Source organism: Mobula birostris, chromosome 14 (assembly GCF_030028105.1).
Source record: "Mobula birostris isolate sMobBir1 chromosome 14, sMobBir1.hap1, whole genome shotgun sequence".
Classification (NCBI taxonomy): Eukaryota; Metazoa; Chordata; class Chondrichthyes; order Myliobatiformes; family Myliobatidae; genus Mobula; species Mobula birostris.
In genome coordinates, this window is record NC_092383.1 from 14,111,175 (window position 1) to 14,183,263 (window position 72,089).

General features: G+C 43.4%; 1 protein-coding gene across 1 annotated transcript; it reads left to right on the plus strand.

Annotated features, from left to right (window-relative positions):
* Nucleotides 1-25,497: 25,497 nt before the first annotated feature.
* On the plus strand, nucleotides 25,498-59,553 carry LOC140209709 (ammonium transporter Rh type C-like). Its single transcript, XM_072278122.1, has 11 exons — nucleotides 25,498-25,790; nucleotides 31,529-31,721; nucleotides 35,385-35,535; nucleotides 37,981-38,122; nucleotides 44,205-44,371; nucleotides 47,573-47,710; nucleotides 48,447-48,583; nucleotides 51,030-51,154; nucleotides 53,076-53,149; nucleotides 55,099-55,191; nucleotides 57,714-59,553. The coding sequence occupies exons 1-10, from the start codon at nucleotides 25,607-25,609 to the stop codon at nucleotides 55,180-55,182; spliced, it is 1,395 nt and encodes a 464-aa protein (XP_072134223.1). The 5' UTR covers nucleotides 25,498-25,606; the 3' UTR covers nucleotides 55,183-55,191; nucleotides 57,714-59,553.
* Nucleotides 59,554-72,089: the final 12,536 nt, after the last annotated feature.

Genomic DNA, 72,089 nt, shown 5'->3' on the forward strand with positions numbered 1-72,089 from the left:
CATCAACATTTTTGCAAAGATATTGACCTTTATCTGACCTGGTCTAGCTGCAGGGAAGGCAAAGTATTATCTTAATCAGGCACAGGACTCTGAAATCAGTATTTTACAGTATACTTATTAGTTCTACAAAACAGAAATATAAAGGAATGGAATTCATTAGTAGGTGATAACATAATGGTTTGCTTTGCATTCCATACATTTTTTCATAATTTATACAATGTATTTCCATGCTGTTTGTGGCACAGTTTAAAATGCCTCTGTGGTCAAAAGGTAAGCCTATTCTGGGTATTCATTCACATACCTGGTTATATCTCCTTTACAATCATGAGTTTGCAACCAATAAACTGTCTGGAACATTCTATGACAGGGATAGTGAGCCAATGCGAACATTAACAAGTTCTGCACATTTAGGCTGTGAACATTCAATTGCTGAATTTCAACAGTAAGAAAAGATTCTTTTGCATATCTGCATTCGTCTGCATACCAATAGACACTTCAAATTATATGTAGGGACCACTGGCTCACTATCAGTAATCATCGAGATGTTGTTGAACCTATAGGAATACACCAATGGTAAGGAGTGTCCAGGGAAGGGTAGCAGCTGTGGTAAAGGGGCTTATTGTGCCCAGTTTGGGGCAGCTCACTCACCTTTGCCCCCCCCCCCCCACCAGACAATCAGCTCTCACCTGTGGCTCCAAGTAGCTGTTTGTATGTGAAAGTGGCCACACCCTGGTACATCGCTTCAGGCGGGCTAAACCTGGAGGCGGGGAGCCAGTGAACCTCCTACCCTGGTGAGGTGGGGACATGTCTGTCCTCGCACGCAAAGCCAGCTCTGGCGGACTGGGCAGACGTGATCAGCAGTGAGATTCAACTGCCAGGAGGGCGGTGCTGCAACGCTTCATGGCGAGCAAAACGGACGACAAAGCACAGAAGAAGTCATGGCTATCCACTGCAACCAAGGAAGACCCCAGTTGTGACGAAAACTCATACCACTGAACCTGGACTTCCGAGGTTGAGAGAGTCGAACTGTCCCGTGCAACAGCTTTTCCACTTTAAAAACTTTCCCATACAGGTTTCCTATCATTTTCCAATATGATGGACAACCACTCAATCAACTGAGCACTGGACAGAGGTGGCACCTATTGTGACTGAATCAACTAAGCCACACGGAAGCTATAAATGGAAAATGTAAATGCACAAGGACCGAGATGGGCACCATTTTAACTGGAACACCATGGGGGTTCTGGTACAGGCAAATACGAAGCAGGCATGAGAAATTTTAGAAGTGTGGTTCTCTTCAGATAACTCCATAAACAAACATATAAAAAATAGACACCATCTACAAACCCCTAAGAATGAAAGGAATGTGAGCCAATAGAATTCAAAGGTCAACTGAGGGTGGAGCCAATCAGGACTGAGGCAAGCGAACAGGGGCCTATATAAGTGCGAGCACTCCCAGAGAGAAACACTAGCAACCGTGTACTCAGGATGCCAACTCGGCTAGTGATGAAACGTTCTGCATGCTAATTGCCAAGCTCAGTGAACGCCACAAAATCAAGCACCTCAACCTGAGCTACCAATATTCACCACTATCCAAATAAACTTTATTTTTCATAAAAATATACATGTAAAAATTAACAATACAAAGCCTTTACATTTGTGAACACTGCACTAAGTAGTGTTAACTTACATTTCTAAAAGCAATAGCACTGGTGTTACTCATGTGCTTTCCTGGTGTGATGTGCCAATACAATACTTCAGAGGTTTCTCCACAAGCCAAGTCCCTCTCTGTCCAGTAGTAGAAGACCCCTTTATGGTCCTTCTCCACTCAGCAGTTGTGTTGGCTGCTCTGAGCTTCAGTATATCCCTCAGCAAGTACTTCTGCAGCCTGGACTGGGCCAGTTAACAGCATTCCCTTGCAGAATTTTGCTTTGCTGGGAGACCCAAGAAGTTTTGGGCAGTCCGCAGGGTACCTTTTGTGGAGTCGATGATCTTCCCAGCGGCACATAACATCCATTTGTGCGTGTGTGTCTCTCTGGGAACTGCCCATAGATCAGAGATCCCTCTGTTACGCAACTATTCGGGATGGACTGTGACAAAGGATGTTGCACCTTTCTCGATGTCATCTTCGCGAAGCCACAGGTGAGTGACCATTTCATCCCCAGAGCGGTCATTGCTATGTCTGTAGCTCCAAAACATAAAAATAATTGAAAGATAAATATGAAGTTGGGAGAAGCATGTCTTAGTTTTGTTTTTACTTCTAGTGAGGCACACACATGTGATGTGATGGCATGGTGACATATGTCATTCATGTACTGTACATTTTTGTATAATCTGTAATATTTGGGTAATATTGCAGATGTATTGTTTGATTAAGCATTCTTTGTTTGAATAATTTATTACAGATCCCTCTGTTACGCAACTATTCGGCATGAACTGTGACAAAGGACGTTTACTTAGCTGTAAACTCCAAGACAATATAGAATGCAGTATACTATATAGTACAACTACTAATTAGACCTCCACAGCGCAGTAAATTTAAAATTGTTCCATTCGGGTCTAAAGACGTAATCACTGTGGAGGACTTCTTAATCTTGTGAGATGACATCTTTCCTGAAAGTGTTGGGGAGTGGGGGGTTACTCTGCTAGGCAGGTGAGACTCGTGGCTGTGAAACAATCTCAGGTCTCGGGCATTCTCTGTGGTGGTTGTAGAAGTTGGTTCTGGGACTGCAGGAAGTGGCTCTGACAGCTCTGCACACCATTCTTTCTTCTTTCTTCTCCCAGATGCTCTTGACATCTTCTGGATGTGTTGTCATTCCAATCTGTGCATGGCAAGCTGCTTGATCTACTGATCTATCCCAGGCCAGCAGACAAAGCTTTAAGCCATCGCCTTCATTTTGACCACACCTAGATGACCAGCATGTAGCTCCTCCAACAAGGGCAAGTTTATCCCGGCGCTGGTAAAACTGGAGATCTGGAGTTTCTGCTGCACATTCTGGCCACTTTGAGTTGCCAGGTACACCTAAGAGAGTGTGATGTATTTTTTGGTTTCCCTTTGGATCATCTCTGTCATAATAAGGAGTTTTTCAAATTGCATTTGGGAGAATATGTCATGGGGAGTGTCCTTTGCAAATATTTCCTTTTCCAAGGATAAGTGGGACAATCCAATGGTATTTACATAATCAGTTGTCCTCCAGAATTCAATCTTGTAATTGTGTCCATGTACATCCCTTCCTTTTGATTCCACTTATGAATTCTAAAGGCTCTGCAATCAAAAATGGTTTCAGTTCTCAGTGTTCTTGCATTACTTTCATGATATCAAAAAAGTTCATTTCGGCTGGTTTGGTTGGAGCAGTTATATTCTAAGCAAACAGTATGCACTTCCACCAATTATACTCATCAAAACAAACACTCGCTTTTCATTGACTTTTTCAGTTGTTTTAAAATGCTGCTTAATTGGCTCAGTATATATATAACACACACAAAAAATGCTGGTGAACGCAGCAGGCCAGGCAGCATCTATAGGAAGAAGTACAGTCGACGTTTCGGGCCAAGACCCCTCGTCAGGACTAACTGAAAGAAGAGCTAGTAAGAGATTTGAAAGTGGGAGGGGGAGGGGGAGATATGAAATGATAGGAGAAGACAGGAGGGGAAGGGATGGAGCTGAGAGCTGGAAAGTTGATTGGCAAAAGGGGTACGAGGCTGAAGAAGGGAGAGGATCATGGGACGGGAGGCCTAAGGAGAAAGAAAGGGGGAGGGATATACTGCATCTGGTGCTCCCAATGCGACCTTCTATATATTGGCAAGACCCGACGCAGGCTGGGAGACCGTTTTGCTGAACACCTACGCTCTGTCCACCAGAGAAAGCAGGATCTCCCAGTGGCCACACATTTTAATTCCACGTCCCATTCCCATTCTGATATGTCTATCCATGGCCTCCTCTACTGTCAAGATGAAAGCACACTCAGGTTGGAGGAACAACACCTTATATTCCGTTAGGGTAGCCTCCAACCTGATGGCATGAACACTGACTTCTCTAACTTCCGTTATACCCCACCTCCCCATCATGCCCCATCCATTATTTATTTATTTATTTATTATATTTTTTTAAACATATTTCTCTCTCTCCTTTTTCTCCCTCTGTCCCTCTCACTATACTCCTTGCCCATCCTCTGGGCTTCCCTCCTCCTTTCTTTCTCCCTAGGTCTCCAGTCCCATGATCCTGCTCCTTCTCCAGCCTTGTATCCCTTTTGCTCTTAGCTCCATCCCTCCCCCTCCTGTCTTCTCTTATCATTTCGGATCTCCCCCTCCCCCTCCCACTTTCAAATCTCTTACTATCTCTTCTTTCAGTTAGTCTTGACGAAGGGTCTCGGCCCGAAACGTCGACTGTACCTCTTCCTAGAGATGTTGCCTGGCCTGCTGCGTTCACCAGCATTTTTTGTGTGTGTTGCTTGAATTCCCAGCATCTGCAGATTTCTTCGTGTTCAGTATACATAATTCCAGTTATTCTTTGTGCAATCGAACACGTCTTTCTTTCCCATATAGCCAGCAACTTCTGCTTTCTTTTTCTAATTATTATTATTGCTCTGTACTCACTGTTTATGAACCTGTGAATTTGTCCATTTTCTGCCCCTTTTTAACTCAATCGTCTTCTCCTCGTGAGAAAAAAAGCATGCTGTAGTTTGTTTTAATCTTGAATGTCTTGCTGTACTTGGTTTTTAACTCAAACATTTTGCTGTGCTTCAACAGGTAGATAACTGTCTTGGGTTCATTTTAAACTTCCTCATCACCACTGTTTTGTTTTGTATCTCTGAAACATAAAGAAAAACATGGAACCAGGGGATCCATGTGTTAATTTTAATTTTACTTTGAGTGAGGCACACACATATGACATCTTGGCATGATGATATATACCATTCATATAATTTTACATCTAACCCATAATGAATTACTGTATTCAAACAAACAAAGAACACTTAATCAAACAATACATCTACATGATTACTCAAACATTACTGATGTATTAAATACACAACAGTCATCAGCATGCAGGAATAATCCAACCAGGGGGTCCCCTACCACCAGCCCCGTGAGCTCTTGGTTCTTGTTGGTGAGATCTGGCAATGAGGAATTCTGCTAGGAAGTTTGGTCAGTCACACACAGCAGATCTTCAGGAGAGAGTGAGAGAGAGAGAAAGTGTAAGAGAATCTCACTGTCCTGACACAATGTTTTAACTTATTAAACACAATGATAACAAAGAAAACTGTGTTCACTTTTGTGAACTTCAGTTCTGAATGCCATTTTACTTTCATTGTTTACATGATTTTTTTCCTCTGCACATTGGGTGTTCAACGGCCTTCATTTGTTTTAGTGGGTTCTATTGGGTTTCTTTGTTCTGTGGCTGACAGTAGACAATAGGTGCAGGAGTAGGCCATTCGGCCCTTCGGGCCAGCACTGCCATTCACTGTGATCTGCCAGTGAGGAGACGAATCTCAAGGTTGTATAAAGTATACATACTTTGATAATAAATGTACTTTGAACTTTAAACGATTAACTGGTTGGTCATGGCTTACTCATGTCTGAGGAAGGACGTGTCCTCACAGCAGCTTACCTACTACCTCAACAGGTCTACAGCAGATGCAGTCTCACTGATTCTTCACTCACTCTTGGACATGTAGATTCTGCAATACCTATGTCAGGCTGCTGTTCATTGATTACAGCTTAACCTTCAACACAATCATCCCCTCAATACTAATCAATAAGCTGAATGAAGATGGCAGCGCGACGCAGCGCGCAGTGGCCACTCCAGTGATGAATATCCATTAGTTGTCAAGTAGGATGCCATGCACAATCCTGATTTGATGCAGATGGATGTGAGAAGCAGGGAGGGACATCTGGTGAAACTTCTGAAATGCCTGTTTCGCTGCCGCTGCTGCTGTGCTATCCAGAATCTCCAGAGGGGAAGGCCCCGAGTCCTTGGCTTTGCCTGTTGCTTGGCGGCCAGGGCCGGGGTCGAAGCACTCGGCAGAGATGATGCTCAGTGCTCGGTATCAGAGGGCTGGTCGGAGGCTCGGAGTTTTCGGCCGGAGTCAGAGTCGGCTGTGGTCGGGTGCTTCCAGGGTGCTGCATTGGCAAGTTTGTGGTGCTGGAGGTTCATGGCAGGGAGAGTTTCTCCCTTCTGCCGTCTGCGTGAGATGATGGGGCTATCGGGACTTTGATACTTTTTTTCACCATGCCCATGGTCTGCTCTTTATCAAATTACGGTATTGCTTTGCACTGTTGTAATTATATGTTATAATTATGTGGTTTTTGTCAGTTTTAGTCTTGGTCTGTCTTGTGTTTCTGTGATATCATACTGGAGGAACATTGTATCATTACTAAATGACAATAAACGAGGACTGAGTGTCCTCATAATCTAATAAGCTTCAAAACCTGGGCCTCTTTACATCCTTCTGCAATCGTGTGCACAGTAGTGCAGTGGATAGCACAATCCCTTTACAGACCGGCTGATCACTGAACAGGGTCTCATCCCCGCCACTCTCTGTAAGGATTTGGCACATTCTCCCCATGACTGCATGGGCTTCCTCTGGGTGTTCCCGTTTCATCCTACATTTCAAAGATAGTAAGCTGTGGCCATGCCGCGTTGGCAATGGAAACATGGCGACACTTGCAGCTGCCCCCAACACAATGCTCGCCGATGCATTTCACTGTGTGTTTCCATCTGTATGTGTCAATGCACAGGAAAGAAGAAAGGTTGTAGACTCAGTCAACTCCATCACGTGCCCCTCCCCAACACTGAGGACATCTTCGGAAGGAAGTCGCTTCAAGACCACGGCATCCAAAATTAAGGGCCCTCACCATCTGGGACATACCCTCTTCTCATTACTATCTATCATCAGAGTGGAGGCATAAGAGCTTGATAACGCACACTCAGCACTCTAGGAATATCTTCTTTCTCCTCACCATCAGATTTCTGAATGGTCCACGAACCCATGAACACAACCTCATTATTCCACTTTTGCACATTTATTTATTTTATTTATTATTTTAACTTACTGTACTGCTGCCACAAAGCAGAGGCAGGAAGATAGGTTGAGTAAACTAGGACTTTCCTCTTTGAAGCAAGGAAGGGTGAGAGATGACTTGATAAAGGTGCGCAAGATGATAAAAGGCATAGATAGAGACGAGACGGCATACAGGAGCGAGATATGCCAAATAGTGGAGTGGTGTCGCAGCAACAACCTTGCACTCAACGTCAGTAGGCCGAAAGAACTGGTTGTGGACTTCAGGAAGGGTAAGATACCAATCCTCATAGAGGGATCAGAAGTGGAGAGAGTGAGCAGTTTCAAGTTCCTGGCTGTCAAGATCTCTGAGGACCTAACCTGGTCCCAACATATCAACGCAGTTATAAAGAAGGCAAGACAGTGACTATACTTCATTAGGAGTTTGAAGATATTTGGTATGTCAACAAGTACACTCAAAAAACTTCTATAGATGTACCATGGAGAGCATTCTGACAGGCTGCATCACTGTCTAGTATGGGAGAGGGGGCTACTGCACAGGACAAGCTGTATACAGTTGTAAATTTAGTCAACTCCATCTTGGGTACTAGCCTACAAAGTACCCAGGACATCTTCAAGGAGTGATGTCTCAGAAAGGTAGCATCCATTATTAAAGGCCTCCATTACCCACGGCATGCCCTTTTCTCACTGTTACCATCAGGTAGGAGGTACAGGAGCCTGAAGACACACACTCAGCGATTCAGGAACAGCTTCCTCCCCTCTGGCATCTGATTCCTAAATGGACATTGAACCTGTGAACACTACCTCACTTTTTTAGTTCTGTTTTTTGCACGATTTTTAATCTATTCAATATATGTATACTATAATTGATTAACTTATTTATTTTTTATTATTATTTTATTTTTTCTTCTTCTTCTATATTATGTATTGCATTGAACTGCTGCTACTAAGTTAACAAATTTCACGGCACATGCCGGTGATAATAAACCTGATTCTGATTGATTAGATAGCTAGTGACTTTTTCCCAGAATAAAGATGGCTAATACAAAGGAACATAATTTTAAGGTGATTGGAGGAAAGGATAAGGGAGATGTCAGAGGTAAGTTCTTTACACAGTGAGTGGTGGGTGTGTGGAACACACTGCTGGGTTGGTGGTTATAAGAAGAGGGTATGTCCCAGATACATTAAGGGCATTTTAGAAACTCTTAGATAGACACATGGTTGGTAAAAATTGGGACGGTTATGTAGGAGGGAATGGTTAGATTGATCTTAGGTAGGTTAAAAGGTTGGCACAACACTGTGAGGCCAAGGGCCTGTACTGTGCTGTAATGTTCTACATTCTAATGGTCTAAAACAACAAATATCACGGCATATATCAATGATAATAAACTTGATTCTATTTCTGATTCTGAATGGTTATTATCACTTGCTTAACTTTAACATAATAAATACACTGTAGTCAAATAACTTTGCAGACTTACAATTTTATAATGGTAGCACATCCCCACTAACAGAAACTTTCTGAATGTTTAATACTGGTGTCTGGTCTGAAAGCTTCAGAATGCAAACCTCAGACACCCAACATAAACTACAGAATTCTTCTGTCTGATGGTTTTAATATTCTGTGTTTTCACCTGTTCTTTGTCGTTGATTTTTTTTGTGCAGGGGGAAGGGGTTTTTTGTTGTGATTTGTGCGGTGCTGGGAGATTTGGAAGTTGGTGATTGCGTTGCCATTCTTTTTTGTTGTGTGTGTGTGTGGGGGGGGGGTGAGGGTGGTGGTTGGTTTGTTATTACTCTTTGAACTTACTTCCATGGTTTTCGTTGTTTCATGGCTATCTGGAGAAGACAAATCTCAGAGTTGTACTCGGCATACATACTTTGATAATAAATGAACCTTTGAACCTTTAAACCCCATTTTTAGTAGTGTTGAAGGATGGCTCCCTGAATGTACAACTAACCAGAATATTAAATGACAAAACAGGATCTGTCCTGAACTGTACGTTAAGTGTCAAGGATATACCATTAACAATGTGCTAATATGGGAGAGGGCCACTTAATACCTTCCCTGATCTCATTCTGAAGTTTTCATTTATCAGGAACATTCGTGCATTCAAGCTAATACAAAGGAGTATAATTCTAAGATGATTGGAGGAAAGTATAGAGTGGATGTCAGAGGTAAGTTCTTTACACAGGAAGTAGTGGATGCATGGAATGTGCTGCTAGGGTTGGTGGTTGAGGCAGATACATTAGTGACATATTAGATACTCTTAGATAGGTACATACATGGAAGACAGAAAAATGCAGGGCTATGTAGGAGGGAAGGGTTAAATTAATCTTAGAGTAGTTTAAAAGGTTGTCACAACATTATGCTATAATGTGTTATGTTCTTTTTCCTTGCCTTGCACAGTCTGAGTTGCCAAAATCAGAATTTTCCACACACCTAATAACTGGTTTCAAAAGCCTGAAGGTATCAGTTGAAGTTAAGTTCTGGATATTAAAAACTTATTTTGGTTAGTCTATATTTATTCTATTCATAACTCCATAACTCCAGATCAATCCCTAAACACTCAACATAGCTTCTGGAAAATAAAGATTTAAAGGTTAACTTTATTTGTCACATGTACATCGGAACATACAGTGAAATCCATTGTTTGCATCAAAACAAATGAGGCAGGTGCTGACACATTAAAGTTTCTGTAGGATGATTAGATAGTGAATCATCAGGGTTTCACTGAGGTCATTTACACATTCCTGTTTTTGGACGATTCCCTTTGGCATGTATGCTTTTACATTTCCTACGTTACAGCAACAGCTACACTTGAATCAAATTGAAAATACCAGAGATGCAGAAGAAATGAAATAAGGTGGATTTCAAAATGAGGTATTCCAAATACATTTCATTGGTTGCGAAATTTTTTTGGGATGTCCTGACATTGATAAAGATGCTGCACAAATTCAAATAATTGTTTCTGTAAAGCAACAAATTCACCTTAATATTTGCCTGCACTATACTTTTCTGTAATTGTAATACTTGAATCTGAAATCTATTACTGCCGTTCCCTTGTACTATCTCAATGCATTGTTTTAATACAATAATCTGCACAGATGGCATTGAAAACAAAAAAAATTGCACCTTGATACATATAATAATAATAAACTAAATTCATGATTTACTTATTTTATTGCTTTATGGTTTGGAAGTGGTTCTCCATAAGCTTGTTTCACTAGCTGTTTGTTGTGTGAATCTGTACAACTTGGAAGAACGATAACAGTAATCAATGAAGGTAATAGGATTTCTTCCCACTAACTTCAATGAGAGGCTTTTCATATCCATTCAATATGACCTGTTTCATTCAGACACGCAAGAGCAATGCTCTTCCAATTTGAAATTATTAACGGTGAACATCACAAGCAGGCTCAATCTTTTCCTCCTTGTCCCGATAGACTTTCTATGAAAAGAAACAATGAAGACTCCTTGTGACTTCATCCTCCTACACTACTGGTCACTTGTTGTCTGTCCCATGGTTAAGATATGCAATCTTCCAATACTTAACTAAGTCAGTGTGCCATCAAAGTATGTATTATAAATCCATAATCAGTGACGTTCACAATTAAAAGACCATACACCCAAGTATCTCCAGATACATACTCAGTGTCTACTTCATTAGGTATAGCAGTGGAATCTGGTGTGTTCTTCCACTTCAAGCTTTGATATGTTGTGTGTTCGGAGATGCTCTTCTGCACGCCACTGTTGTAATGCGTAGTTATCTGAGTTACCACCACCATCCTGTCAGCTTGAACCATTCCGGTTATCCTCCTCTGACCTCTCTCATTAAGAAGGTATTTTCGCCCACAGAACTGCTGCTCTCTGGATGTTTTTTTTCCCCTCCAATTTTTGTAAAAAAATATAGACTGTTGTGCATTAAGATCCCAGGAGATCAGCGGTTTCTGAGATTCTCAAACCACCCTGTCTGGCACCAAAAAAAAACATTCCATGGTCAAAATCACTTAGATTACATTTCTTCCTCATTTTTATGTTTGGCCTGAACAACAACTGAACCTCTTAAGCATGTCTGTATGCTTTTATGTATTGAGTTGCTGACATGATTGGTTCATTTGCAGGGTTATAGGTGTACCTAATAAAGTGGCTACTGAGTATATTTGCTACTCCCTATCCTTTTCTTAAGCAGGAATCAGTCAAATTTAGGGTTTGATGGGACACATTAACTGATTACAATACCATAAGACCATAAAAGCTACGTGCAGATTTATGCCATTTGGCTCATCAAGTCTAGGTCGCCATTTCATCGTGGCTGAACCACTTTCCCTCTCAATCCCATTCTCCAGCCTTCTCTTCATAACTTTTCATGTTCTGACTAATCAAGAACCCATCAAACTTTGCCTTAAGTATACCCAATGACCTGGTCACCTTTGGCAATGAATTCCACAGATTCACCACCTTCTAGCTAAAGAAATTACTCCTCATCTCCATTCTAAACGGACATTGCTATATTCTGAGGCTCTGCCCTCTGGTCCTAGACTCCCCTACTGTACGAAACATCCTCTCAACATCTACTCTATCTAGAACATTCAGCATTCAATAGGTTTCAATGAGATACCCCCTCATTCTTCTGAATTCCAGTGAGTACAGGCCCAGAGCTATCAAATGCTCCTCATAGAATAACCTTTTCATTCCTGAAATCATTCTTGTGAAACTTCTTTGAAGCCTTTTCAATGTCAGCACATCCTTTCCTAGATAAGGAACCCAAAACTGTTCACAATACTCCAAGTAAGGTTTCACCGGTGCCTCAGCATTACATCCTTACCTATTTATTCTGGTCCTCTCAAAATGAATGCTAACGTTGCATGCCTTCTTCACCGTTGACTCAAGCTGTGAGTTAACATTTAGGGAATCCTGCACAAGGACTCCCAAGTTCCTTGGCACCTCGGGTTTTTGAATTTTCTGCCAGTCGAGAAAATAGTCTATATATTTGTTCTTTCTACCAAAGTGTATGACCAAACACTTCCCGACACTGTATTTCATCTGCCACTTATTTGCCCATTCTCCATCTCTCCAAGTTCTTCTACAGCCTCCTTGCTTCCTCAACACTACCTGCCCCTCAACCCCTCTGCGTATTATCTGCAAACCTGGCCTCAAAGCCATCAATTCTTTCATCCAAATCATTGACACATTAACAAAAAAAAAGTGATCCCAACACCGACCCATGCGGAACACCACAGGTCACCGGCAGCTGACCAGAAAAGGCTCCCTTTATTCCCATTCTTGACCTCCTGCCAATCAGTTATGCTAGTATCTTTCCTGTAATACCATGGGTTCTTATCTTGTTAAGCAGCCTTAGGGTGGCACCTTGACAAAGGCCTTCTGAAATTCCAAGTACACACCATGCATTGATTCTCCTTTGTCTACCCTGCTTGTATTTCCTCAAAGAATTCCAATATATCTGTCAGGCAAGATTTTCTCTTAAGGAAACAATGCAGACTTTGGATATTTTATCATGTGCTTCCAAGTACCCTGAGATCTCATCCTTAAGAATCAACTCCAACATCTTCCTAGCCACCTGAAATCAGGCTAATGGCACTATAATTTCCTTACTTCTGCCTCTTTCCCTTCTTGAAGAATGGAGTGACATTTGCAATTTTCCAGTCCTCTGGAACCTCACCAGGATCTAGTGGTTCTTGAAAGATCATTACCAATGCCTCCACAATCTCCTCAGCCACCCCTTTCAGAATCCTTGGGTGTAGACCATATGGTGCAGGTGACTTATCCACCTTCAGACCTTTCAGTTTCCCAAGAACCTTCTCCCTAGTAATTACAATGGCACTCACTTCTGCCCCCTGACACTTTAAAACTTCCGCATACTGCTAGTGTCTTCTACAGAGAAGACAGATGCAAAATAGTTACTTAGTTCATCTGCCATTTCCTTGTTGCCCATTGCTATCTCTTCAGCCTCATTTTCCAGCTGTCCAATATCTATCTATTCTCTCTTCGATTTTACTTTATACTTTATTGTCACCAAACAATTGATTCTAGAACGTACAATCATCACAACGATATTTGATTCTGTGCTTCCTGCTCCCTGGGGTACAACTCAATAGTAAATATTAAAAATTTAAAGTATAAATCATAAATAGAAAATAGAAAATGGAAAGTAAGGTAGTGCAAAAAAACTGAGACAGGTCCGGATATTTGGAGGGTACGGCCCAGATCCGGGTCTTTTTGTATATTTGAGAAAACTTTTTGTATCCTCCTTGATATTATTGACGAGCTTACCTTCATGTTTTTCCTCCTATACCTTTTGTTATTTTTTAAAAGCCTCCTAATCCACTAACTTCCCACTAATTTTTGCTCTATTATATGCCCTCTCTTTTGCTTTTATGTTGTTTTTTGACTTAACTTGTCAGCCACAGATGCATCACCTGCCTTTAGAATACTTCTTTTTCTTTGGAATGTATCTACCCTGCACCTTCCACATTACTCCCAGAAACTCCACCCATTGCTGTTCTGCCATCAGTCATGCTAGTGTCCCCTTCCACTCAACTTTCACCAGCTCCCCTCTCATGTCTCTATAATTCCCTATACTCCATTGTAATACTGATTCATCTGACTTTGGCTTCTCCCTCTCAAATTGCAGGATAAAGTCTGTCATATTATGATCACTGTCTCCTTCAGGCTCCCTAATCAAATTTGGTTTATTACACAAAACCCAATCCAGAATTGCTGTTCCCCTAGTGGGCTCAACCACAAGGTGCTCTAAAAAGCCACCTCATAGGCATTCTAAAAATTCTCTTTCTTGTGATCCAGCGCCAATGTAATTTTCCCAATCTACCTGCATATTGAAATCTCCCATGACTATCATAACATTGCCCTTTTGACATACGTTTTCTATCTCTCATTGTAATTTGTAGCCCACATCCAGGTTACGGTTCAGAGGCTGATACATAACTCCCATCACGGTCTTTTCACCCTTGCAGTTTCTTAACTCTACCCGGAAGGATTCTACATCTTCAGATGCTATGTCACCTCCTTCTCAGAATTTGATTTAATTTGATCCACCCCATCCTGTAAGGGTGAGAGGAGGGTAATAGAGAGTACCCCAGTGGCTGTGCCCCTTGACAATAAGTACTCCTGTTTGAGTACTGTTGGGGGGGGGACAGCTTACCTGGGGGAAGCGACAGTGGCCATGCCTCCGGCACAGAGTCCGGCCCTGTAGCTCAGAAGGGTAGGGAAAGGAAGAGGAGGACAGTTGTAGTAGGGGACTCGATAGTAAGGGGGTCAAATAGGCGATTGTGTGGATGCAGTCCAGAGACGCGGATGGTAGTTTGCCTCTCTAGTGCCAGGGTCTGGGATATTTCTGATCGCATCCAAGATATCCTGAAGTGGGAGGGTGAGGAGCCAGAGGTTGTGGTACATATAGGTACCATGACACAGGTAGGAAAAGGGAAGAGGTCCTGAAAGGAGAATATAGGGAGTTAGGAAGGGAGTTGAGAAAAAGGACTGCAAAGGTAGTAACCTTGGGATTACTGCCTGTGCCACGCGACAGTGAGAGTAGGAATGCAATGAGGTGGAGGATAAATGCGTGGCTGAGGGATTGGAGCAGGGGGCAGGGATTCAAGTTTTTGGATCATTGGGACCTCTTTTGGCGCAGGTATGACCTGTTCAAAAAGGACGGATTACACTTAAGTCCTAGGGGGACCAATATCCTGGCGGGAAGATTTACGAAGTCTACTCAGGTGACTTTAAACTAGAATGGTTGGGGGGTGGGAATCAAATTAAAGAGACTAGGAGAGAGGAGGTTAGTTCACAACAGGGGGATGGGAACAAGCGCAGAGAGACAGAGGCGTGTAAAATGAGGGTAGAAGCAAAAAGTAGTAAGGTGAAAAGTAAAAGTGGCAGGCCGGCAAATCCAGGGCAAAAATCAAAAAGGGCCACTTTTCAACATAATTGTATAAGGGCTAAGAGTGTTGTAAAAGCGAGCCTGAAGGCCTTGTGTGTCAATGCAAGGAGCATTCGTAAAAAGGTGGATGAATTAAAAGTGCAGATTGTTATTAATGAATATGATATAGTTGGGATCACAGAGACATGGCTCCAGGGTGACCAGGGGTGGGAGCTCAACATTCAGGGATATTCAATATTCAGGAGGGATAGACATGAAAGAAAAGGAGGTGGGGTAACATTGCTGGTTAGAGAGGAGATTAACGCAATAGAAAGGAAAGACATTAGCCGGGAGGATGTGGAATCGATATGGGTAGAGCTGCATAACACTAAGGGGCAGAAAACACTGGTGGGAGTTGTGTACAGGCCACCTAACAGTAGCAGTGAGGTTAGGGATAGTATTAAACAGGAAATTAGAAATGTGTGCAATAAAGGAACAGCAGTTATAATGGGTGACTTCAATCTACATATAGATTGGGTGAACCAAATTGGTAAGGGTGCTGAGGAAGATGATTTCTTGGAATGTATGCAGGATGGTTTTTTGAACCAACATGTCGAGGAACCAATTAGAGAGCAGGCTATTCTAGACTGGGTATTGAGCAATGAGGAAGGGTTAATTAGCAATCTTGTTGTGAGAGGCCCCTTGGGTAAGAGTGACCATAATATGGTGGAATTGTTTATTAAGCTGGAGAGTGACATAGTTAATTCAAAAACAAAGGTTCTGAACTTAAAGAAGGGTAACTTTGAGGGTATGAGATATGAATTAGCTAAGATAGACTGGCAAATGACACTTAAAGGGTTCACGGTGGATATGCAATGGCAAGCATTTAAAGATCGCATGGATGAACTACAACAATTGTTCAACCCAGTTTGGCAAAAGAATAAATCAAGGAAGGTAGTGCACCCGTGGCTGACAAGGGAAATTAGGGATAGTATCAATTCCAAAGAAGAAGCATGCAAATTAGCCAGAAAAAGTGACTCACCTGAGGACTGGGAGAAATTCAGAGTCCAGCAGAGGAGGACAAAGGGCTTAATTAGGAAAGGGAAAAAAGATTATGAGAGAAAACTGGCAGGGAACATAAAAACTGACTGTAAAAGCTTTTATAGATATATGAAAAGAAAAACATTGGTTAAGACAAATGTAGGCCCCCTACGGACAGAAACAGGTGAATTGATTATGGGGAGCAAGGACATGGCAGACCAATTGAATAACTACTTTGGTTCTGTCTTCACTAAGGAGGACATAAATAATCTTCCGGAAATAGTAGGGGACAGAGGGTCCAGTGAGATAGAGGAACTGAGGGAAATACATGTCAGTAGGGAAGTGGTGTTAGGTAAATTGAAGGGATTAAAGGCAGATAAATCCCCAGGGCCAGATGATCTGCATCCCAGAGTGCTTAAGGAAGTAGCCCAAGAAATAGTGGATGCATTAGTGATAATTTTTCAAAACTCTTTAGATTCTGGACTAGATCCTGAGGATTGGAGCGTGGCTAATGTAACCCCGCTTTTTAAAAAAGGAGGGAGAGAGAAACCGGGGAATTATAGACTGGTCAGCCTGACATCGGTGGTGGGGAAAGTGCTAGAGTCAGTTATCAAAGATGTGATAACAGCACATTTGGAAAGCTGTGAAATCATCGGACAAATTCAGCATGGATTTGTGAAAGGAAAATCATGTCTGACGAATCTCATAGAATTTTTTGAGGATGTAACTATTAGAGTGCATAGGGGAGAACCAGTGGTTGTGGTATATTTGGATTTTCAAAAGGCTTTTGACAAGGTCCCACACAGGGGATTAGTGTGCAAACTTAAAGCACATGGTATTGGGGGTAAGGTATTGATGTGGATAGAGAATTGGTTGGCAGACAGGAAGCAAAGAGTGGGAATAAACGGGACCTTTTCAGAATGGCAGGCGGTGACTAGTGGGGTGCCGCAAGGCTCAGTGCTGGGACCCCAGTTGTTTACAATATATATTAATGACTTGGATGAGGGAATTAAATGCAGCATTTCCAAGTTTGTGGATGACACGAGGCTGGGCGGCAGTGTTAGCTGTGAGGAGGATGCTAAGAGGATGCAGGGTGACTTGGATAGGTTAGGTGAGTGGGCAAATTCATGGCAGATGCAACTTAATGTGGATAAATGTGAGGTTATCCACTTTGGTGGCAAAAACAGGAAAACAGATTATTATCTGAATGGTGGCCGATTAGGAAAAGGGGAGGTGCAACGAGACCTGGGTGTCATTATACACCAGTCATTGAAAATGGGCATGCAGGTACAGCAGGCGGTGAAAAAGGCGAATGGTATGCTGGCATTCATAGCAAGAGTATTCGAGTACAGGAGCAGGGAGGTATTACTGCAGATGTACAAGGCCTTGGTGAGACCACACCTGGAGTATTGTGTGCAGTTTTGGTCCCCATTCTGAGGAAAGACATCCTTGCCCTAGAGGGAGTACAAAGAAGGTTCACCAGATTGATTCCTGGGATGGCAGGACTTTCATATGATGAAAGACTGGATCGACTAGGCTTATACTCGTTGGAATTTAGAAGATTGAGGGGGGATCTTATTGAAACATATGAAATCCTAAAGGGATTGAACAGGCTAGATGCAGGAAGATTGTTCCCGATGTTGGGGAAGTCCAGAACGAGGGGTCACAGTTTGAGGATAAAGGGGAAGCCTTTTAGGACTGAGATTATGAAAAACTTCTTCACACGGAGAGTGGTGAATCTGTGGAATTCTCTGCCACAGGAAACAGTTGAGGCCAGTTCATTGGCTATATTTAAGAGGGAGTTAGATATGGCCCTTGTGGCTACGGGGATCAGCGGGTATAGGGGGAAGGCTAGTACAGGGTTCTGAGTTGGATGATCAGCCATGATCATACTGAATGGCGATGCAGGCTTGAAGGGCCGAATGGCCTACTCCTGCACCTATTTTCTATGTTTCTATCCTCTTTGCATACCTGCCTGACCTTTTGATATAAAGTATACCCTCAGATGTTATACTCCCAAGTATGATCTTCTTTCAGCCATGACTTAGTGGTGCCCACATTGTCATTCCTGCCAGTCTCTAAATGAGTTACAAGATCATCTAGCTTATTCCATATCTTGTGCACATTCAAATATAACACCTTCAGTCCTTTATTCATCACCCTTTTAGATTCTGTCCCCAAGTTATACTGCAACTCATGTCACTGACTGCAATTTTGCCCTATCATCTGCCTGTCCTTCCTGACAGTCTCACTGCATATTGCATCTAGTTATGTACCAAATGCCCAATCACTCTGATTCCCATCCCCCTGCCAGAAACTTATCATTGCACAGAAAGTTATCAGAAACTCCACTGCACAGATTCACTTTTGGTTTGAAAATAATAATGTGGCAGCCTACAGAGAAGTCATCACCCTTACACAGTGGTGTCAAGAAAACAACCTCTCCCTTAATGTTGCAAAAACAAAGGAGCTGGTTGTGGACTACAGCCCCTCCAATAGCTCTCAGCTTGTTCGATACACTATCTCTCAATGCTCACCTAAGGCAACCCTTGTCAAGTTCATCTCATCGCTGATAAAAATGGGGGAACTGCAGTTTCTGCTGCACACTCCAGTCACCTTGGGTTGCTGTGTAGACCTGAGACAGTGTGGGGTCTTTTCTCATGTCTCTTTGGATCATCCCTGACATAATAGCGAGACTTTCAATTTGCATTACGAAGAATACGCCAGGAGAAGTGTCCTCTTTTTAAAAATTTTCAGGTATTTCCTTTTCCAAGGCTAAATGGGACAACCCATCAGCGCTTACATGATTAGTCATCGTCTTCAATTCGATCTTGTAATTGTGTCCTCCAAGAGACAGAGCCCATCTCAGACTTTGTGCTGCTGATGTTAGTGGAACACCCTTCTGTGGATTGAAGGTGGACACTTATGGTTGATAGTCATAGTCATACTTTATTGATCCTGGGGGAAATTGGTTTTCGTTACAGTTGCACCATAAATAATTAAATAGTAATAAAACCATAAATATGTAAATTATGCCAGGAAATAAGTCCAGGACCAGCCTATTGGCTCAGGGTATCTGACCCTCCAAGGGAGGAGTTGTAAAGTCTGATGGCCACAGGCAAGAATGACTTCCTATGACGCTCTGTGTTGCATCTCGGTGGAATGAGTCTCCGGCTGAATGTACTCCTGTGTCCAACCAGTACATTATGTAGTGGATGGGAGACATTGTCCAAGATGGCATGCAATTTGGACAGCATCCTCTTTTCAGACACCACCGTCAGAGAGTTCATTTCCATCCCCACAACATCACTGGCCTTACAAATGAGTTTGTTGATTCTGTTGGTGTCTGCTACCCTCAGCCTGCTGCCCCAGCACACAACAGCAAACATGATAGCACTGGCCACCACAGACTCGTAGAACATCCTCAGCGTCGTCCAGCAGATGTTAAAGGACCTCAGTCTCCTCAGGAAATAGAGACGGCTCTGACCCTTCTTGTAGACAGCCTCAGTGTTCTTTGACCAGTGCCATTTATTGTCAATTCGTATCTCAGGTATTTGTAATCCTCCACCATATCCACACTGATGATCTGTAATGACGGTAAACTCTCTCCTGTACAGGTACCGGTTGAAATGTTTTACACCCCAAGCCAGACTGAAGGCCTCTTTGTCAGTCTCTGCTATAGTAAGGGAATGTGACGCAAAGGCTATGAAGCGTTCACTTCCCTCACTCGTAACATGTTTCGTGACCACACCTGTACCGTAAGGCAAAGCTTCACAGGCAAGCTTCACTGGATGGTGTGGATCATACTGTGTGAGTACAGCGTCTGACACCATTGCCTTGTCCATTGCTGTTTCTTCCTGATATGTAGTAACGACTGAGTTCAAGGGGTGGAGCACAGTAGCCAGATTTAGCAGGAGCCTGTTATAGCAACTGACAAATCCTAAAATGAACTGTAGCTGTGACACATACTTTAGCCTTGGGGCATTCACCACTGCTATAAATTTCTCAGCACACTTGTGTAATTCTTGTGCATCAATAGAGTGACAGCAGTAAATGATTCTTGGTTTAAAGAATTCACACTTGTTGCATTATGCTCTGAGCTCATCATCTTCCAATCTTTTTAACACTGACTTTATATTTCTTTCCCATTCTTACTGGTAACAAGGATATCATCCAGGTAACACTGAGTGCCTGGACAGCCTTGTAGTTCCTGGTCCATAGCTTTCTGCTAGAGTGTGAATGCAGATGCTACTCCAGAAATAAGCCTGTTATAGTGAGTGCTTTTGGTGAGAAACATTTTGGGCTCTCCTTTCATCTCCATCTGTAGGTAGGCCACAGCTAAGCCCACTTTGCTGAAATGTTTTCTTCCAGGAAGGTTTACAAATATATCCTGTATCCTGCCCAGAGGGTATTGATCTTTCAGTACTGGGTTGATGGTGATCTTAAAATCACCACAAGCCCATTCTTCCCGGTTACTGTTGGCCATGAGCTCCACTCAAACTTGGAAAGAATTCCTTCACCCTCCATGCAGTCTTGCTCACTGTCTACTTTATTACGGGTGCATAAGGAACCAGAAGGGCTTTGTAAAACTTGGATGTGGCATTTTCAGGATCTTCAAAAGAACCCTGAAAGGGAAAAATAGAGATATTAAAGATGGAAATAGAGCTGTTTCCAAGGATGCAAACAAAGAAGTCGCCGTTTAACACCATCACTTCGCTCCGCGCCTCGTGACCCTACTATGAGCCAAAGCCCAAGACCCTGACTCCAGGTCATTGAGGCAACTTTTACATATAAACCATAATGAATACTTAATCAAACCATATATTTATAATATTACTTAAAATATTAAATGCACAACAATACCTTCTTGGCTATTGTACCAATATATTGGGCTCAAAGATGCCAACACCCAGAAACCTGAAGCTGCTCACTCTTTCCACTGCTGACCTTTTAATGAGGACTATCGTGTATCATTGACATTGCTTTAAGATTTGATGACTTGAGTAAATAGAGCATAAACTGCGCAGCACAGGACCAGGTGCTTTTGCTCACAAAGACTGTGCCAACTGTGACGAATTCCAAATAAATCCTGTTTGTCTGCATATAGTCTATATTGCGCCAAGTGTTTGCCTCTTAGCCATTGCCATTCTGTCTGATTTCACCACTTCCTTGACCGCCCCAGTACCACGGTAGTGTAGCAGTTAGTGCAATGTTTTACAGCCCCAGCTCGTAGATCAGTGTTCAATTCCTATTCCTGTTTCTAAGGAGTTTGTATGTGCTCCACATGACCACGGTTAGAGTTAGGGTTTGTAAGTTGTGGGCATGATATATTGACACCAGAAACATGGCAACATATTGCAATCTACCCAGCACACAATCCTTGGTGATTTGATTTGATGCATTTCTCTGTATATTTCGAAGTCTCATTGTACATGTGACAAATAAAGTTAATCTTTAAAGATCTCTAATCTTTACTACTGTCTGTGTAAAGAACTTGCCTCGTAAATCTATTTTGAACTTCCACTTCTAACATTCAAGCTATGCCCTCTAGTATTTGGTATTTTCACCCCAGAGAAAGACTGATAATGTAACCTATCTATCACTTTCACAGATTGATAGACTTCTATCAATTTGACCCCTCGGTCTGCAGGAGTTTAAAGAAAACAATCTAAGTTTGATTAAATTCTGACAACTAATACTCCTCCATTCAGGTAACATCTTTTTGATCATTCTGCACCCTCTCCATCATCACTACATCTAACCTGTAATGCAGTGACCAGAAATGTAAAGTGAGTAAAGAATTTATTATCAGAGTGCATAAATATCACCTCCTACAACCCTGAGATTCTTGTTCCTGCAGGCATACTCGGCAAATCTATGGAACACTAACTGTACACAGGATCAATGAAAGAGCAAGACCATTGAAGACAACAAAATGTGCACATGCAAATATAAATAATTAGCAGTAAATAACAAGAGCAAGAAATAACAAAATAGTGAGTTCTTAGAGTGTGATCATTGGTTGTGGGAACATCTCAATAGATGAGCGTAGTTATCCTCTTTTGTTGAAGAGCCTGATGGTTGAGGGATAGCTCTTGAACCTGGTGGTGCAAGTCCTGAGGCACCTGTATCTTCTACCTGATGGCAGCAGCGAGAAAAGAGCATGGTCTGGATAGTGAGGATCTTTGATGATCGAAATTACCTTTCTACGACAGTGTTTCATGTAGATGTGCTCAATGGTTGGGAGGGCTTTACCCGTGATGTACTGGGCCAAATCCACTACTTTTTGTAGGATATTCCTCTCAAAGGCGTTGGCTTAGAGGAAGTGATCAGAATGCTCCATTTGTTGCACAATCAGTTTTATACAACTGCCAAATTACTTCCTGATTTTAATGCTCCATCTCTGTCTGATGAAGGCTTCTTTACCACCCTATTGCTTCACACTTGTATGGATTAATCTCCACTTGTCGTTTTTCTGCCCAGACTTCCAAATGGTCTGCATCCTGCTGAATACTTTGACAACCTCCCTGACTATCCACAACTCAGCCCGCCTACTTTTTCATCCAATACCAACAGAGGTCCCAGCACTGATTTTTGAGGAGCACCACTGGTTATAGGTTATAAGGTGTGGCATGGTACTGTAACGCTATAACAGCACCAGTTTCCCGGGTTCAATTCCTGCCCCTGCCTTTAGTGAGTTTCTCTGTTCTCCCTGTGACCATATTGTTTTCCTCATATTCCAAAGATGTATAGGTTAGTAGGTTAATTTGTCACATGGGTGTTATTGGATGACATGGGCTCACGGAATGGAAGGACCTATTGAAGGACCTATATATACCCACCGTGCTGCATCCCAAAATGTTTAATGAAAGGTCAGAATAACAGCAATACCCTGTGTGTTGTATATCCAAGACGATTTTATTTTTATATGCAGCAAAGAAATTGGCCTATCTGTCCCACAAACCTGTGCTGCCCAATTACACCCATATAACCAATTAACCTACTAACCTGTACATCTTGGGAATGCGGGAGGAAACTGGAGCACCAGGAGGAAACTGATGTGGGCATGTACAGACTCCTTATAGACAGCAGTGGGGACTGAACCCAGGTCACTGGGGCTATAATGGCAATAGACTAACTGCCACACTATCGTAATCCAATATACCAAGACTTCTTAGATCGCACATGTTTTAAGCTTCTCAATCAGCCTACCATAAGGGAATTTCAGAATGCTTTACAGAAATCTATGTACACGATATCTACTGCCCCATCCCCATCAATCATTTTTCTTACCTCTGCAAAAATTTCAATCGGATTTGTAAGACATGATCTCCCCAATTTATTTCTGGTAGGTACATGGATTTCTAGACTTGAGTAGATCCTATTCGTAAGAATCTACCTACCAATGATTTAAGGTTTACCAGCTAATAATTTCTGGTGACAGTCCCACACATAAACAAAGGGACATGACTGACTGGTCTTGAGTCCTCTGGCACCTAGCCCATGATTAGGGAGGATAGAAAGATCTCTATTAAGTCATGAGCAATCTCCTCTCTTTCCTCTCTCAACAAGCTGGGATAGATACCATGAGCACAAGAGATTCTCCAGCCGCTGGAAATCCAGAGGAACAAACACAAAGTGCTGGCGGAACTCAGCAGGTCAGGCAACATCTATGGAGAGGGATAAACAGTCGACATTTTGGCCTAAGACTCTTCGTCAGGACTGGAAAGTAAGGGTAAGAAGCCAAAATAAGAAGTGGGCAGGGAGGGGTGGGGGAAAGGGAAGGAGTGATAAGCAGGCAAGTGATAAGTAGAACCAGGTGAGGGAGAAAGTAGGTGACAGTGGAGGGACCTAGAATATTGATGTACTCTCTTTGACCTATCCTCCACATCCTTCTCTTTGATAGCCCTTTGACATTCTGCTCACATAAACAATTTCCGAGCCTGATGACGAGCAGTTTCTTGGAAGTTCTGAGCCTTGCTCAGATTATCAACTCATGTCCTAGATTCAGGGATTTTGTACAACAAAATTATATGATATAACAGGAGCAAGAAACAAGATGCAGGAGGAACTCATGGCTCAGGTAGAATTAGTAAGGGAAATGGACAGTTGATGTTTCTGTGGAAAAGCCACTGAAAGTCTCAACACAACATAGTAGTGCAGTGGCTTTAGTGTCGGCTGTAAGACTGGGGTTTGATTTCTTCCGTTGACTGTAAGGAGTTTGCACGTTCTCCCTGTAACTGCGTTGATTTCCTCTGGGCGCCCTGGTTTCCTCCCGCCTTTCAAAGGCGCATTGTTAGGGTCCGTGAGTTGTGGGCATGCTATGGTGGCACTGGAAGTATGATGAACACTTGGAGGCTGCCTCCCAACGCGATCCTTGCTGCTCTGATTTGACCCAAGCGACACATTTCACGATATGACATAAACATCTCACCTAATCTAATTTGTCCATTTCCGCTCCATCGGCCAAAAGCAGAACTTCCCGGTGGTCAAGCATTTTAATTTCGATTCCCATTCCCGTTCCGCCATGTCGCCATGTCGGTTCATGGCTTTCTCTTGTGCCTGGGTGGAGGAGGAGCAATATCCTATATTCCGTCTGGGAAGCCCCTAACCCGATGGCATGAATATCAATTTACCCTTCCGGTATATTTTCTGTCCCCCGCCCCCCCAGTCTATTCCCTACTCTTGCCCTTTACCTCTTCTTACCTGCTTATCACTTCCCCCGGGACCTCTCCTCCTTCCCCTTCTATATTCCTTCTTCTCTAGCCCTTTATCTTTTCTATCCACCTGGCTTCACCCATCACCTTCTCGTTCTCCTCCTTCCCCTCCACCACCTTTTTTTTATTCTGGCGCCTTCCCCTATTCCTCTCCAGTCCTGAAGGCACGCCTCAGCCCGAAATGCCTATTGTTTATTCATTTCCATAGATGCTGCCTGACCCGCTGAGTTCCTCCGGCGTTTCGTGTGTGTTCACTTCACAGATGCTGCCGGCTCCGCTGAATTCCTCCAGCATCTAGTTTGGTTCTCCTAATGGTCCCGCATCTGCGGTCTATTATGTGCCCCAAAATTGCAGGAACTGGAGAGAGAAAATTTATTTTTAAAAAAATCAGGAAATACTTATGTGGATGGAGGTACAGTGTTACTGTTGCAGGTTGATGATCCGGCTTTTCTGTCTAAGATAAATGTTTAAATTGGTTGTAAAGCTTCTTGTGGCGTCCTGGGTGCAAAAAGCACAGCTGGAATTCAAAGAGTTCCCTAATGAAGACCCTCCCTGCTATTCTCCCAGACCTGATCGGATCTGCGCCGTAGGTAAACCAGAGAGAGGGCAACAGAGATCTTATCGCGTAGCAGTAAAACATCTGAAGAATTCCTTTAGACTAACAAAAGGCTTTGATTTTGGCGAATTTTCTCGACTCCAATCTTTTCCCCAGGCAGCTGAATTTCACTTCAGTCTCCGCCTTCGCGAAGGTCCAACCCTTCCCAAAATTTAAATGCTCTGTGCCACGGGAAGGAAGATTCACTTGCGCTTGAACAACTGACTCTGAGAGTCCAAATAGTTTCTCGTTCCTCTGAAGAGTAACTGCAAAGTTAACTTTATAGACATTACTTTATTCCTTTGAGAGAGAAAAAAGACGCTCTGAGATAGCAGAATGAAGAACACCCTGATGCGCTGGAGACTGCCCGTCGTTTGTTTCGTTTGGCAGTTGGCGATGATTATTCTCTTCGGCATTTTCATCAGATATAACGAAGAATCAGATGCCCACTGGATCAAAACCAAAGTAGCTCGTAACATCAGCAGCGATTTGGAGAACGACTTCTACTTCAGGTACCCCAGTAAGTATAGCAACGACGCGTTCTTATCCCCCAAAGATAAATGTTTCTCTCCGGGAAACACCGGAGCACTCAATGGGTGAGGCAGCACTTGACGGCAGGAAGAGTGAGAGTGCTGGGTGGTCTTGCCGATCAGTGAACTTTGCATGAAAGCTCGTTGATCTGAGACTGTATCCACTGGCGACGTCCGCATTTTCACTTCAAACCTCCAGCAGCTGCACTGTTTTGCTGTAATTAAATAGTGTCATCCGTTTCTTTCCTTTCCCGGTGCCTTATGGTGAATTTATGGAATTCATTTCCACAGACGGCTATGGAAGCAAAGTCATTGGGTATATTTAAAGCGGAGGCTAATAGGTTATTGATCATAAGTGCGTCGAAGATCATTGGGAGAAGGCAGAAGAATGGGGTTGAGAGGGGTAATAAACAGCCGCGTTGGAATGGAATGGCGGTGCAGAATTCATGGGCCGAATGGCCTAATTCTGCTAATGGGCAGAACTGGCTGGAAATACTTTACAGGTCGGGCAGCATTGGTAAGGAGAGGGAAGCGGTAGTTTCAGGTCGGCCGCCGTGTATCAAATCGGCATATCTGCATTTTACCGTGGCAGCGAAATTTGTAACATTTGCATATTACAAATTCAAGAATGTATTGTTATTCTTCAGAACATGGACGTAAAGCAGAAGGAAATGGTTGTTATTCCAGATCCGATGCAGTTTAAATCCACAATAAGCATAAAGAATACAATAAGCAAAGCAAAAAAGCACCATAAATATCAATACAAAAGTAATTCTATAAAACACAACATACAAGTAAATTATATACATAGCTTGATTATAGGTAGATAAAGTGACGCAAGTGATGTGTATGTAGTGGTGGATTGATGGGTGGAGGTGTTAATTAGCCTGACTGAGTGAACACATCTTTCCAGCTTCTCTAAGGTTCTTGATTAATAAGGGCATCAAATATGTCAAATAATAACAAAAAAACCGTTCCCAAAGCAGGAGTAAACCAGAATAAGGTAGCATGTATAAATTGGAAGAAGCAAAAGATGAACTGGGCTCTGGGCTCCTATTCCAGCTCAGATTTAATTTGCTCAGATTAAATGTGCCACCTCCTGAGTCCTTAATTGAGAGAAGGGCACAGTTTTCAGGTGCAGAGGAGATGTCAGGGGTACGTTTTATATGCAGAGGGTGGTGAATGCATGGAATGGGCTGCTGGCAATGGTGGTGGAGGCAGATACGATAGGGTCTTTTAAGAGACTCCTGGTTAGGTACATGGAGCTTAGAAAAATAGAGGGCTATGGGCAGCCTAGGTAATTTCTAAAGTCAGTACATGTTTGGCACAGCACTGTGGGCTGAAGGGCCTGTATTGCGCTGTAGGTTTTCTATGTTTCTATGTTACAAGGAGAAGGCAAGAGAATGGGTTGAATGGATAATAAGTCAGCCATGATGAAATCATCCAACCAAGAAGAGAGGCAGTGTTTTTAAATTCTGAACCACACTGCTGAATATAATTCAGGTGAGCAGTTTCAAGTTCCTGGATGTCAGGATCTCTCTAACCTGCATCCAACATATGGATACAGTTTTCAAAAAGGCAAGACAGTGGGTAGATACCATTTAGAGTTTGAGGAGATTTGGTATGTCACCAAAGACACTTGCAAAATTTCACAGATGGACAATGGAGAGCATTCTAACTGGCTGCATCACTGTCTGGTATGGGGTTGGGTTTGGGGGAAGCTAATGCACAGGATTGAAGTAAGCTGCAGAGTTGTAAAACTAGTCAGCTTCATCATGGGTGCTAGCATCTGTAGTATCCAAGACATCTTCAAGGAGCGGTGCCTCGGGAAGGCGGCGTCCATCATTAAGGACCTCCACCACCCGGGACATGTCCTCTTCTTGTTCCTACCATCAGGAGAGAGGTACAGAAGCCTGAAGGCACACACCCAATGTGTGCTTCATTTCTTTCCCTGTGCCATCCAATTTCTGAATGGACATTGAACCAAAGAACACTACCTCACTACTTGTTTTTATTTATTTCCTATTTTGTTTGCATTACTTATTTAAGTCAACTTTTTAATATATACTGTGCATACTGTAATTCACGGTTTTCTTTTTCCTTCTATTATCATGTATGACATTGTACTGCTGCTGTATAGTTAACAAATTTCATGACGTAAGCCAATGATATTAAACTTGATTCTGATATCATGATATGAAAACTCACCTTCATATCCTTAAGCTAGAATTGATAGACAAGATGTTCTGCAGTTTCTTAAGCAACACACAAAACACTGGAGGAACTCAGCAAGTCAGGCAGCGTCTATGGGGGGAAGTAAATTGTTGATAATGAGTTGATAAATCAATAGGACAACTTGCACAAATGCTGGGAATTTAGCAGGTCAGGTAGCCTGTATGCAGGGAAATAAACAGTTGGTGTTTTGGACCAAATCTCTTTATTAAAACTGGAAAGGAAGGGGCAGAAGCCAAATAAGAAGGTGGGGAGAGGGGAGGAGTCAAGCTTGCTAGCTTGTACTCTTCTCCCTCTTCCTAGCTTTGCATTCTGGCTTCCGCCCCTATCTTTTCGAGTCCTGATGAAGGTTTTGGCTTGGAACCAACGAACACTCTAATTTCTTTTTACAGTTGGCTGGACATTGCTCTGAGCAGGAAATTTTTATTCAGCCTGAAAACTGCACAACAGTTTGTTGTAATATGCATACTGTGAATATTTGGAGAAAGAGAGAGAATGGACAGTGGTAGAAACATAGACAGAAAAAAAAGAGATAGAGTCAGAAAGTAGGAAAGAGAAAAAAAGAACATGACAAAGGATTACATTGCAGTGACAGAGGGAGGAGGTGTGATGAACAGATAGAGAAGAATGACAAATAAACAGGGCACAAATAGAGAGAGAGCAGGAGATACATAGATACTTGCTAACAAGTGAAGCAGATGGGAAAAAAGAGAGAAATCAACAAAACTTGACAAAGAGGTCGCGAGAGAGCAAATGGACAAAGAGAAAGCTTCAGGTAAACACAGAAGCAAAACGCTAACACTCATTTGTGATGCATGACTTTGCATTATGATTCAAAGTTAGAAGTAAATTATCAAAGTGTATATATATATATGTCACTATATACAATCCTGAGATTCATTTACTTGTGGGCATTTACAGTAAACAAAAGAAACACAATAGAATCGATGAAATAGCACACTCCTGAAGCCTGGATTGTGCTGGTTGGCAGCACGGATATCATGTGTTCTGGGAGACCAACAAGTTTTGGGCAGATCAAAGAGCATTTCTCACCGATCTTATGATCTTCCAGCGGCAGATGATGTCTGCGTATGTGGCCCTGGGGATATCCCATAAGTCAGAGAGTTAGCTAGTTGCTGGGAATGAACTGTGACATGGACCCTTGCCTTCTCCATCCCCCCTTACCTACCTGATTCACACCTGACTGTCTCATCTTCGGCACAGACATCCCAGGGACAGCATATGCTGAGAGTGATATGCTGACCACACAGGGAGGATCTGACTAGGTGGGCCCTCTCACAGCCAGACACTTGTAAACCCTGAAGATGAAGGCAGTAGGGGTGTAAAAACCCCTCCAGATGTGCAAACACTAAATCTAAGCTTGTGGTCATAGTGTGGTATTGAGGAAGTGTTGAATAATACATGTTCACATTTTAAAGATGTTAATTTGATAATGAAAAGTGTTCAGGTTGATAAGCATTTTTTAACCAAAAGGGTAGTACATTAGGAAGACTAGAACATCTGCAGATGCTGAAAATCCAAAGCAATAGACACGAAATGCTGGAGGAACTCAGCAGGGCAGGCAGCACATACTGTAGTTGACGCTTCGGGTTGACACCATTCTTCAGGACCCGTTTTGCAGCACACACAAAAAGCTAGAGGAACTCCGTTAGACAGGAGGTTAGGGCGGCAAGTTGCCTAGCAGTTAGCGCGTTGCTCTACAGCTCCAGTGATTACAAATTGGGGTTCGATTCCCACCGCTGTCTGTAAGGAGTTTGTACATTCTCCCCCTGACCGTGTGGGTGCTCCAGTTTCCTGCCACATTCCAAAGACCCACAGCTCGGGTCAGTGGAACGTGGGCTTGCTACAGTACATTTGCGCTGGAACTGTGGGGATACTTGCAGGCTGCCCAGTACAATTATTGCCGATCTGATTTCACTGCATGTTTTGATGTACATGTGACAAGCGAGGCCAATCTTTTTTTTAATCTTTAAAAGACAGGCAGCGTCTATGGAGAGGAATAAATAATTGATATGTCATACTGAGACCCTTCTTAAGGGTTTTGACCATAAATGTTGACTGTTCTCCTCTTTAGATGCTGCCTGACCTGCTGAGTTTATCCAGCAATTTATTTATTTATTTATTTATTTATTCGTTCATTCATTCATTGAGATACAGCACAGAATAGGCCCCCCGGACACATCCAGCAATCCCCTGATTTAATCTTAGCTCATTCATGGGAAATTTACCCCGACCAATTAACCCACCAACCAGTACAGCCTTTGGACTGTGAGAGGAAACCAGGGCACCCGGAGGAAACCTGTGCGGTCACAGGGAGAACGTACAAACCCTTTACAGGCAGCAGTGGGAATTGAACCCCTGTCACTGGTACTGTAAAGCATTGTGCTAACCACTCTGTGTGTTGTTCTACGTTTCCAGCATCTGCAGAACCCTTTGTGTTTATGAAATACGTTGTTTTATCTGGAACTCATTTTGAGTGTCACTTCAAAACCGCTTCGCTGGTTGCAACGGTTCCCTGGATTTTTGAATACCTTGAAACTTTCTCCTCTGATATGTAGCTGCACATAGTCATAGTCATAGTCATAGTCATACTTTATTAATCCTGGGGGAAATTGGTTTTCGTTACAGTTGCTCCATAATTAATAAGTAGTAATAGAACCATAAATAGTTAAATAGTAACATGTAAATTATGCCAGTAAATTATGAAATAAATCCAGGACAAGCCTATCGGCTCAGGGTGTCTGACCCTCCAAGGGAGGAGTTGTAAAGTTTGATGGCCGCAGGCAGGAATGACTTCCTATGGTGCTCTGTGCTGCATCTCGGTGGAATGAGTCCCTGGCTGAATGTCCTCCTGTGCCCACCCAGTACATTATGTAGTGGATGGGAGACATTGACCAAGATGGCATGCAACTTAGACAGCATCCTCTTTTCAGACACCACCGTGAGAGAGTCCAGTTCCATCCCCACAACATCACTGGCCTTACGAATGAATTTGTTGATTCTGTTGGTGTCTGCCACCCTCAGCCTGCTGCCCCAGCACACAACAGCAAGCATGATAGCACTGGCCACCACAGACTCGTAGAACGTCCTCAGTATCATCCGGCAGATGTTAAAGGACCTCAGTCTCCTCAGGAAATAGAGACGGCTCTGACCCTTCTTGTAGACAGCCTCAGTGTTCTTTGACCAGCCCAGTTTATTGTCAATTCGTATCCCCAGGTATTTGTAATCCTCCACCATGTCCACACTGACCCCCTGGATGGAAACAGGGGTCACTGGTACCTTAGCTCTCCTCAGGTCTACCACCAGCTCCTTAGTCTTTTTCACATTAAGCTGCAGATAATTCTGCTCACACCATGTGACAAAGTTTCCTACCGTAGCCCTGTACTCAGCCTCATCTCCCTTGCTGATAACATGGATAACAAGTAGTTTGCCTTCTTAGAAGTGATCTCAAGTACTTTTGTTCTTTTGACCACAGCCTTTCAAGATGTTCATGTGATGATTTTCGTGGGATTTGGATTTCTGATGACGTTCCTGAGGAGATACGGATTTGGCAGTGTTGGATTCAACTTCCTTGTAGCATCCTTCAGTATCCAGTGGGCTCTGCTGATGCAAGGATGGTTTCATTCCCTAGATTACAGCGATGGAAAGATCAAAATTGGAGTGGAAAGGTGAGCTTTAGAGGCTGAAAATAAAAAAAATAGTAGCCAATGCTGCAAATCTGAAATAAGATCATAAAATGCTGTAAGTGCTGAGCAGGTCAGGCAGCTTCTATGGAAAGGGAAACAGCATTAATGCCACAGGGCAACGACTTTTGCAGAATTCTGAGTGAGAGAAACAAGTCAGTTTTAAGTTGCAGAAACTCTAGGGTGGTGGATGGAAATGACAAAGGGAATATATCAGTGTGGGTGTGGTCAGTTTACCCTGGGAATGTGTTGTAAATGACAATAGTTAACAGCAGGCTTATCAAGAAATGAGTTATATTGAAACTAGCAGGTTGGTGTGTGTTAATGGAGCAGGAAGGAAAACAGAACAAAGACAGAAACAGAGACAATACTACAAAAGCTATAAAATGCCTTTGGATACAAAGGGAAGAATGGACCTGCATTGTGGGTTTATCTTTTTTTACACAAAGATATGGAGAGAAGACATACTTAATCAGCGGTCACATTGGCATGCGTTTAAACACTGCCCTTTGCAGCTTATGCCTCACTAGCTCCGGTTAAGGAAGTAACCAGTGTCAGGCTCTGAAATGAACTCAAGTCAGTCAGCATCACAGCACAGTCCATCAGCCTACGGTGATGTGCTGACATTTTAACCTAAGAACAATCCAACCCTTCCCTCCTACCTACTGTCGCTCTCCATTACAGGCCGGACATGAGGGGACGATAGTATTGAAAGCCAAGCTGTAATTGATAAAGAGCCTCCTGATGTATGCATCTTTGCTGTCCGTATGTTCCTGGGTTGAGTGAAGAGCCAGTAAAATGTCATCTGCTGTGAACCTGTTGTGCCGGTAGGGAAATTAGAGTAGAACCAGGTTGCTTCTCAGGCAGGAGTTGATATGTTTCATCAGCAACCTCTCAAAACAGTTCATCACCATGGATGTAAGTGCTACCAGATGACAGTCATTGAGCTAGGTCACCACATTCTTCTTAGGTATAATTGAAGCCTGCTTGAAGCAGGTAGGTACCTCAGACTAACAAAGTGAGAGGTTAAAGATATCAGTGAGCACTGCCGCCAGGGTGAGTTGGTTATTAATATAAAGGATGCATTTCACTGTATGCTTTGTTGTACACTTGATAAATAAACTTTTTTTTAGATTAGATTATGAGGACACGCAGTCCTCTTTTATTGTCATTTAGTAATGCATGCATTATGAAATGATACAATGTTCCTCCAGTATGATATCACAGAAACACAAGACAAACCAAGACTGAAAAACTGACATAAACCACATAATTATAACATATAGTTACAACAGTGCAAAGCAATTCTGTAATTTGATAAAGAACAGACTACGGGCACGGTAAAAAAAAGTCTCAAAGTCTCTCGAAAGTCCCATCATCTCACGCAGACGGTGGAAGGAAGAAAAACTCTCCCTGCCATGAACCTCCAGCGCTGCAAATTTGCCGATGCAGCACCCTGGAAGCACCCGACCACGGCCGACTTTGAGTCCGTCTGAAAACTTCGAGCCTCCAACCAGCCCTCCGGCACCAAGCACCGAGCACCATCTCTGCCAAGCGCTTCAACACCAGCCCCAGCCGCCAAGCAACAGGCAAAGCCAAGGATTTGGGGCCTTCCCCTCCGGAGATTCTTGCTCACACAGTAGCAGCGGCAACGAAGCGGGCATTTCAGAAGTTTCTCCAGATGTTCCTCCGTGCTTCTCACATCTGTCTCCATCAAATCAGGATCGTGCACGGTACCTACCTAACAAATACCGATATCATTTCGAAGTGGCCGCGCGCGCTGCATCGCGCCGCCATCTTCTCTTTGCTGCTTGAATCTTGAATACAATAGTAAACATTTTTCATAACTGGCTCAGTAATCTGTAGGACAAGGATATATAAAACTTGAAAAATATGAATTGTAGCAGTTGGTTACATAGTGACAGACAGTGCGTCAGAGGTCCGTGAGTGTCAGGGAGCAGGAGTGAGTGCCATTGCTATTACAAAGGAAAAAGTGCTAACAAACTGAAAGGCCTAAAGGTGAAGGAGTCATCTGGACCAGGTGGACTACATCCCAGAGTTCTGAAAGTGGGAGCTGCAGAGAAAGCAGAAGCATTGGTTATAATCTTTCATGGATCACTTGATTCTGGCATAGTTCCAGAGGATTAGAAAGTTATAAATGTCACTGCACTCTTTAAGGGAGGAAGGCAAAAAAAAGGAAATTATACGCTAGTTAGCCTAACCTCAGTGGTTGGGAAATATTGGAGTCCGTTATTAAGGATGAGGTTTAGAGGTAGTCGGAGACTAATGATAGATTATGACAAAGTCAGCATGGATGCTGTAAGGAGAAATCTTGCCTGACAAATCTGTTAGAGTTCTTCAAGGAAGTAACAAGCAGGGTGGCAAAGGAGGGGCAGTGGATGTCATTTACTTGATTTTCAGAAGGCATTTGATAAGGTGCCACACATGAAGCTGCTTAACAAGATAAAATCCTATGGCGTTACAGGAATGTTACTGGCATGGATAGAGGATTGGCTGACAGGCAGGAGGCAGCGAGTGGGAATAAAGGGGGCCTTTTCTGGTTGGCTGCCAGAGATTAGTGGTGTTCCTCAGGGGTCTGTATTGGACCCGCTACTTTTCACATTGTTTGTCAATTATTTAGATAATGGAATTGATGGCTTTGTGGCAAAGTTTGCGGATAATGCAAAGATAGGTGGAAGGGTAAGAAGCTGAGGAAGCAATTCGATTGCAGCAGGACTTAGAAAAATTGGAAGAATGATTAAAAAGTGTAGATAGAATACAGTGTTAGGAAATGTCTGATAATGTATTTTGTAAAAGGAACAAAAGGGCAGACTTATTTAAATGTAGAAAAAAATTAAACATCAGAGATGCAAAAGGACTTAGGAGTCATCATGCAAGAAGGTGCAGAAGGTTAATTTACTGTGGTAAAGAAGGCATATGCAGTGTTGGCATTCATTTTAAGAGGAATAGAATATAAAAGCAAGGAGGTAATGCTGAGGGTTTATAAGGCACTAGTCAGTCTGCACTTAGAGTATTGTCAACAATTTTAGGACCCATATCTCAGAGAGGATGTGTTGTCATTGGAGAGAGTCCAGAGAATGATTCTGGGAATGAAGGAGTTAACATATGAGGAGCATTTGGCAGATTTGAGCCTGATTTAGAAGGATGTGGGGGGATCGATCTCATTGAGACCTACCGAATGTTGAAAGGACTAGATAAGGTGAATGTAGACAGGATGATTCCTATGATGGGGGTATCCAGAGGGTACAGCCTCAAAGTTGAGGGGCGCCCCTTTAGAACAGAGGTAAGGAGGATTTTTTTAGCCAGAGAGTAGTGAATCTGTGGAATGCTCTGCCAGACAGTTGTGGAGGCCAAGACCGTGGGTATATTTAAAGCAAAAATTGGTAGTTCCCTGATCGGTCAGAGCATCAAAGGCTATGGCAAGAAGGCAGGTGTATGGGGTTGAGTGGAGTCGGGGATCAGCCATTAGGGAATGGTGGCGCAGACTCGATGGGCTGAACGGCCTGATTCTGCTCCTATGTTTTATGGTCTTACGGTCTTATGGATACCTCTATCACAACCACTACAGGATTCTAATAGCAACCGTTATTTGATCCCGCTATTTTGTTCTGATTCCTCTATTCCCAGTCTGATAAATGCCGATTTCTGTGCTGCTTCAGTGCTGATCTCATTTGGAGCCGTCCTTGGAAAAGTCAGTCCAGTGCAGTTGCTGATCATGGCGTTGTTCGAAGTGACCCTCTATGCAGTGAATGAATACATCATACTGAACCTTCTGGGGGTGAGTTGTCCATTTTTCCTTTTCAGTGGCTAGTCTTTACTGTACTTTTACTGTAAAATGGGGTTTGATCAAGGGGCATGAAATTAAGGAGCCATTAACATTCATGAGGACTGGCAATCCTGAATCTTTCTTTTAGTCTCTTCAGAAACTGATCTCATATTATGATACGTATTTATATTGTCTGCTTCACATCCCTCCCTGTTGATTCATCGAACAAGCTCCTTAACTTTTGGGTGAATAGATTCCCTCTGATATCCATGCCAGCTAGTTTTTAACATTGGTTAACTGACCCTGAGGACTTCTCACCAAGGAACAGGTTGCCAGGGACACTTCCCTACACAATCGTTCACTTTGCCAGCAATACGGTTTCTATTTCCCAAAGGGTATGTTTAATTTGTTTGGAGATACAGCGTAGTAACAGGATCTTCTAACCCACCTGCACCCATTTACACCAATGTGCCCAATTAACCTACTAACCTGTATGTCCTTAGAACATGAGAGGAAACCAGATCAAGCCCACACAGTCACTTGGAAAATGTACAAAGTCCTTACAGACAGCGAGAACAATTAAACCCAGGTTCCTGGCACTGCATTAGCACTTTGCTAACCACCACTCAAATAACCCTGTTTCCTTAAACCAACCTCAAGGATGAACAGGAAAGGAAATGCAAATGGTCTCCACCTCTCAAATTTCTCTTTAACATGGCCTTCCTCTGCCTCAGTGCTTCTCCCTGAATGAGCCTTTTGTCTCCCTCTGCTGTTCGCCTCCCTGTTCATTAGTGGTACTGCCTTAAACTTGAGATGCAAGAGATTCTGCAGATGCTGGAAATCCAGAGCAACAGCTAAAATGCTGGAGGTGCTCAGGAGGTCAGGGGGCACCTATGGAGGGGAATGAAGAGTTGATGTTTTGGGCTGAGACCCTTCATGAACGTGCCCCTTCTCCTTTGCTTTCTCACTTCATCCTCCCTCACCCACGCGCCCTTCCTCTCCCTCACCTGGTTTCACTTATCACTGGACCGGTTCAGACAACCCACCTCTCCCGGAAGTTCCAGGAGTCTCCCGCATGTTGATAGCGGCTCCCTGATGCCCAGAAATTATATACAGTATCCCGGAAATCGATTTTTTTTTGAGGGGGAGAGGGAGAACGAGCATCCTGATTGGTCTCTCTTTGTGCTAAGTAGACCTATCAGTTTTCTCTGCGGGCGGGCTTTACAGTGGGCCTCAAAAATAATGACAGTGTTGCTCGCTGCACTGTTTGCAACAGTGACTTTTCTGTTGCCCATGGTGGGTTAAAATGTAAACGACATGTTGAGGTGAGTTTAACAGGTGTCATTCGTTCATTAGCATAGCTAACGCTATTTAAACTAGCTGGCTAGCTGCTAAGGAGCTACTCTATTGATGAGGCCAAACTCCCTGTAGACTTGCTTAAAGTTGTAATAGAATAAACATGATGATATAATATAATATATGTACATATTTTAATATCACATTTTCTGCATATACCCAACCTGGTTTACAGATTAGACAAGATCACTAAACAAAGTATTACATACACCCTTGGAGGTCGACTGGCAGAATATGGAGTTGCGGGGGGCGGGGGTGCTACCTTCCCGAAATGAGTTTTTGCAGGGCGAGATGTCTGCCATTTATCCTCCTCACCCTTCCCTCCACCTTCTTATTCTGACTTCTTCCCCCATCCATTCCAGACCTGATGAAGGGTCTTGGCTCAAAACATCGGCTATTTATTCTTCCTCCATGGACTATACCTGACCTGCTGAGTTCCTCCAGCTTTTTGTGTGTTGCTCTTAAAATTCCAACATCTGGCTGTGAATGAGTCAGGGTTTCCATGTTTACCTGTCAGCCCTTTGATCTCCAGCTTCAGCCTCGCTATTTCATCTCCTACCCTCGCAGTGCTTACAGTCCAAAACAAAGAAGCTGCAGATACTGGAAAATTGAAATAAAGACAGGAATGCTAGACAAACTCTGTAGTTCAGGCAACAGCTGCAGAAAGAGAAACAGACTTTGTGTTTCAAGTGTGAGACCCTTCACCAAGTGCAACGTTCTGATGAAAAATCCTAGACCTGAAACGATAGCAATTTCCTTTTCCCACAAACGCTACCTGAGTGCTTCTAGTGATTTCTGCTTTTAAGTTCTATATCCACATCTAGCCATTCAGCTCCTTCCCACTTCTTGAACGATCACACACTCTCATCACTTTCTTCTGTCGCTGCTGGAAGTATCCTTCAGGATTCATTCCTTGAGAGATCGCTTCACCTGGGTCTGCTTCTGTCAACCATGTCTTGGGCTTTGCTCTAAGTTTCCAGTGTTGATTCTTTCATTCAGCAGAATGGCCAGGCAGAGCACAGTTCAGGGGTAAAGGTGGGAAGGAATGGGTTCTTCACAAGAAATAAATAAGTTATGTACTGAGAAACTTCTCTCTCAAAGGCCCGGGATGCTGGTGGCTCGATGGTTATCCATATGTTCGGTGGCTATTTTGGACTCGCAGTCACTCGTATCCTGTACAGGGCGAAGTTGGACCAAAGCAAGAATGGGTCCATCTACCACTCCGATCTCTTCTCCATGATTGGTGAGGGTTTATTTCTTTGGATCTTGAGCATTCCAGGAGGATCCCTTCTGTCCAACCCTTCCCCCAATCCCCACCAACCAGTCCATTCAACAGAGTGGTTGTGGCTGAATGAGTCTTAGAAGCCTTTTGTTCTTCAGAGGAAAGGGAAGCCAGTATGTTGTATAGAGTCCCACATGCCAGGCCCAGACAGGGAATGCTTTTGAGCTGTCAGTGGTGTCAGCAAGAACTGAAACTGCTGGAAATAGTCCACAGGCCAGGCTGAATCGATGGGAAGAGAAACAGAGTCAACATTTCAGGTTGGAGACCTTATCAGAGTTTCCAACATTTTCTGTTTTGTTTTAGATTTCTGACATCTGCACTTTTTTATGATTTGTAGTGCTATGTGGAGCCTGAATTTCTATTAAATCTGCCTCACTCATCCTTGCCAAAAGAGAACCTTATCTTCTCCATTATCTCTAGTTTTGAAGAGAATGTCTCTCAGCCAGGGCTGAAATGATTCCACATAGACCAGGTGACTTCCATCCTCCAAATCTAGTTGGTTGATGTGTATTGGGATATTAGGTGGAATCTTGCTTGCTGTGAGATGTGGGGATATGCTCTTTGTTGTTGAAACAGCAGGCGGCTGATTTACAACCTGTGGGAGAGTAGAGAAGATAACAGGGAGAATGAAGTTTTGTACTTTAGCACAATTTCTGGTTAATGAACTCAAGGTTCAGACTGACAGGCTCAAACGACATATAGAGCAGAGAACAGTACAACAGAGGAACGGGCCCTTCACCCTACAATATCTGTGCTGACCATGATGTCAACTTTGCCTAGGTTTTCAATTGTGTACCACCTTTTCAGTGTCACACTGTAGAAAATACTTAGTGATCTTTCGAGAGGGAAATGCAACAATGACTGTTTCTGGATTATTACCTGACACTCCTGTAACTTGGGTGACCGCTTCAGGCTGAGTTCCCTTTTTGTCCTGCCACAGTTTTCAAGGCAGGGCACTCAGGATGACGTTGTTCTCATGTTCATAGCTCTGGCCAACTTGCACCATGATGTTTTGGGAGTGACCAGAATTGTGCAATCCCAGGATAACATGGTCTTGTTATCCTGACCAGCACTGAGTAGAGAGTTTCACCTGGTAAGCCTATCACCTGCCTTCATTTTCTGCTTCCCATCCCAACTCTCCACCAACACCCACTCCCAATCCCCAGTCTCCAATCTTGTCCCCACCTCCTGTCTGGCACCTGCTGGTTACCAGTCAGAAACCTGGGGCTCTGACCAACACCATTCAAACTTTGCCATTTAAGTGTCCCCTCCTCTCTTACCAAAACCAAGAATCTATTAAGTCTGTGGCCACCATCCATCCAGAATCTGACTAGAGGTGCGGACAGCACATCCTTGAGAATGATGCTTTATAAAGTTTGGACTTTGCAGAGGGAGTTGGCATCATGGCCATAGCTTTGATCTATCTCTCCTACCTTCATTTAGGTCCAATAGAATCTCTAGCTACACCATGCACATGGGGTCAGGTTATTTGACAGGTCTGCAGAACAACATTAACCTTAAGCAGTTCAGCACATCACTGGTTAAGAGATAAACTCGAGATATTCTGCAGATGCCGGAAATCCAAAGCAACACACAAAAAATGCTGGAGGAACTCAGCAGGTCAGGCAGAATCCATGGAAATGAATAAACAGTCGTCGTTTTGGGCCGAGACCTTTCTTCAGGACTGCAAGGGAAGGGGAGAAAACACCAGGTGAAAAGGTCGGGGAGGGCAAGGAGGTTAGCTAGAGGGTGACAGGTGAAGCCAGGTGGATAGGAAATGTAAAGGGCTGGAGGGGAAGGCATCTGATAGGAGAGGAGAGTGGACCATAGGAAGAAGGAGAGGAGGAGGGACACCAGGGGGAGGTGATAGGCAGGTGAGAGGTAGGGAATTGAAGAAGAGAGGAATGGGAAGGAAGTTTTTTACCGGAAGGAAAAATCGATATTCATGCCATCAGGTTAGAGGCTACCCAGATGGAATATAAGGTGTTGTTCCTCCACCTGAGGGTGACCTCATCGTGGCACGAGAGGAGGCCAGGGACTGAAATGTCAGAGTAGGAAATGGGAATTGGAACTGGGAGAGCCGAACATTACATATTCATCATGGGTGTAAGTCGGCTTCAAAGATTAAAGATTAGCTCTATCTGTCACTTGTACAGTACATTGAAACATTGAAACATACAAACACCAGTGCAGTCCAAGGATGTGCTGGGGGCAGCCCGCAAGAGTCGTCATGCTTCCAGCATCAGCTTAGCATGCCCACAACTCACTAACCCTAACCTCTGGAATGTGGAAGGAATCTGAAACACTCAGCAGAAACCCACACGGCAATGGGGAGAATGTACAAACTCCTCAGAGACAGTGGCAGAATTGAACCCCGGTCACTGGTGCTGTAATAATGTTACATTAATCATTATGCTACTGTGCTGCCCACCCTGTTGTTTTCACACCCAGCAGTAGAATCTGAGCCACTTCTGTAGCAAAGCCAGGGACTTCAACAATGTTTGTGTTGACTCTATCTCCTCCACTCTGTCGGTGGTGTCCAAACTCTCATGCAGAGCCTGGCCAATGTGATACTCCAGCACCAGCCTGTAAACAGCCTAGTCACAGAGTCATATAGCTCAGAAATAGGCCCTGTGGCCCATTGAGTCCATGCCAGCCATCAAGAACCTACCTGCACTTACTCTTTACCAGTCCCATTCCATTCTCCCTACATTCCAATCAACTCTCCCATTTTCTACCATTTACCCACACATAAGGGGCAACTTATGGAGGCCAATTAGCACACTGTTAGAACAATTCATTGTTCAAAGTAAATTTATCATCAAAGTACATATATGTCACCATATAGAACCCTGAGATTCATTTTCCTGTGGGAATACACCATACATCTATAGAATAATAACCATAACAGAATCAATGAAAGACCGCCCAACTACGGTGTCCAACTAGTGTGATTTGTTCAAAGTAAATTTATCATCAAAGTACATATATGTCACCATATAGAACCCTGAGATTCATTTTCCTGTGGGAATACACCATACATCTATAGAATAATAACCATAACAGAATCAATGAAAGACCGCCCAACTACGGTGTCCAACTAGTGTGCAGAAGACAACAAGCAGTGCAAGTACAAAAATAAAATAATAATAATAAGCAATAAATATCAGGAACATGAAATGATGAGTCCTTGAAAGTGAGTCCATTGGCTGTGGGAACATTTCAGTGATGGGGCAAGTGAAGTATCCCCTTTGGTTCAGGAGCCGGATGGTTGAGGGGTGATAACTATTCCTGAACCTGGTGGTGTGGGTCTGAGGCTCCTGTACCTTCTTCCTGATGGCAGCAGTGAGAAGAGAGCATGTCCTGGGTGGTGAGGATCTCCGAGGGTGGATGCTGCTTTACAACGACAGTGTTCCATGTAGGTGTGCTCAATGTTTGGGAGAGCCTGACCTGTGATGGACTGGGCCATACCCACTACTGGCTCAAGGGCATTCCTGTTTCCATTCCAGACTGTGATGCAACCAGGCAATGTACTCCAATACACATCCATAGAAGTTCGTCAAAGTTTTAGATGGCATGCTGAATCAAAAATCAACTCTGGCATCCCCTCTATTACAGCAAGGCGGCTTATACAGAGCTCAGCCTACCTGATGCATCAAGAGAGTGACGTAGAGTGTTTCTGACATACAAAATCACAACAATATATTCTGTTAGTGAGCTCAGCAACACAATCATTCTTCCTCAAGCACAATGATATCAGGATACATATGGGACATCTTTTCTAACTGAGGGAGTCTAATATCTAGCTGCTACTTCCTATTGGTTCAACAGTTGCTATGCTAAGGTGTTGACAGTGCATTTTATTGCAAAGGAAGATGATCACATTGTCCTTACTTGTGCAACTGCATCGTTGCTAAACTTGTCAACTAAATTAACATGCCCAGTCACTACCAGACACCTCTGACTAGCCTTACTATACATAATAACTGCATCCCTTTGGAAGACCAAGCACACGGGGAAATCCCATGCATTCACAGGAAGTAAGTGCAAACTCCACACAGACAGTACCCGAGGTCTGGATTGAACCCCAACCTACGCCACTGCAAGGCAGCGGCTCTAGGGTCTCGGGCCAAAACGTTGACTGATAATTCCCCTTCTGAACTGCTGAGTCCTCCGGCACTTTTAGAAACATAGAAAAGCTACAGCACAATACAGGCCGTTCAGCCCACAATGCTGTGCCGAACATGTACTTACTTCAGAAGTTCCCCAGGTTTACCCCTAGCCCTCTATTTTTCTCAGCTCTAGGTACCTATCCAAGAGTCTCCTGAAAGACCCTACTGTATCTGTCTCCAACACCTTCGCCGGCAGCCCATTCCACGCACTCAGCTGCCTAAAGCCATGCTGACTATTCCTAATTATATTATGCCCCTCCAAATGTTCATAAATCCTGCCTCTCAGGATCTTCTCCATCAACTTACCAACCACTGAAGTAAGGCTCACTGGTCTATAATTTCCTGGGCTATCTCTACTCCCTTTCTTAAAGAAGGGTACAACTTCTGCAGCCCTCAATCCTCCCGAACCTCTCCCATCCCCATTGATGATGCAAAGATCATTGCCAAAGGCTCAGCAATCTCCTCCCTGGCCTCCCACAGTAGCCTGGGTTACATCTTGTCCAGTCCCGGTGACTTATCCAACTTGATGCTTTCCAAAAGCTCCAGCACATTCTCTTTCTTAATGTCTACATGCTCAAGCTTTTCAGTCCCCCAATGATTCTAGTTTAAACTCTGCCCAATAGCCTAAGCAAACCTCCCTGCCAGGATATTGGTCCCCTTTGGATTCAAGTGCAACCCATCCTCTTTGTACAGGTCACACCTGCCCCAAAAGAGTTCCTAATGATCCAGAAATATGAATCCCTGCCCCCTGCTCCAATCCCTCAGCCACACATTTATCCTCCACCTCACTCTATTCCTATACTCAATGTCACGTGGCACAGGCAATAATCCTGAGATGACTACCCTTGTAGTCGTGCTTCTTCAGTGTCCTTCCTAACTCCCTGTAGTCTGTATTCAGAACCACTTTTTGTGTGTAACTCTACCGACTATTGCGTACATCAGCCTGAGGGCTTTCAGCAGATTCGGCAAAGGTGCGGCAGAGGAAAAAAATTAAATTGGGTTTTAAAAGAAGTTTGAAGCAGAGATGGGTGGAGGAAGCAGCAGATTTTACCACGGAGCATGCTGTGGCCAGGTTTGGTAAAAGAACGTACACTCAGTGGCCACTTTATTAGGTACACCTGTACACTTGCTCGTTAATGCAAATATCTAATCAACCAATCATGTGACAGCGACGCGATGCGTTAAAGCATGCAGGCATTGTTCAAGAGGTTCAGTTGTTATTCAGACCAAACGATAGAATGGGGAAGAAACGTGATCTAAGTGACTTTGAGCGTGGAGTGATTGTTGGTGCCAGATGGGGTGATTTGAGTATCTCAGAAACTGCTGATGTCCTGGGATTTTCCCGCTCAACAGTTTCTAAAGTTTAGAGAGAATGGTGCAATAAATAAAAAACATCCAGTGAGCAGCAGTTCTGTGGTAAAAATGCCACCATATTGGCTTCCACTCCTGTGGCCACAGGTACCACTACAACCTAATAACATGGTTGCTGAGTGTAGAAGAGTACAGCACAGAAACAGGCCCTTCGCCCCATCATGTCTGTGTTGAACATAATTCCAAATTAAATATACTCTTTTCTGCCTGCATTTGATGCCTTCATTCTCTCTTTTCGTCTGTCCAGCTAAAAGACCTTTAAACACCCCTATCATAACTGCTTCCACCACTGCCACTGGCAGACCTTGCCAGGCAAAGGTCTGCCAGTTTAAAAAAGTGTACAAGAGTGCACCCGTCATATCTCCTTTAAACTTTCCCCTCTAGCATTTTGCAAGTCTACCTTGGGAAAAGTTTCTGCCTGTGCTTCTGCTCTGTCTTTAGGCTCCCACCAGGTGTGTGAAAGACTCAGTTACATGGGTTTGTTTGCTCTCTTTCCTCAGGCACCCTGTACCTCTGGATGTTTTGGCCCAGCTTCAACTCTGCAATTTCTAACCACGGTGACGCCCAGCACCGCGCAGCCATCAACACGTACGCCTCACTGGCTTCCTGCGTGCTCACCACCATCGCCATCTCCAGCATCTTGGAGAAGAAAGGGAAGATCAATATGGTAGGGGATCTGGGGTTTAACACACTGTGCAATATTACTGGCTTGGGGTTTCCTCAGGGGCAGGTCTCTAACAATTGTAAAGTAATGGGACAAGGACTGAGCACCAATGCTGATTTAGATCTAGGCCTTTAGCCCATAGGAAGCTGGACTTCATTCCAAAGCAAAGAGAGATGAAGAGATTAGTTTTATTTGTCACGTGACTATCACAACATACAGTGAGGTGCGTCGTTTTGAGTCAACGACCAACGCAGTATGAGGATTGTGCCGGGGGCAGCCGGCAAGTGCCACCATGCTCCCGTTGGCAACATGGCAGGGGTGCAACTTACTAACCCTAACACGTATGTCTTTGAAAAGGGGGTGGAAACCGGACACCCACATGGTCCCACGGAGAATTAACAAGCTCCGGAAAGGCAGTAGCAGAAATCAAATGCTGATCTTACAGATGCTGCTGTAAATTGCGCTAACCATTACAATACCATGTAAAGTGCAGACATCCCACCCTGCAAAAACTCATTTCAGGGAGGTAGCACCATCAATTTGCGGGAGACTCCCGGAACTTCCGGGAGAGGTGGGATGTCTGCAATAGAGTAGCTCCTTAGCAGCTAGCCAGCTAGTTTAAATAACGTTAGCTATGCTAATGAATGAATGACACCTGTTAAACTCACCTCAACTTGTCTTTTACAGTCTTAACCCACCATGGGCAATAGAAAAGTCACCGTTGCAAACAGTGCAGCGAGCAAAACTGTCATTATTTTGACCCCTATTAGGCAGGGGTACACTTTAGTGTAGTCTGGGGTGACGTACGTTTTATATTTTCTTTTTTTTTTGGAACACTCTGCCATGGTGTGCTTTCGCTCTCCCTCTCGCTCGCGCGCTCTCTCTCTCGTGGTCGCTCACACGCTCTCGCTTGCTCTTGCGCGCTCTCTTGCTCTCTTGCTCTCAAAAAAAAATGATTTCCGTATAATGTATATAATTTGCGGGCACCAGGGAGCCACTATTCATATGCAGGAGACTCCCGGAACTTCCGGGAGAGGTGGGATGTCTGAAAGTGGTTGTGCTAACCACTACATTACCATGTAGAGTGGTTGTGCTAACCATTACATTACCATGGTGTCCTCCAACCAGAATCTCTTTGCCTGCTTGAGGAGAACGAATGTGAAATTAGTGTTTTAACCAGAGCACGTTCAGAGTGATCTGAGTGTGTAGGAGGGTGGATACATTCAAGAAGGTGTAGTGATCATTTTGAGTTAAAGGCCTGAGCTATTTTCTGCTTGTCCCAAGTCTCAAGCTTAGCCCTCAGCAGCTCATGGCTCACATTCGGACTCGGTGTTAGGTTGATAGATCTGAATGAAAAGGACTTCATGGCTCCATTAACACGACCCTGTCAAAGGCTGAAACACGGGAATAAAAGGAAACTATTCAATGCAATCGTGTCAGATCGATCCTCTTATTCAAATCTGATTCACATCACTTCAACCAAAAATCCAACCATCTCAAAGTTAAAATTACCAGTTCCATAGAGCAGCAGTTTTCATGTGTGAAAGAGAGTTTCACATGTCCGCTGGTCTCTGATTGCAGAAATGTTTCCAGTTTCCTCTATACAAAGGCCTGGCTCTAACCTTTGGACTGCAGCCCTGGTTCCCTTCTCCCCAGCGGGAGTAGCCTCTCCCTGTCAGTCTAATCACTTCCTCATGCTTTAGGCTGGGACGAAATGACCTCAAAAGTTGAGCAGCTCACAGAAAATACAAACCCCTTGGTGTGCTTGATATCTGGATTATTTTTTTGATTATCATTATTATTAATTTATTATTGTCACATGTACCAAGAAACAGAGAAAAGCTTATTTTGCTCCTAAAGTGCATTGGGGTTGAACAAGGTAAGACAATAACAGAATTTATAATAAAGTGTAACAGCTACAGAGGAAATGTAGGGAAATAATAAAGTGCAAGATCATAACAAGATAGATTGTGTTCAAAGTAAAGTTTATCATCAGAGTACATACATGTCACCACATGCAACCCTGAGATTCTTTTTCTTGCAGGCATACTCAGCAAATCTATAGAATAGTAACTGTAAACAGGATCAATGAACAAAAAACTGTGCAAATGCAAATATAAATAAATAGCAATAAATAACAAGAACATGAAGTAACAAGATAAAGAGTCCTTAAAGTGAGACCACCAGTTGCGGGAATATCTCAATAGATGAGTGCAGTTATCCCCTTTTGTTCAAGAGCTTGATGGTTGAGGGGTAGTAACCATTCTTGAACCTGGTGGTGCAAGTCCTGAGGCTCTTGTACCTTCTACCAGATGGCAGCAGCAAGAAAAGAGCATGGCCTGGGTGGTGAGGATCTTTGATGATGGATGCTGCTTTTCTACAGCAGCGTTTCATGCAGATGTGCTCAGTGGTTGGGATGGTTTTACCCATGATGCACTGGGCTGAATCTACTACCCTTTGAAGGATATTTGTGAGGTCAATAGTCCTTCATAACGTACCAGGGAACAATTTTCAAGGAATCTTGTTACAGTGGTAGAAGCTGTTCGTGAGCCTGCTGGTACTTGCTTTCAGAATTTTATATCTTCTGCCTGATGGGAGGAGGAGAATGTCCAGTGTTAGTGGGTCTTTGATTAACCATTGTGTGTGGAGATACAGTCCAGATAAAGTTCAGCAAATGAATGGTGACCCTCTTCACCAATCATCACACTGCTACTGAAGAGGGTGGTTTGCTTTTGGATTTGCGGTTAGAACAATGGAAAAGAATGGAAGGAGTTTTAATGCTCATTTAACTTTGACCCTTCTGGGGTTCTCCAAGTTGGTAATGGTTGAAGTAAAGAAAAAAGGTCAAACATCTTCTCAGGGTAAAACAAATTTTAAACAGTTACACCATCTTTACTTAGGGAAATAGATCTGGCCCAGAAAACCTGCTCCTAATCACAATCAAAGGTGTTTTTTGTCAAAGTATACACATGTGGGGGTGTCAGGGTTGATCTCTGCACTGATGCCTCTCCAAGTAGTCAGCCTGAACTGCAGTTGTGCCAAGAAGGTTAGATCTTGCTTCTCCAAACAGAGAGGTGGCCAACATTCAGTATGGGGACAGACCCAGGAGGCACCTTGAGCCGGACAGTGGGGGCAGGGGAGAATGGGTGAGGGATGGGGAAGATACCACCTCCAGGTGGGTGATGTTCTTGCTTCCGTTGCCAGGTTCACGTTCAGAACGCCACGCTGGCTGGGGGCGTGGCACTGGGCACGGCTGCCGAGATGATGCTCAGTGTCTACGGAGCGCTGATAGTCGGTTCTCTGACCGGAGTCATATCGACGCTAGGATTCATCTACCTCTCGGTGAGGTCAAAGCAAACAGCCGTGTGCACTCTTTGGTGATTTTATGCATAGATGCTGACGTATGTGGACACATGTGTGTGTGTGACACATATGTGTTCTGCATGGGTGTGTTTGTGTAGCATGTGTACGTGTTGTGTGCCCCACATGTGTGTATTGTGTGCTGTACAGAAGTATGTATGTTGAGTGCTTACACGTGTCTTTGTGTGTGGTATGTGTGCACGTGTGTGTGTGTCGTTTCTGGGGTTCTCTTCCACGTGATGTCTTCTGATGAACACACATACCTTGGGCCAGTGTACTTTACGGATGAAGCTTTGTAGAGGGCAGGTCTTTAGGCCCATTGTCACTGTACCACCTCTTTGAATGAGTCACCCAATTAGTCCTCGTGCCACTTGTTCAATCAGTGATGTAGCAGGGGGGCAAGCTCAATGGCCTCAGTTCTCCTGGAGGGGGCAGCTGGCACTCCAGCCCTGACACTGGCAGAGTGGGTGAGAGGATATGTGAGGGCTCCCTGCTGAAAGTAAAACTGAGTCAGGATCGGCTGAGCTCTGAACCAGCCTGGACTCAGGCTCAATGATCTTACTGGTCCACTGATTGACTCAAGGCTTTTGTGTACCTGCACAGCCTTTGGGTATAGCTAGACCTCAAACACACACCAGGGTCTGAACTGCATGATCATTGGCATTTGCTGAATAAATAAACACTATTACTGATGTTATGGTCTGATTTCTGTTTTAAGCCGTTCCTGGAGAAATACCTCCATATCCAAGACACCTGTGGCGTCCACAACCTGCATGCGATCCCTGGGTTGATCGGAGCCATTGTGGGGGCAATCACTGCGGCCGCTGCAACTGAGGAAGTCTACACCAGGGAAGGGTATGGTGAAGCAGGGCAACTGCCCTACGTGTTACACTTGCTTTCCATTTCTTCCTCAAGGATATCTTCGATCTTGCAACTGTACAACTACTAGTCTGTCAAAGTGGGTTCTTGACCTGACAGTCTACCTCATGATAGCTTACACCCTGGTTGTCTGCCTGCTCTGCACATTCTGTGTCGCTGTAAATCTGCTGTCTCCAAAGCTTCTTCTACCTGTCAAATCTATGTTCAGTAGTTGTCGACTCCATCCATCATTGACCCTCACCCGCCCTGGATGTGCCCTCTTCTCATTGCTACCATTAGCACGACATACAGGACCCTGAAGACCCAAACTCAATGTTCTGGGAACAGCTTCTTCCACCCCCCGCACCTCCGCCATCATATATTACAGTTCTGTGAACAAACTCTGTAGATAGTAGACACATTATCTGTGAGAAGTAGGATTTAGCTCACTACACCTGGTTTACTGCTGCTTGAGATGCAGTATAAGACAATGAGTTGTTTAATTTGGCTTGCTTTAAACAGACAAGCTGACTCTTAAGTTGTTTAGTTCAAGGAAGCTTGCAGAACCAATTGGATAATACCATTTAGCTTATCAAAAACGGATGTGTTTAAAGTTGGAAGGTTTATGTGCCCAAGGAAGTTAGCTTTACAGTATTAATTGTGAACTGTGAACATTAGGCTGAGATCTATGTCTCCAAAATGATTTTGGACCATTTGTGTTAAAAGGGCGCAAGAGGAAATATCATATACAGTACATGTTAACTCATCCAAGTGGTAGAAAAAGGTTATGAATGTAAAGAGTAGTTCAGGCTTATTAGGAGTGGTTGAAGAACATCGAGAAGAATGAAGGAAAGACGAGGTGACTGGAATCCATTCCTCTGGTTTTTGTTTCTGCGACAGACCGTTCATTCATTCATCTGCATTATTGGTAAGACCTTTCAATGTAGGAATTGTACCTGTGTTTTGGAAACCCGCTGTGTTTTAAAAATGGTTTGTTTTTGGAAATTTTTTTAAAGATAGAACTCCTCTAGGAGTTGCGTTTTTAGAACATTGTTTAGATTTAAATGTGTATGGCTGAAAATAATTGAACTGTGTTTTAAACTACTTTTTTAGCTGGAAGTATCTTCTCCTTGGTAGGTAGGGGACTCACCGCTTGAAGGGTGGGTTTTGGCAGCAAAATACACCATGGAGAATAAACAGGGAAGTGAACTAGCCTTTGAAGATTGGGTAGTTACAATACAATCTCCCTTTAGTGAGAGTACTCGTGGCTCTTTAGATGCGATAAGGTTTAACATCTTCATTTGAGTTTAGAACTTCGAAGTCAGCAAACCCAAAGTCATCACAATGTGTCTGGATGCAAAATAAAAGGACTTTCACTGTAATATGGCAAATTGCTTCATTATTGCCACAGGTACCAAGCTGGAGTGAAGTACTTTGTGTTTCATACCATCCATACAGATCATTTCAGCACATCAGCACATTGAGGTCGTGCAGGGAAAATGACAGAATGCAGAATATAGTGTGACAGTTACAGAAAGTACTAAAGTTTCAGGTCTGACTTCAGGTCTTTGTATCTTCTGCCCAACCTGTACACTTGACAATAAAACACTCACTGGCCACATTATTAGGTTCCTCCTGTAACCATAAAGTGGCCATTGAGTGTATGTTCATGGTTATCCGCTGTTGTAGACCATTCACTTCAAGGTTCGACATGCTTTGCACCCAGAGATGCTCTTCTGCACACCACTGGTGTAATATGTGGTTATTTGAGTTACTGTGGCCTTCCTGTCAGCTTGAACCAGTCTGGCCATTCTCTTCTGACCTCTCTCATTCACAAGCTGTTTTTGCCCACAGACCTACCTCTCTCACTGGATGTTTTTTTTCCCCCTTATGTGCCATTTTCTGTAAGCCCTAGAGACTTATGCGCGAAAATCCCAGGAGATCAGTTCCTGAGATACTCAAACCACTCCATCAGACACCAACAGTCAAAGTCACTTAGATCACATTTCTTCTCCTTTCTGATGTTTGGTCTGAACAACAACTGAAGCTTTTGACCGTGTCTGCATGCTCTCATGCATTGAGTTGCTGCCACATGATTGGCTGGTGAGATATTTACATGAAGGAGCAGGTGGACAAGTGTACCTAATAAAGTGGCCACTGAGTGTAAACCAATTCTAATAGGTCAGTAGGATCATTGGCCACTGTACATTGCCTTTGGGGTGCAGGTGAGAGGTAGAATCATGGGAGAGTCGATAAGAATAAAAAGTAGGATTTGTGTTGGATTTGCATAGATTGATAATTGACATAACATGGGCTCAGTGGGCTGAAGAGCCTGCTTTTGTGCTGTATGACTTCAGAGAGGTGACCTGAAGAACACACAGCAGGTGAACAGGTAGTACTCAATGCCCACAAGACTCAGTGATGGTGTTCTTTTTCCTCTCAGGCTGATCGCTGCTTTTGGCTTCGAGGACAGATTTGAAGGGAGAGTCCCAGCTGTCCAAGGGGGGTTTCAGGCTGCGGCCTTCTGCGTCACTCTGGTCATTAGCCTGGCGGGCGGAATCATTGTCGGTGAGTAGGACAGGCTCTTCCGTTTCCTAAACACAGCCTCCAGCTCGTCCTGATGCAGCCTTGGCATCCTTCGAATGACTGGTCAGAAATATGACATCTATTTAACAAGAACTTTTAAAAAAGTTTTGAACTTATGAGTCATAAGGAGGAATGTTTATTTATTGTTTAACACCGCCCCCGCCCCTTTCGTGGAGTCATGAGCACTACAGGGGAGAGACAGGCCATTTGGCTCGTTCAGTCCATGCTGAACCGTTAATCTCCCTAGTTCCATCAACCCACAAACCCCTGCATACTCCTCCCATCCATTTACTTATCCAAACTTCTCTTTAATGTTGCAGCCAAACCTGCATCGACCGCTTGCACTGTCAAATCAATCCACACTCACACCACCCTCGGAGTGAAATGTCCTCCCCTCAGGTTCCCTTTAAATATTTCATCCTTCACCCTTAACCTCTGACCACCTTGTACTAACTTTATGGGAATCTAATTAATTTAGTATACTACAAGTGTAAACAGGTGCTCAGTGCTTGGCATGGACATAGATGGGCTGAAGAGCCTGTTTCTGTGTGGTGTAACTCTACATCATACTGAGAAGCATGCTTCTGATTGCATCAACAGAAGCTGAAGATATCATAAGCACAGTAGATTCTGGAAATCCAGAGCAACACACGCAAAAATACTGGAGAAGCTCAGCAGGTCAGGCAGCATCTATGGAAACGAATAAACAGTAGTCAATGTTTTGGGCCAAGACCCTCCATCAGGACACGTCATGAAGCTATCAACCCAAGTTCACTTCACAGCTCTATAGCTCTATAGATCTACAGCTCTGTAGATTACAGGAGTGTAGGTGGTCAACCAAGCACTCTCTAAACCAGCAGTTCCCAACCTGGGGTCCACCATGCTTTGCTTAATGGTATTAGCCCATGGCATTGTATCAGAAAGGTTGGGAACCCCTGTTCTAAACATTTTCACTCTACCCGCCTCCAATCCTTTGACCAACTTGACAATAACAGTGAAATTTTCTGTGGTCTAAACAAGAACGGGGAAAGGCTTTTCTTCTTAAGGATGCTACACCTTTAAGAAAATACCCCTGATTTACAGAAGCGGCACTCAGATTAAATACTCTGTGCTGTTGCTGCCACCTGGTGGTATTGCTGTGTTGTTACACTTCAAAAATCCTGGGTGCAAATTTGTTCAGTGCCGCGATATTTTGAATAGTCTGTTGAAAAATTGTAATTTAAAATACCTCCTGATTGAGAAGTTCCTTCAAAATGTGGAAAAGCAATGTGTAGAAGTATTTGAAAGTCTTTCCAGGGTTCTGGAATATATACATATCGAGTTTAGTTTACATGCATTTAATATTTAAGAACTTGGCACACATTCCATACGCTGGTTCCAGTAGTTTCTTCTGCTGGGATTCTCCTGCCAACTTGTTCATCACAGTCCTGGTCCCTTGCCTCCTCATAAATGAGGAGCTCTAATGGGGAGATGATTTAAATAATTCTCGAGAAGAGACCGGAAGAGATAGAGGCAGGAGGGACAAAAATTTCACCCAGACTAATCTTGTGAAAATCAAAAAGCAGTTGATATTCAGCAAGGCACAGCTTGGTCCTTATACTTTCTATGTGAATAGTTTGCCTCTATGTGGTCATATCATCCTGAATTACAATTGAAAATGCATCTACTTTCAGCTCATGTTCTTGATATTTACTGCTTATTTATTAATTATTATTATTATTATTTTCTTTTGTATTTGTCCTTCGCACATTGGCTGTTTGTGCAGTCTTTGACCCGATTGTGTTTCTCGGATTTACTGCGTGTGCCCACAAGAAACTGAATCTCAGGGTTGTATATGGTGACAGATACGTACTTCGATAATAAATTGAACTTTGAACTTTAATCGTGCTGTTTCTTTTCAAAGGTTTTATTCTGAAATTGCCCATCTGGGGAGACCCGTCGGATGAAAACTGCTACGACGATGAAGTTTACTGGGAGGTAAGTGTATGAGGCCTCATGAGGGAACAGACTACAGGAGCAGTTTGCTTTTTGTGTTGTCAATATGACATTTCAATATTTATGTTCCAATAAGATAGGCTAAAAATGAACCCATTCTGAAGCCACTGGAATTTTTACTTTTGAATAGACACTCCGAGACAACTTTATTAGGCACCAACTGTACCTAATAAAGTGGCCACTGACTGTACTTTCTTGGTCTTCTACTGTTCTAGCCCATCTGCTTCATGGTTCAATGTGATTGGGATTCAGAGATGCTCAGCTGCACACCGCTGTTGTAATGTCTGGTTACTTGAGTTATTGTCGCCTTCCTGTCAGCTTGAACTAGTCTGGCCATCCACCTCTGACCTCCCTCATTAACAAGGCATTTTCACCTACAGAACTGCCACGCACTGGATGTTTTTTTTTGTCTTTCACACCATTCTCTGTAAACTCTAGAGACTATTATGCATGAAAATCCCAGGAGATCAGCAGTTCCTGAGAGACTCAAACCACCCTCCTGGCACCAGCAATCATTCCACAGTCAAAGTCACTTAGATCACATTTCCTCCCCATTCTGATGTTTAGTCTGAACAACAACAGAACCTCTTGACCATGTCTGCATGCTTTTATGCATTGAGCTGCTGCCACATGATTGGCTGATTAGATATTTGCATTAATGAGCAGGTGTACCTAATAAAGTGGCCACTGAGTGTATTTAGAGATACCCTGCTATTTAATTCTTAAATCCCAGACACTCAACAAGTCATTAACGTAATCAATACACTAGCTCTGGCTTTGATAGTTGGAATTGATAATTAAGGGTTATTTAAATTCTAAGATTGTCCTCATTGTAGGGTTGCTGATTTTAAAGAGAATTTGTATCATTGGAAATAATTCCTATTCAGCTGTGTGAGAAACTCTTGGAACTACAGAAGATCATTCAGGTCGATAAATGTTTCCTGTCCCATGCCCACAGACATTTCATAGACTTTTCTCCCATCTCCTTCTACAATTTTCGGAGTCTGATATTTTTACGATTGGTGGTGGTGTGGATAGCGTAGAATCTTGTTGTTGGTTACAATGGGTTAATGATACACTGCAGAGCTGGGCTGAGAAGTGACAGATGGAGTTCAATCCAGAGAAGAGTGAAGTGATACACTCTGGAACGTCAAACTTGAAGGCAGAGTAGAAGGTTAATGGCAGGATCCTTATCATTGTGGAGGAACAGAGGGATTTTGGAGTCCCGTGTCCATAGATCCCTCAAAGTTGCCGCATTATGTTGATAGGGTGGTCAAGAATGCATATGGTGTGTTGGCCTTCATTAGTCTGGAGATTGAGTCCAAGAACTGCGAAGTAATGTTGCAGCTGTATAAAACCCTAATTAAACGTATTGTGCTCAGTTCTGGCCTCCTCATTACAGAACAGTGCAGAGGAGGTTTACCAGGAACCTGCCTGAATTACAGAGCGTGTCTTGTAAGGAACAGTTGAGCGAGCTGGGGCTTTTCAATTTGGAGTGAAGGAGGATGAAAGGCAATTGATAGGTATCCATAATATGATCAGAGGCATTGATAGAGTGGGCATTAGCCCCTTTTTGTCCCAGGGTGTTAATGGCTAATACGAGAGGGAATAATTCTATGGTGATTGGAGGAAAGTATAAGGGGGATGTCAGAGATAAGTTTTTTTAACACAGAGTGGTAGGTGTGAGGAAAGCATTGCTGGGGGTGGCAGAGGCAGATAAATTAGGGACATTTATAAGACTCTAGATAGGCACGTGGATGATAGAAAATTGGAGGTCTATGTGGGAGGGAAGGATTAGATTGACCTTGGGGTAGGTTGGCCCAATATTGTGGGCTGAAGGGCCTGTAGTGTGCTGTACCGTCCTATGTTCTATATATGAGGGTTAAGTGGTTGAAAACAATTATATCTGAGTATTCCCCTTGAATCCACAGGTACCAGAAGAAGAAGCTCTCTACAGCGTCCAATCCGTGAACAACCCAACCTTAAAAACAAATTCTAATGGAGACAACCAATAATGGAAGCAGGTCATTTGCACCTTTCTTGTAAAAAGTGTTACGGGTATCTGCACACATCTTACTTCTCATGTGTTAATGTCATGGTTACAATATGGATTGATCCATAACCCAGAAGATAAAAATCCTATATATGTAGCTTCGCAATTTGAATAATTATTGGAAATCTGTGAAGAAAAAGTTTTAAAAAATATAATGAAAGGGTAACGAATAAACTGTTCTTGGGTTTCCAGCCAGGTACAGGTATCGATTAGAATCGATGTTTCTGCAACCTTCTTCAGGGATGATGCCTGGGCATGTCTAGTCCAATTGTATTTATACCCCTGTCTTCCATCCCTCCTGACTGGTTAGTTCTCATCCAATCAGGTTGCCACTCTCCCACCTTGTTTACAATTGAATTCCAGTTCTTACTTGGAGTGAGACATTCGTCTTTGTGAAAATTCCTTTCCTCTAGTTTTATCTCAATGACTTCCTTCACCAGGCAGTCCCAAAAACCATCGGTGCGACACGGTAGTTTTGTGCCATCAAAGTCAATCCTATGGCCATTGGAAATGCAGTGTTCTGCTACCACCAGTTTCTGTGGTAAACACCGAAAGGATACACCGCATGTGCCCTTTGACGTGCATTTCCACTGTGCCTCCTGTCTGGCCGATATACACTGCTCCGCATTCACAGAGAATCCTGTAAAATGGCAACTGACCTGCGTCCCTGGTCATCTTTGAGCCACATAAGCCGTGACTTGAGCTTCCTTATGGATGTGTGGATGGTATTAATCCAGTATTTCTTCAGGATCCTGGCGATCCTCCAGAATCCATGGAAATATAGGGAAGACACGCGGTAGCAACGGGCCCTTCCTTGTTGTTAGGATTCCCGGTTTTTTAAGGGCCCATTCCACTTCCTTCACCCTGTAACCATTCTGTAGGAACGTCATGCATAATCGTCTTAGTTCCTCAGGTAGACTCCTTGGGTCCGAAATAATTTTTTTAATGGAGGGGTATTTCCAATCCATACCTTCTTTCGTCTAGTGTTGAATCTGGTTGTGTCTTATGCCTTCAAAACCACAAGGAATAGTTGATAAACTCCTAAATTGCTAATAATATAGCCCAAGGTACGATAATTTCCATCCAGGCTGTCACAGAGAGAAGAATGGAAGCGAAAACTAACGTTCAAAAATAAATTTATTATCAAAGTACGCATATGTTACCATATACTACCCTGAGATTCATTTTACTTTATACTTTATACTTTATTGTCGCCAAACAATTGGTACTAGAATGTACAATCATCACAGCGATATTTGATTCTGTGCTTCACACTCCCTTTTTTGTGGGCATTCACAGGAGATATAAAGAAATACAATAGAATCAATGTAAAACTACACATAAAGACAGACAAACAACCAATGTGGAAAAATGACAAACTGTGCAAAGTAAAATTGAACAAATAAATATGAATAAATAGATGAATAGATAGCTAGATAAACACAGATAAATAGAAAGGTAGGTAGGTAAATAAACAGGGACTCAGCCTTCAAATTTTGCTGAGGGATCAGCCCTGCCTTTACTGGGAACACTTCCACTCATGGAAGGCAGACACAAGAGACTGCAATATGGACCCACCAGCCCTTGTGGAAGGAAATTGTCTCAATGTGCAGCATCAGATGGTGACTCCACCACCACCTGAGGCTTCACATCATGACACCTCAGCTGAGAATCGCTTTGTTAATTAGGTGCCTTGGAGAGGAAGTGCACTTCCAGCTTTGGCTTTTATCTTCAAAACTCACGTGGAATTAAATCCCGAATCAGGGAGTCAGCCTCCCCAGAGTGAATGTAGACCATGAGGTATTGGGGCAGAAACAGGTCACAGGTCTCATCAAGTCTGCTCCACCATTCAATCATGGTCGAATTTTTTCAACCCTATTCTCTTCCTTCTCGCCATAACACTTAGCCCCCAAACAATCTATCAACCTCTGCCCTTCACAGCCCTCTGTGGTAACAAGTTCCACAGATTCACCACCCTCTGGCTAAAGAAATTTCTCCTCATTCTATCTAAAGAGACACCCGTTTGTTCTGAGGCTGTGCCCTCAGATCCTAGACTATAATATAAATAATGTGAACATTGTTGATTGATTAGTAGATAGGATTTTAAACTCATTTATTCCTTCAACAACACACACAAAATGCCGGAGGAACTCAGCAGGTCAGGCCGCACCTATGGAAAGGAATAAAGAGTATATTTCTTCAAGAGAGCTTTGATTGCCCAGGCTGACTGATTATCTGATAATGATGATGATTATTATTATTAAAACTGCATCCTCAAGGAATGTTAGGGTCTAAAGTTTCTCTCTTCCGTGTTGGCTCAGGCTGCTGTAATTTCACTATCTTGCCACAAGAGAGCATAGTTGAGCACATAACGCCAAGGGGCAGCAGCAGGAAAACAGGACAGTTGAAAAAAGTTAACAGTCAGATAAAACCAGGACGTCTCTAATTGAAGATGATGATACTAACAAAATCTTTTCATTTTTACTTTTTCAGATGATCGCGTGTTGTGATTGACATTTTGTTCAACACTTCTGTGTTCTCTCCAGTACAAGTGAGAGCAGTGAACTTATTACCCTGAACTGCTTCAACTTACAAATGAACTCTAACGAAAGGCTACTGGTGTCAAAGTACTTCCAGACCTCTCTCTCCACCAGAGATTGGACGCTCTCCATCCCTTCAGCCTCAGCTACTGGCAACATTTTCAATTACTCAAGGGCTGTTTCCTTTCTGTGAGTGGTTTGCTCCATGAATAGGTGGGGCTCTCACTGCCTCCCCAGATCTCCTGCCTCTTCCTCCCCCTCCAAACCCCAAGTGCTGTCTCCCTCAGTTTGCTGAAGGTGCTGGGATGGGGATGTCCCAACAAGAGAATGTACTTGCAGTGAATTTATACAGTGCCTCTCACCCCCAGTGGGCTGAACAGCCATTTGTTTTTGCAGCTGGCCCCTTTGACAACAGGACTGAACCTGATCAAATTATACTTCTTAAGGCTGCCTTAGGGAAGGGGAAGGAAGTCCCAGCTATTACGTGGGTCTCTCGCTGGTAGTTGCTTCCCCCCACACCTTCGCATGCTCAGCGGTGTCAAAGACTCCTCTGCCGTGTCCACACAGGTGGGTTTGGCCAGTAGCCAATCCCTGCTGCAAAGTCAATTCTGGGGGCAGAAGAGGGCTGCTTTAAATCTCCACCACCTCCCCCCCCCCCACCCCACACACACACACACACACACACACACACACACACACACACCTTATCTTGTATTTCTGCTTAGGATTCACTGGGGAAAAGACTATGACTGTTCACTTTATTCGTACCCCTCACGATATCATAAAATCCAAGAGGTCACCCCTCATTCTCCCGCACTCCAGGGAATAAAGATCCATTGGGGCCGGCCACTCCCTGCACCTCTGCCCTCTAGTTCGGGAGCATCCATGGAAATCCCTTCAGCACCCTCTCCATCTTGACAGTGTTATTCCTCTAACAGGCTGGGCAAAGCTGTGCACAATACTCCCAAGTGCGGCCTCACCAACAACTTATGCAACTGCAACATAGTGTCCCTACTCTGAAAGTCCACGCCCTGCGTGGATCATCCAGGTCCACACGGCCAACTTCCGTCCTTTAGCTGCTAAATTAGGCCAGTATATTTTTGTGAGATCTTACACACTGCTAAAGAAACTTCTGAACAATGCACAATATGATTTTAGAAAATGAAATAGGCTGACTACGGCTTAATTAGATGTCTCATCTTTCCTTCAAATACAGAAGGAAGCCATTCTGTCCATCACATCCATGCTGGCCCTCTGAGCAATCCCATCAATCCCATTCCACCACTGATTTTTCGCTGCTGATTGCTGGGGTAGATTTCATTTCTGGGGAGTTGTGATCATTGGCTGACTACCTGCGCCTTCAGCCCGAAACTTCCAACTCAGTAGAAAACCAAGCTCAAATCAGCCGTCTCAGCACATTCAGGAACTAGTCTGCCACAATGGAATGAGGCACAGTAGAATTTGCAATAGAATCATTATTTATATTTTCCATCCTTCACATATGAAAGGTAATGATAAATACATCTCTAACCAAAGATATTTCCCTCCGACACAGGGGTTGGGAACTTCTGTTCTAACCCCTGTGAAATAGTAACATTGTTGGGACTGAGGGTTGGCTTTTAAAATTTGAAATCTATGTAAATTTTTAAAGTCTGCTTCTGACCTTAAACCCACCTTGTTGAAACTATTTTTGAATTGCATGTTTTAAAAGGATGTTCCTGGAGATCTTTCAATGAAATGCTTTAATAAACGTTTTATTTCATTGTGTAACACACATAAAGTTCTGGAGGAACTCAGCAGGTCAGGCAGCATCTGTGGAGGCGAATAGGCAGTCAACGATTTGGGCTGAGACCCCTTATCAGGACTGGAAAGGACTAGAAGTCTGGCTTCCGCCCCCTTACTTTGCAGACCTGAAGAAGGGTCTCAGCCTGAAACATCGACTGCGTATTACCCTCCATGGATGCTGACTGACCTGCTGAGTTCTTCCAGCACTTAGTGTGTGTTTCTCAAGATTCCAGCATCTCCACAATTACTTGTGTATTTTTTAAAATTTAATTTTATACCTTCACTGTAATTTTTAATTTCATTTCTGAGTTACACTTAGTGTTGAAATAAAACTTCCCTTCCTCAGAGTGTCTGAATGTCTCTGGGGACAACATTGGCGAAGTGTGAAAGGATGCATGGTTAAAATATAGAGAAAAATTTCATGAAGGAATTTAGGGTGGAAAGCTGGGGTTTTGTGGATAGGTGGGAGGTTGGGGTTGTTCTCCTTGGAGTGGAGCAGGTTGCAAGGAGATTAGATTGGATTATGCGGACACGCAGTCCTCTTTTATTGTCATTTAGTAATGCATGCATTAAGAAATGATACGATGTTTTTCCAGAATGATATCACAGAAACACATGACAAACCAACTTAAGAACTAACAAAAACCACATAATTATAACATATAGTTACAACAGTGCAAAGCAATACCGTAATTTGATAAGAACAGACCATGGGCATGGTAAAAATCTCAAAGTCTCTCGAAATAGGGAGAAGATAGAGATGATGACTGTACAGTGGAGTGGTCTGGAACAAAGACTGAATGGTATTAACAAACAGGCCAATAGTGACAAACACACACACACAGAGACACACAGACAAACACGCACACACACACACACACACACACACACACACACACACACACACACAAGTGGAGGACCTCAGTGGACCAGGCAGCATGGAAATGGACAGTCAACATTTTGGGTTGTTACGCTTCATCTGGACTGTAAGGGTGGGGGAGGGCCACTATAAGGAGGTGAGGGAGGGGAGTGGAGCAAGAGCTGGCAGGTGATTGGTGGATACAGGTGAGTGGGGTTGAAAGGCAGATGGAGGTTGGAGGTGTGAACGCAGCGACAGAGGGTGGGGGGGGTGACAAAGGGCCGTGGACGATCGAATCTGATAGAGAAAGAAGGGGGAAGGTGGAGCCAAATTGAGGATGAGGGAGGGGAGGAGGGGAGCCAGTGGGAGGAGTGTGTTGGAGTTGGGTAGACGGTGTGAGCGGAGGAGGAGAAAGAAACAGCGTGGGGGTGGCTTTCATGGATGTAGGAGGAACTAGATAGATCAGGAGGGGAGCAAAAAGGGACGGAAGCGAGCAGGTTATCAGAAATTGGAGGATTTAACGTTCATGCCATCAGGTTGTAGACTATCCATGTGGTATATGAGGTACTGTTCTGTTGCTTTAGTTTGAGTTTAGCCTCACACCAGCAGTGGAGGAGGCTGGGGACATGCAGGGTAGAGAATTAAAATGGCTGGCAACCCGGAGTACCCAGAAGCCCATGGCGAAAGAAGCACAGGTGCTCAGCAAAGTGGTCGCTTCACCCATACTTGCGGTCTACACGTTGAGGAGCACCAAATGCAACAACGGCCTCAGGAGAAGATTCTCCACACATTGAGCTGTTAGGGACTGAGGTAGTGAAACGCACAGGCTGACCCCACCCATCTTCCTTTCCTCACCTATGTCACCTATCACCTGCCAGCCTGTACTCCTTAAATTCCACCCCCCCCTTCCTTTTTTTATGCTGGCTTCTGTGCAGCCCCCCCCCTTTCCATTGTGATGAAGGGTCCCAGCCCAAAACATCAACACCCCCTCCCATAGATGTCACCTGACCTGCCTGGTTCCTCCTTCATTTTGTGATTGTTACCCCAGGGGTCATGTCTAGTGAATATTTGCTGCCCTTCAACTTTTCCTTTAGTTTATCTTGGTTTTTTTTTAGGTGAAGAGATCAAAACGACACACAATACTCCTAGTTTGATATCACCAAATACTTGATACCTGTAGCGGGACAACTTTACTCTCACATATATGCAAGCCCTCTAGTAATAAATCCCCACTTACCCATTGCCTTCCTGACTGCCTGCCAGTCCAGCAGGTTAATATTCATTAAGAGACCAGGAGACTGCAGATGCTGGAATCTGGAGCAAAAGAACAAAGCACTGGAGGAACCCAGTGAGTCAAGTAGCATCCGAGGAGAGGGAGGGATTGCCAATGTTTTGTGTTGAGAGCTTGCATCAGGACACTTGAATTCTAAATAACTTGTTCGCAAGCAGGCTGAAAATTAGTAGCAGAATTAGAATCGGGTTTAGTATCACTGGCATATGTCGTGAAATGTGTTGTTTTCAGTAGCAGTACATTGCAATGCATAACAGTAAAAATGAAATTACAGTAAGAATTATGTGTATATGTTTAAAAAGTTAGATTAAATAAGTAGTGCAAAAAGAGAGGGAAGAAAAGTAATGAGGTCGTGTTCATGGGTTCAATTTCCATTCAGAAATCAGATGGCAAGGGGAAGACGCTGTTCCTGAATCACTGAGTGTCTGCCTTCAGGCTTCTGTACGTCCTTCTTGATGGTAGCAATGAGAAGAGGGCATGTCCTAGGTGATCCCTAATGATGAAGATGTGATTTTGAAGTATCACTCCTTGAAGATGTCCCGGATGCTGGGGAGGCGAGTGCCCACAATGAAGCTGGCTGAGTTCACAACTTTCTGCAGCTTATTTTGATCCTGTGCTGTGCGTGCACCCCAGACCCTCACCCCTCATACCAGACGGTGATGCAGCCAGTTAGAATGCTCTCTGTAGAAATTTATGAGCTTCTTTGGTGACATACCAAATCTCCTCAAACTCCTAATGAAATATAACCGCTGCTGTGCCTTCTTCATAATTTAATTGATATGCTGGGCCCAGCATAGATCCTCAAATTTGTTGGCATCCAGAAATGTGAAATTGCTCACTCTTTCCACTTCTGATCCCCCGAAGAGGACTGGTGTGTGTTCCCTCATCTTACCCCTTTTGAAGTCCACAATCAATATTAACTTTTCTCAATTTCTCACAAGTTAAACAGTACTCAGTATTTTTGTGTTTACCAGCACTGTAGTTCAGATCACATTTTGCGCATGTTTGTTATTCTTATCCATCCAGAGGTTCAGTTGGAATCAGAATCAGAATCAGGTTTATTATCACTGACATTTGTTGTGAAATGTGTTGTTTTGTGGCAACAGTACAGTGCAATACATACATAAAATACTATCGGTTGCAATAAGAAGCATTAAATCAATCAATGAATTAATCAATAAATAAATTGTGCAAAGCAAGAGCAAAATAGTAAGATAGTGTTCGTGGATTGATGGACTGTTCAGAGATCTGCTGGCAGAGGGGAAGAAGCTGTTCCTAAAGCATTGAGTGTGTGCCTTCAGGCTCCTGTTCTTCCTCCCTGATGGTAGTAATGAGAAAAGGGCGTGTCCTGGGCGGTGAGGACCCTTAGTAACAGATGTCAGCTTCTTGAGGAGTCGCCTTTTGAAGATGTCCTCGATATTGGGGAGGCTAATACCCATGATGCAGCTGGCTGAGTGAACGGCTTCTTATTCTATTTTAAACAATCACCTCCAGTCTTCCGTGTGGATGGCGTTACGGACACACATCAAGCCTCTATACATCCTTGAACACTGCCCATTCCGCTGCTGTTGTTCAGGGCAGCAATGAAGGTCCTCTTTCTCTGGCAGTGTTCAGGGCTTCCTTTCGATTCCTCTCGATTTTCACTACTGCCAGTCATTGCTGCTTGTGTAACAATTTTGTTTTACCACTCAAGGTTGTCAGCCCTGAGCTGGTTCCCTGAACCTGGAGGACTGGTAGACCACTCTTAGCCTGTCCTCTACCCTTTGACCTGTTTGGCATTAAGCCCTGACTCCAGCCAACAAAGCTCTCTGGGTCATCAAGGCACATGACAAGGTTGTGGTGCTCTTGGAGGCGGTGAAACATCAAAATGAAATGGACAGAAGGTGTTCCTTGGGGTCCTGACAGCTGAGGGTACAGAGCAACGCACACAAAATACTGGAGGAACTCAGCAGGTCAGGCAGCATCTATGGAGAAGAATAAACAGTCAATATTTGGGTTGAGATCCTTCATCAACTGGAGATATAGTTGCTGATGATGAAGTGACAAAGGGGGGTCATGTTGGAGGAAGTGCGGATCATGGGATGAAGGTGATAACAAAGAAAGCAACAGGTTGAGCTCATAGTGAGACTTGGAAACCAGAAGGTGCAGGGGTGGTAAAGGGAAAGCTAATTGGGAGTGTTGCTGTAGACAACATGGGAGGTACAGCGGAATGGATGAATGAACGGAAACAGGGAAACGGAAGTGAATATGGAAGGTCATGGTGATGGGAAGATTAATGGGTGGAAGCTCATTACAGGGTCAACTGTAACACAAGGATTACAAATATTCTGTCTTTAAACACTTGCCAGCGATGGTGTCAAATATCATGACCCAAAGCTTATGAAACAACAAACTCAAAAGCAGAAACTGCATTATACACTCAGAAAGGGGAAGAGATGTGATCTAAGATGGGGTAGTTTTTGAGTATCTCGGAAACTACTGATCTCCTTGGATTTTCATGCACAACAGTCTCTAGAGGTCACTGGGAATGGTCCAAAACAAAACAAACAAACAGGATCCAGTGAGTGGTAGTTCTGCGGGCAGAATATCCTTGAAAACAAGAGAGGTCAGAGAAGACTGGCAAGAGTGGTTCAAGCTGATAGGAAAGCGAAAATAACTCAAGTAACCACACGTTACAACAGTGGCGTACAAAAGAGCATCTCTGAACGCATAGCACATTGAACCTTGAAGTGGTTGGGCTACAGAAGGGTTCCACTCCTGTCCCTAATAAAGTTGTCACATACATATACATTTGTGTGTGTGTGTGTATTACATATAGACTATATGTATGTAATATGTATTATTGTACATAATACATTGTATAGCATACTATATGGTCCTCCTCTGGATCCTCTCTAATGCCAGCAAATGCTTTCTTAGATATGGGGCCCAGGACTGCTCAATACTCCCACAGTGGCCTGACCAATGCCTTATAAAGCTAAATATCTTTCAATACACAGACTCAGAGGATGGAGAGTGGAGTCTTCTTCATATTTTTCTTTCAAGCACCCCTGGGCTAGTATGTCACAAGTAGGATTAATTGAGAAGTGGGGTCGAGCACTGTGGCACTGAGTTCTCAGTTCAGATACAATGTGGCTTAAATGCAGACTGAAATATTTTCAGCACTGAGCCAGTGAAGAATGTCCAGAATTCTGGGATGTGGACAGATGTAAAAAGCTTCTTCAGTGCTTTAATAATCTTCCTGTGTCTTCTGCTGAAGAATGTCCTCTCCATACCCACACGACATTTCCCACTCGATTCTCCTCAGAATTAGGTTTATCATTTCTAACATGTCATGAAGTTTATTGTTTTGCTGAGGCAGTACAGTGCAAGACATAAAAATTACTATAAATTACAGAAAAGTAAGTGAAGAGCGCAGAGAAGGAATGATGAGGTAGTGTTCGTGGGTTCTTGGACTGATTAGAAATCTGATGGTGGAGGGGAAGAAGCTGTTCTTAAAATGCAGAGTGTGGGTATTCAGGCTGCTGTACCTCTTCCCTGATGTTAGTAATAAGAAGAGGGCATGTCTCGGATGGAGAGATCCTTCATTACGGATGATCTGCATCCTCTTCGTGAGGTTGTCTGTCCAATGGACGATGATAACCCGGATAACTAGACTTCCTTGTGTTTATGATAACTAGGAGTAAGATCAGATCTGTAAAAGCTGGATTGGTACATAGTTCCTTCATGCACAACAGTGAGACAAGTTTGATTATAATCTCAGCTTCTCGCTGCTACCACTGGGCAGAAGCTACAGCAGCCTTAGGTCCCACACCAGCAGGTTCAGGAACAGTTATTATCCTTCAATTGTCAGGTTCGTGAACCAACATGAATAATTTCATTCATCTCAACACTGAGCTGATTCTCTGACCTACAGATGCACTTTCAAGACTCCTTACAGCTCATGTTTACAACTCAGTATTTTTTTATCTGCAGTCTGTCACCTTTTACACATTGGTTATTTGTCAGTCTTTGTTTATGTATGGATTTTTGCAGATTCTAGTCTATTAATCTTTCCTGTAAATGCTTGCAAGAAAACGAATATCATTGTAGTACATATATATCACATATACAGTACTATGCAAAAGTCTTAGGCACATATCTATATAGTTAGGTTGCCTAAGACTTTTGCACAGTACTGTACGTACTTTGATGATAAATTAACTTTGAACTTTGGATTTTGGTCAATAAAAAGTTTGTGGTCAACTGTCTACCCCATGGGCAACACAATGAGGCAGAAATTAGTTTCAGAGACCTAGATTCAATCCTGACCACAAGAGTAATAAGTGTGGCGTTTTCAGTGGGTGCTCTGATTTTATCCCACAGATAGGCTCGCGGGTGGGGGAAGGGGGTTAGAAACATAGAAACATAGAAAATAGGTGCAGGAGTAGGCCATTCGGCCCTTCGAGCCTGCACTGCCATTCAGTATGATCACAGCTGATCGTCCAACTCAGAACCCTGTACCTGCTTTTTCTCCATACCCCCTTAAGAGGCAACTCTAGATTATTCTTAGTGTGGGTGAGTGGCGGAAAGATTCAAAGTTGATGGGCATGTGACAGGGAATTGGGTACAGGAATTGCAAAAGGTGGGGTGTGGGGGAATGAAAGTGATAGGACTTTGTGCTAGGTGCAGGCGCAGATCCAGCTGGCTGAGTAGATTCCTCCTCCCCAAAACTGTACCCTTCTCAGCAACCCATTCAGCAGTTTTTCTTCCCTTTGAAGGTGCAAACATTTTATAGAGGAGAGGAATAGCAAAATGTCTGCTTCCTCGGATCTCATCTAAGTAACTGGTTTAAGAAGGATAACTTTACAGGGGTTTATAAAATCATGAGGGGGCATAGAGGAGGTGAATAGCCGCAGTCTTTTCCCCTGGGTAAGGGAGTCCAAAACTAGAGGACATAGGTATAAAGTGAGAGGTGAATGATTTACAAAATTCCTGAGAGGCAACACTTACACGCAGAGGCCAGTGAGTACATGGAATGAGGCACCAGAGGAGGTACAATTACAATGTTGAAATGACATTTAAATACGTGCATGGATAGGAAAGGCTTAGAGCAGGGTACCCAACCTGGAGTCCACAGACCTCTGGGTAAATGGTAGGTGTCCATGGCATAAAAAAGGTTGGGAACCCCTGGTTTAGAGTGATAGCGGTCAAATGTAGATAAAAGGGATTCAGGCAATTTGGTCAGCATGAAAATGTTGGGCCAAAGGGTCTGTTACCAAGCTGTGTAGCTCTATGACTCTATTTGAACTTAACAAAAAGAAGCAAGAGGGGACCATTTGGCTTCCTTGATACGATTATTGGTGACCTTTTACATAAATGCTACTTTTCCATACTAACTCCATATCCCTCGATTCCTTCCTTATCAACAGTCTATCAATCTCTCATTCTGGAACCAAGTTACCATTATCTTCATGGGTAATTCCAAAATTCTCTACACTGTGGTTAAAGAAATTCAAAATCCTAAATGGCCAACCCTGAATCTAAGACATTAATTCCTGTTCTGCATAGTGTAGGCATGGGAAACATCACTACAACACACACAAGAAGCTGGAGGAACTCAGAAGGCCAGGCAGCATCTATGGAAAAAAGTACTGTTGACATTTCAGGCCGGAGCCCTTTGGCAGGACTGGTACAGTCAACGTTTCAGCCTGAAACAGCAGCTGTACTTTTTTCCATGCCTGCTGCCTGGCCTGCTGAGTTCCTCCAGCATTTTGTGAGTCTTGCTTGGACTTCCAGTATCTGCAGATTTTCTCTTGATTGAAAACATCCCTACGTCTACTTTGTTAAACTATGCAAACCTTAGAGTTTTGAGAAGATAACAGTCATCTTTCCACATTCAAGGGAACACAGGTTCAAAGTTCAAAGTAAATTTATTATCATATATGTTACCATATGCTACCCTGAGATTTATTTTCTTGTGGGCATTCATTGTAAATATAAAGTACATAATAGAATCTATGAAAAGCCACACACGACAGAGACGGACAAACAACCAATGTGCAACAAACTGTGCAAAAAGAAAGAAAGAAAAATAAATTAATAAATAATCAATAAATACCGAGAACAAAACTGTAGTGTCCTTAAAAAATGAGTCCATAGGTTGTTGAATCAATTTATTCTTGAGGTGAAAAAAGTTATTCCTTCTGGCTCAAGAGCCTGATAGTTGAGGGGTAATAACTGTTCCTGAACCTGGTAGTGTGAGAACAAAGGCTCCTGTGCCTCCTTTGTGATGGCGGCAGTGAGAAAGGAGCCTGGATAGTGGGGGTCCTTGATGATGGATGCTGCTGTTGGCTAGAAAGAACTACAGTCTACAGATCAGTGAATTTGAATGAATTAAAGACAGTGGAAGTGGACAAACCACTTTGTTCTTGCCGTGTGCTTGAAAGAGATGGAGACGGCCTTTTTGTGAGGCTGTCCTTGCAGCCCCCTATTTTGTGAATGGATTCTTGCTCTGGGATAATCTAATCAGGGCATTTGAATGTGGGTACAGGGAGATTCAGCTAATAGCCTGCTAAACCTGAGACTACTCTCAGAGGAGTAACTATTTGTTATGTAAAGTGGCAGGTTTGCTGGAGAAGTAATCTGTAATCTGGTTAGACTCAGTGTCTGGGTCACCTAGTTTGGCCAGTTTATACCAGTCAGAGTTGAAAAGAACTAAGGCATGGGGCTGAGGGCGGAGACCATAGAACCATGCCGATTGTAGCCCTGGACCAGAGCCAATAAGAAGGTGACCCAGGTAGGCTAGGTGGCCTTGAGCCAACAAAATGAAAATGCATCATTTGAACTAATGAGAAACAATGTAAGAGTCAGATGATTCAAATACGAGAGAGCACTAACTCTCCAACCATCAGAGACCATCGTCGTGGATGTGGGGGACCTCACGGACAAGTGGAGATTGGAGTGGGACCACATGGAATGCCTGGCCAGCAGAGACTTCTTTCTCAGGTAATACCTCTTCTCTTCATTGACTCTTCATGGAGGGTCAGAAAATCCTAGTGAGTGGGTACACAGGTAGTTAGTTTGTGAAACCATGTGCTTTTGAGTTGAGATAATAAAGGTATTTGTCAGTAATTACAGATTCTCTCTGTGCCTGTCTGATCATTATTATTAAGGGGTAGATCTTTATAACACTGCTTTCCTGCCACAGCGCTCCTTGCAATTGTCCTCAATGGTGAAGAGTGCTTTACCTGTGATAGACCTTATCCATAAACACATGAAAATCTGCAGGTGCTGCAAATTGAAAGCAACACACACAAAATGCTAAAGGAACTCAGCAGGCCAGGCAGATCAAAGGAAAATCATAAACTGTCAAGGTTTCGGGCTGAGACCCTTCGTTAGGACATTGGCCATAAAAGCCAACTGTTTACACTTTTCCGTAGATGCTGCCTGGCCTTGATGTTTCCTTGCCAGTCCATGATGCGACCAGTCAATGTACTTTCCACTGTGCACCTACAGGAGCTTGTCAAAGTTTTAGTTGGCATGCCAAATCGGTGCAAATTTCTAAAAAAATTAGTAGTGCTGCCATGCTTTCTTTGTAATTGCAGTTACACACTGGACCCTGGACAAATCTTCTGAAATTATAACGCCAAGGAATCAAGGATCCCTTGATGAGGACTGGTTCATGGGCCTCCAGTTTCCTCCTCCTCTGGTCAATAATCAACTCATCGGCCTTGCGGACATTAAGTGTCATTGCCCATTTTTGTTACTGCACTACCCAGCCAGATTCTCAGTCTCCCTCCTATATGCTGATTCATCACCACCTTTGATTTGACCCACAGCAGTAGTATTGTCAGCAAACTTGTGGCATTGGAGCTGTACTTAGCCTCACAGTCATAAGTACAAAGGGAGTAGAGCAGGGGGCTAAGCACACAGCCTTGTGGTGCACCTGTGCTGATGGTGATTGTGGAGAAGGCGTTGTCGTCACAAATTTTACAGGTACATTAGACCATAAGACATAAGAGCAGAATTAGTCCATTTGGCTCATCAAATCTGCTCCACCATTTGATCATGGCTGATTCATTTTCCCTCTCAACAACATCCTCCTGCTTTCAGGTTGCCCTCCGGCTGAAGAAATTTCTCATCTCAGTTCTAAAGGAGCATATAAAGCTGTAATCTTGGATACGAGACTCTCATACTAATGGAAGTATCCTCTTCATGTCCACACTACCTAGGCCTTTCAGCATCCATTAGGATTCAAAGAGATCTCCCATTACCTTTCTGAACTCATAGAAACGTAGAAAACCTACAGCGTAATACAGGCCCTTCGGCCCACAAAGCTGTGCCGAACATGTCCTTACTTTAGAAATTACCTAGGGTTACCCATTGAGTACAGGCCCAGAAACATTAAACCCTCCTCACATATTGAACCTTTCATTCCTGGGATCATTCTTGTGAACCTCCAGGAGCCTGCACTCTCTCCAGCACCAGTCTCTGCAGTCCTTCTTTAAACATGGACCCAAACAATATATGCTTGGAGACTATCCCCTGCTATAGACTCGAGTAAGTTTGAAACTGCTGTGTGTCATAAATGGCACTGTCCCTTTTCTCCGCGATACATGTTTACTTACTGTATATGGTCTTCTGGTTAAGTCAAAGTGACATAGAATTGTACAGCACAGAAACAGGTCTTTCCATCTACCATGTCCATGCAGGCCTTACTGCCGATCGAATCTAGCACCGTCTCTTTCTATGCTTTACCTAGTTATGCAATACTTTAATTCTAATATTTGCATCCTCTGTTTTCAACTCCAAGTTTAAGGCACTCCCTATATCTGTAATGTGCTCAGTCTCTGAACGTCAGAGGCAGCTACACTCCTCCATTTCAGCTGGCCTGGAAGTCCTGATTTATTTCTTTTTATTTTTTAATTTCTACAGCGCAGTAATAGGCTCTTCCAGCTCAATGAGCCCGCTCAGCCCAACTACACCCAACTGACCAATTAACTTACTAACCCTTACCAACCTTATGTGGGAGGAAACCAGAGCACCCGGAGGAAACCCACGTGGTCGCGGGAAGAATGTACAAACTCCTTACTGACAGTGGCGGGAATTGAACATGGGTACCGTAAAATGTTGCTAGCATGCCAGCTAATTTAATTCGGCCATCACTGTCTTCCAAGTGTTCAGTTGGCATGACCCTAAGTTTTGGAATTCACTTCCCAAATCTCTTGACTTCTCTGAAAAACTTTCCACAATATCTACCACGTTGACCAAGCTTTCAGCTTCTTGCAATAATGTCACCTTAAACAATTCTGTCAGTGAATTTTGATTGATCCGGTTCCCCAAAACAATTTGAGATCAAGGTGTTATATAAATGGAAATAGTTGATGGAGAAAATGTGATTCTATCACTTAAGATAATATTCAGTCATATTTCCAGACTGCGCTGTTTCTCTTCATGATTTATTTATACAGAAACCAGAATTGGGGTGACACAGTAGCGTAGTGGCTAGCACAACGCTTTACAATACAGGTGTGACCCAGGTTCAATTCCCGCCACTGCCTGTAAGGAGTTTGTATGTTCTCCCCATGGCCATGTGCGTTTCCTCTGGGTGCCCTGGTTTCCTCCCACAGTCCAAAGATGTACTGGTTAATAGGTTAATTGGTTATTGTAAATTATCCCATAATTAGACTAAGGTTAAACTGTGGGATTGCTGGGCAGCACGGCTCGAAGGACCAGAAGGGCCTATTCCGTGCTGTACCTCAATAAAATCAATCAATTAATTAATTAAATAAACTTGGTCATTTAAATAAGAGCAAATCACTGGGTTTCACAACTTTAAGGCAAGTTTGACTTGCAATTCCTTTTCCTCCTCATATCAAATTTTGCAAATCTATAAAAATCCCTGAACGTTTTTTCGACACTTTTTTAAAAATCATTTTTGCCGAACGTTATTCTTTTCCGGATTTTCTGCCGTGATTAATTACATCTGGTTGTCTGGCAGTGTCATTACATAAGCTGCGTTTACTTTACTTCCCATTTACTCGGCTGCAGATCCCCACGGTGTCCCGTGGTCAAAGGTCAAGGGGTCAAATGACTCTCACTGGTTTAACAAGGTCGCAAACCACTGTTTTATTGGAAAGACAAGGCCGCTGGGAGACACCTCACATATTTCATTAGCTTTCTTGCCTTGCTCATTTCTATACAGCGTGGCCGCAGAGGCTGAGACAAAAGCAAGACAGCGTCTGTGAATGACAAAAGAAGGGGGAGCACTGCCCATTGTGATGTCCAGAAGAGGAGCAGTCTACAACAGGCTGCAAGGATTAGGCTGACAAATTGGTCAGGAGGAGAAGGTGAAATTGACTGAGACAACCCTGAGTGAACAAGTTCCCATAGTAGCGGGAGAGGTGAGGGGC

Excerpts from the sequence above, each read along its gene's own strand:
- LOC140209709 (XM_072278122.1), top strand. The coding sequence starts at position 25,607 with ATGAAGAACACCCTGATGCGCTGGAGACTGCCCGTCGTTTGTTTCGTT. Across the intron at positions 25,791-31,528 it reads CTTCTACTTCAGGTACCCCA|CCTTTCAAGATGTTCATGTG; the intron begins GTAAGTATAGCA and ends TTTTGACCACAG. Across the intron at positions 31,722-35,384 it reads ATCAAAATTGGAGTGGAAAG|TCTGATAAATGCCGATTTCT; the intron begins GTGAGCTTTAGA and ends CTCTATTCCCAG.